This window comes from Canis lupus, chromosome 31 (assembly GCF_011100685.1).
Source record: "Canis lupus familiaris isolate Mischka breed German Shepherd chromosome 31, alternate assembly UU_Cfam_GSD_1.0, whole genome shotgun sequence".
In the NCBI taxonomy this organism is placed as follows: Eukaryota; Metazoa; Chordata; class Mammalia; order Carnivora; family Canidae; genus Canis; species Canis lupus.
The window spans coordinates 33,652,533-33,715,808 of record NC_049252.1 but is presented as its reverse complement, the minus strand read 5'-3'; the positions used below and the strand labels follow the sequence as shown (position 1 = coordinate 33,715,808).

The 63,276-nt window shown below is 49.8% G+C and overlaps 1 long non-coding RNA gene across 3 annotated transcripts; it reads right to left on the bottom strand.

The window, feature by feature from the left end:
• Nucleotides 1-8,156: 8,156 nt before the first annotated feature.
• LOC119867068 lies at nucleotides 8,157-36,836 on the bottom strand. Of its 3 annotated transcripts, none has more exons than XR_005382403.1 (3): nucleotides 34,985-36,836; nucleotides 31,172-31,287; nucleotides 8,157-8,743 (listed from the first exon to the last, which is right to left on the bottom strand). It is a non-coding gene; the product is annotated as an uncharacterized LOC119867068 (long non-coding RNA). The 3 variants fall into 3 exon arrangements; XR_005382402.1 differs by lacking the exon at nucleotides 8,157-8,743 and adding an exon at nucleotides 27,934-28,866; XR_005382404.1 differs by lacking the exon at nucleotides 8,157-8,743 and adding an exon at nucleotides 27,934-28,541.
• Between the last annotated feature and the right edge of the window lie 26,440 nt (nucleotides 36,837-63,276).

The window sequence follows — 63,276 nt, the reverse complement described above, 5'->3', positions numbered from 1 at the left end:
CCCTGGCAACAATATTCTACTTTCTGCTTCTATGAGTTTGACTTTTATTTATTTATTTAAAGATTTTATTTATTTATTCATGAGAGACACAGAGAGAGAGAGAGGCAGAGACACAGGCAGAGGGAGCAGCAGGCTCCCTACTTTGATCCCAGGACCCTAGGATCATGCCCTGAGCCAAAGGCAGATAGATGCTCAACCACTGAGCCACTCAGGTGCCCTGACTTTTTTTAATTTTTAATTTTAATTTAAATTTTTTAGCTCCCACATTGGGTCACAACTTTATTAGGGAGAATTTCTCACCACAGTTGTGCATTTGCCCTGCTTGGCTGTAAGGAAGTCACGCTGTCACCATTACCCCCCAGCAGACAGCTGGACTCAAAAGACGCACGAGCTATTAGTGGTTTCCTGAAGCATATGCTGGAAGGTTGGCTAAGGCCATTGGGAAGTCGGGGTATAGTGTGTCATCCCACGTTCCACTGCAGAAGCCAGCCTCATGATTTCTCCCCAGCCATGTCTCAACACTTCCTGGAGTGTGTCCTTTGTGGCTTTGGGGGAGAACTTACACAACGGACGGGATCCTGGGATAAAGCGTGTGAAGTGCTAGTTCCTGGCAGAGAGTAGACACCAGTCATTAGGACATGAATGTATTTCGGGAGCTCCTCTGATGATAACTGCTCCTACCACATTAGAACCACAAATTGGTTTCTCTTGGAAATGGGGCACCAAGATGGCCCAACATGCTGGTGCTCAGTGGGGTTTGTCACAGTGAGGAAGGAGAACGTGTTCCTCCCGGGGCCTCTGGTTGGAGCAGCTTCCTTAGAAGTAAGATGCCTTCAGCCCCTAGAACGTAGAATATTCCTACAGAGCAGTCCCCAGAGGTGCAGGATCCATGGCAAGCTCTGGTCATTGCAAGGAAGCTCCTGGCTTCCGCAGTGGCTCTTCTACTGTTTGGCAATATAAAAACACTTCGTTATCTCTTTTGACTCCAACTAGACTACAGCCCTAAAAGTGAACAGGAAAACCCTAAATTCAATAGAAGAAAATGTAGGAGGAAATTTTTGGCCCTAGAGATTGGAAAGGATTAGGGAGCAAACTTTAAAAAGCTCATCTCATAAGCAAAAATAGTGCATAAAACGTTGTTGCCCATGAGGACCCCATGAACAAAGTTAGAGGATGACAGATGTAGAGCAAGTATTGGGTTGTAGAAAGTTATGTCCCTAACTAAGACCAATGAAGAAGGTGCTAGAAACACCTACAGACCAACAAGAGAAAGGAGGACTTCTAGAGGAGGAAAGGGTGAAGGATATAGGCGGGTGATTTACAGGAGAGGCGACGACCCCATCCGCAAGCATATGAGGAGCTCCCCGTTCACATCAGGAGAATACAAAGCGAAAGAATAAGATACCGCTTGAAGTCCATTAGGCAAAATTAGGATGCTTTCTAATTTTAAGAGTGGGTGTGTCAGTGGAGAGAGGAACCTCAGGCTTTGCTGGCAGGTGTAGACAGGTACAGTACTCTGGGGAGCAAAACGGTACACTTAATCTAAGTTGGCATAAGCACATTCAGTAATAAACACCCGTAATAGGAGCACCCAGCAATAGTGCTTCTGGGCAAAGATCTCAAATGCATGTTGATCAGCACCCTAGGTGGGGGGGGGTGTAGGGGGAGCTGCACTGTTGTGGGAGGTCCCAGGAAGCTGGACACACCTGGCTGCCCACTGCTGGGGCCCGCAGGCGGGTGATGTGGGGGGAGCACCAGCACAGCTGATGAACCAGATGTGCTGGGCGGTCCTCACTGGCTCACGTACACTCCACTGATGTCTCGCCCTTCCCCTCTTCCAACACAGCTCCCTGGTTTTCTTTACCACTAACCTAACTCACCCCCAATAACTTGCCATTTATCATTGGAGAGCTTTCCTACAGTCGTCTTCGTTGTGTTAGTTACTAAGGATCATTGGAAAGGCCCTCCTGTCCTCCCCGCTCCCTCCCTCCCTTCTTCGTTCACACCTGGGACGCCCCTCATGTGCTGGTGCCGTGCTGTGTGCCTGGAGTGCAAGAGGGAACCAAGCCCCCAGGCTAGCTGACCTTCTGGAACTTCATGTTCATGAACTGATGATAATCTACGTACCTTTTATTTGTCATAAAGGCCAGCAGTTCTCAACCTTTTTGATTTCTTAATGCTCTTAAAAATTATTATTATTATTTTAAAAATATTTTTTTAATTTATTCATGAAAGACCCAGAGAGAGAGAGAGAGAGGCAGAGACATAGGCAGAGGGAGAAGCAGACTCCCTGCAGGGAGCCCGATGTGGGACTCGATCCCAGAACCCCGGGATCATGACCTGAGCCAAAGGCAGACGCTCGACTGCTGAGCCACCCAGGCATCCTGCTCTTAAAAATTATTGAAGACCTCAAAGAGCTTTTGTTTTTGTGGAATATGCTAAGCAGAGCATTTTTATTGTATTAGAAAGTAAAACTGAGAAATTTCAGAAATAATGACTGATTAAAAAAGTAACAAACCCATTGCATGTTGGCATAAATAAGATCCTTTTATTAAAAAACCTGTATTTTCCCAAACAAAATCATCTCATAGGAAGAGCAGCATTATTTTGCCTTTTTTCCCCAGTCCCTTTATGGGCTGGATTGTACGTAAAGCAGGACCCTGGATCCTCATATCTGCTTCTGAATTCAACCCATTGGAATATCACATATCACAAAGCTTCTGGAAAAACCCCACTCTACACCAGAAGAACAAGAGTGATAACAACAAATAACGTCTTAGTGTCATTACAAAAATGGCTTTGACTTTATGGAGTCCCTGAAGGGTCTGAGTCTCCCAGGGGTCCCTGGCTCGCCCACACTCTGAGAACCACGGGCACTGGCTCCTGTGAAAGTGTGGTCAGTGCCTTGACCCTGTAGAGATCCAGGGCTGAAGTCTGGTTGAGATCATCACATAGTGACACACAAATCAGAGGTGGGAGGAAACTGAGGCACTGCACGCCATAAACTTTCTTTTCAGGGTTTCTTTATATCTTTGGAGTGTTTCATCCATGCTCATTTTTTTTTTTTTTTTGACTATAGGAAGTAGGATACAGGTGGCTCATTGATTTTTTTTTTCCCCACTGGTATTTTCTGAGCAGTTCCTAGGGGTTAGTCATTTTGCTGATCTCTTTGTTTTGCTAAAATCTGTCTATCCTTTGTGAAATTTTATTGTATTTTATTTATTTTTAATAAATAAAATATATTATTATATATTATTATATAATAATATATTATATTATTTAATAAAATAAAAAATATTTTATTTATTTATTTGAGAGAGAGAGCACGAATGGGGGGGGGGGCTGGAGCAGAGAGAGGTGCAGACTTCCCGTTGAGCAGGGAGCCCAAGGAAAGACTCTACGTCAGGACCCCCAGATCATGACCTGAGCCAAAGGTAACCTACTGAACCACCCAGGTGCCTCTCCTTTGTGCACTGTTAGCATAACAAAGAGCTTGAGGCCAATGAATCAAATGTTATGAAAATGTGGAGGTGCTCCTGGGCCCTCTGACTGCCTGATAGCTTCGAGCTGTCTGCATCCCCCGGTACCCCTGGACTCTTGTATATTGGGAACATGGGGGTCACACATCCTTGGAATGAAGGCAATTCTCAGAAAAATTTCTGGAAGAATTTAGGTGGAAAGGGAGACATCTCCAGCTCCAAATTTCTGATGGGTGGAAACAAGTGGCTACCTGTTGGAAACCCACTTTTCAGGACTGCAACCCCGCGCTGTGCCTGGTGCCAGTCAATAGGTCTGAGATGTGAGTAATTTTGTAATCGCGTAGTGTTGGCAACAGCATAACTGTCTCCTAAAAGAAGACTGGTTGTGCCTGTATGTGGGGGGACATCCATACAATGGGATGCATCAAGGGGTGTGCTTTCTAGGTACCGAAGGGGATAGCTCTGCGCGGTCACTTAAAAAGCAAAGTGCAGAAGACGGCGGACAGCGTGCTATTCTTTGTGTGAAAGGGGGAATATATATCTGCTTGTATTTGCATAATAGCAGTTGAAGAATATATAAAACCATCTCTTGAGGGTGGGGACCTCTGGGTGGGGTGGGGGTGAGGGTGGGGACCTCTGGGTGGGGTGGGGGTGAGGGTGGGGAACTTCTCGTATGAGTGCCTTCTTAAGCCTTCTGCTACCCAGTACCTGTGAGACGCGTTCAAACATTAAGTCTAAGAATAATAAAATAAATAAAAAAACCCCAGGTCAAAAGCAATGCAAATCTTTTTCACCGAAGCCCTTTGGTTTTTCTGGACAAGGACTGGAGGGAGCCCTGTAAACTGAGGCAGCCCTGGGCTAAGGTGAATGACTTTCTTTTTTTTTAATCTTTCTTTTTTTTTTTTTTTATTGGAGTTCAATTTGCCAACATATAGCATAACACCCAGTGCTCATCCCGCCAAGTGCCCCCCTCAGTGCCCATCACCCAGTCACCCCAAACCCCCGCCCACCTCCTCTTCCACCACCCCTAGTTAGTTTCCTAGAGTTAGGAGTCTCTCATGTTCTGTCTCCCTTTCTGATATTTCCCACTCATTTTTTCTCCTTTCCCCTTTATTCCCTTTCACTATTTTTTATATTCCCCAAATGAATGAGACCATATAATGTTTGTCCTTCTCCGATTGACTTACTTCACTCAGCATAATACCCTCCAGTTCCATCCATGTTGAAGCAAATGGTGGGTATTTGTCATTTCTAATGGCTGAGGAATATTCCACTGTATACATAGACCACATCTTCTTTATCCATTCATCTTTTGATGGACACCGAGGCTCCTTCCACAGTTGGGCTACTGTGAACATTGCTGCTAGAAACATCGGGGTGCAGGTGTCCTGGCGTTTCACTGCATCTGAATCTTTGGGGTAAATCCCCAGCAGTGCAATTGCTGGGTCGTAGGGCAGGTCTACTTTTAACTCTTTGAGGAACCTCCACACAGTTTTCCAGAGTGGCTGCACCAGTTCACATTCCCAACAGTGTAAGAGGGCTCCCCTTTCTCCACATCCTCTCCAACATTTGTGGTTTCCTGCCTTGTTAATTTTCCCCATTCTCACTGGTGTGAGGTGGTATCTCACTGTGGTTTTGATCTGTATTTCCCTGATGGCAAGTGATGTGGAGCATTTTCTCAGTCTGATACTGGCACAAAAACAGACACATAGATCAATGGAACAGAATAGAGAACCCAGAAATGGACCCTCAACTCTATGGTCAACTAATATCCAACAAAGCAGGGAAGACTATCCACTGGAAAAAAGACAGTCTCTTCAATAAATGGTGCTGGGAAATTGGACAGCCACATGCAGAAGAATGAAACTGGACCATTCTCTTACACCAGACACAAAGATAAACTCAAAATGGATGAAAGATCTAAATGTGAGACAAGAATCCATCAAAATCCTAGAGGAGAACACAGGCAACACCCTGTTTGGACTTGGCCACAACAACTTCTTGCAAGATACATCCATGAAGGCAAGGGAAACAAAAACAAAAATGAATTATTGGGACTTAATCAAGATAGAAAGCTTCTGCACAGCAAAAGAAACAGTCAACAAAACTAAAACACAACCTACAGAAAGGGAGAAGATATTTGCAAGTGACATATAAGATAAAGGGCTAGTATCCAAAATCTATAAAGAACTTATTAAACTCAACAGCAAAGAAACAAACAATCCAATCATGAAATGGGCAAAAGAGATGAACAGAAATTTCACCAAGGAAGACACAGACATGACCAACAGCTCATGACCTTTTGGTTTTAACGACGTCAGACTTGACCACTGCCTAACTGGGATGGATGCACAAAGGCTCGGACCCAGATCACCACTGTCTGGCTCTGCACAGCCTCTCACTGACTTGATTTTTATTTAGAAAGAGAATGTAGGGAAAGGCTGGGTTGAGCACGGGGCTACCGCAGTGTGCCTTGGAAGGGGCCAGGAGCGGCCAAGCATTCTTCGATTGGGTGCCTGAGTGTGCAAATCATCAGCAGGACGGTCCTCCCTGAGTCCCTGGGCAGGAAGGCGGTAGGGGAAGGGAAGCTCTCAATTAACAAGATCTGGAGAAGGTGGTGGCGGCCTAAGTGTTTTCAAGGCAGTTGTGGCCTTAGGTATGGAATCTGGAGACGGCTCACATGAGGCAGGAATGAAAAGGGCTGGGTCCTGACCAAAAGTATCATTTTCAAATGTTTTTAAAAGCACATGACTCTTGGGGCACTGAAGTGGCTCAGTGGTTGAGCGTTTGCCTTTGGCTCAGGGTGTGATCCTGGGGTCCTGGGATCGAGTCCCGTGTAGGGTTCCCCACAGGGAGCCTGCTTCTCCCTCTGCCTGTGTCTCTGCCTCTCTCTCATGAATAAATAAACAAAATCTTTAAAAGAAAATAAATAAAAGCACATGACTCTCATAGTATTGTATAGTAAACAAAAGCCAAAGTTGTTGCTTAATTAATGAGGAGAAATAGGATTACAACTTTTCTTCGTGCACTTCCCTTTGCTCGAATATACCGGCTGTGCATCTGTGCCTGCAAACAGCAAAGTAAAACATCATTGTAAGTCCGAGCTGGCTTCCCGTGTCCCATCTGGGTCGGCTCCCGCCTGTGGGCATGTGCTCGGAAGGCCTCTGTGCTTGACTAAATGCTCTTGCCATCGTGAATTTCTTCAAGTTTGAACAAGGGAACTCCTATTTTCATTTTGCACTGGGTGCCCAAATTATGTGGGCGTCCTGCATTTAACTCATTACACTTGGAGCCAGAATTCTATCACAGCTCTTTTTTTTTTTTTTTAAAGTTATTATTAACTCAATTTATCAAGTTGAACTTTAAAGGAGAAGTCTGCTCTTCTTGAATTTTATTTCATTTTCTTCTTTAAAAATTAAAAGAAAAAAGATGTTATTTATTTATTCCTGAGAGACACACAAAGAGAGGCAGAGACACAGGCAGAGGGAGAAGCAGGCTCCCTGTGGGGAGCCCGATGTGGGACTCGATCCCAGTACCCTGGGATCACGCCCTGGGCTGGAGACAGATGCTTAACCCCTGAGTCCCCCAGGTGCCCCTATTTCATTTTAAAAACACTCTGCAGGTTGGTTTTCTATAAAGGCAGTCTGTCTACTGGAATTGTTTTGTGGAATAACCCCTGATAATTGGCTCATAATCTTTCCTGGAATTAGATATTTGTTGGCATAGGAGGGGCTGAGAAACCACAAAACCAGAGCCCCCACCTAAGGTAAATGAAACTCGGTACCAGCGAATTATTTTATTATATACATTGAGTGTTTAAACAGCTTTATCACCATGGGTGGGTGTGTGTTTAGGTTTGCATTGAAGTAGAACCTTCAGTGGGATCTATGGAGCTACCAGGGAAAATTTCTTTTTATTTTTCTTGGAAGGTGTGAAGAGTTTTAATTTCAAAAAGCATATTGGGCAAACATATACTTTCGCCCGAAAATTGTCTGTAGTTTTGAAATGGGCTGCTGTGCTCTGCTGAAGGATTATCTCTCAGTTTACCTGAGGCTACGTTAACAAACCAGCTCTTTTACGTAAGCAGGACTATGCCAAAGGAGGATGGGACATGGCCTCGGGGAGCATCCTCGTGTTTTAGCCTTTGTGCTTCATCAGGACGTGTCAGAAACAACTGGGCAGAGGGTTTGGTTTTAACTCAATCCTTTAAGAAAGTCTGAAACGCCCAACTGAATTTTTTTCTTTTAAAATTTATCTTTTAAAAACATTCTACCAACTCTTTTCCCTTGACCTATCTGTGCATGTTTGGAGATGAATGACCTTTCATCCGTGCCAGAAATCACAGCTGGAGTACTGCTGTCTAAATTTTCAAAATATTCATTTTTAGCGCACGGTCATGCATATTGTGGGATCCACATCCAGTAGACGGCCTTGACATCTTTAGCCTATTCATTTTATTTTTATTTATTTTTTATTTTTTTATTTTTATTTTTATTTTTTTAGCCTATTCATTTTAACATGTACAACAATATCATATGAAGCCTGTATAATCGAGAGTGGATTTTATGCATATTACACCATTTTTTTTTCTCTCTAGGGGTTTTAGTTTTTATTGAAAAATAGAGTGGAAAGTCCAGAGAGTCACCTCCCCGCCCTCCCTCCCTGCAGTGTCCCAGTTATACACGGGCTGTATTACTGTGGCATGTTTGCTGCAAAGGACGAGCCAACATTGTTCACTATCGTTCACTAGAGCCCCTTGCTTACACTCGGGTTCACTCTTCGCGTTGTGCCTTCTATGTTTTGACACACGTGTGCTGATGAGTACAGTCACTACGGTATCACACAGCAGAGTGTCACTGCCCTACAAGTGCCCTGACTATGCAGCCCCCAACCTCCCACAAGCCTGGGCCACCACTGGGCTTTTTACTGTCTCCATAGTGTTGACTTTCCTAGAATGTCACAGAGGTGGATTCGTAGAGTGTGCAACCTCCTCAGGTCGTCTTCTTGCCCTTGGTGGCATGCATTTAAGGTTCCTCAAGGTCTTCTTGCGGCTCGATAGCTTCTTTTTGTGCAATTGCTGAATAACTCTCCATCGTGCACAGGTGCCGGCTTTAATTTATCCATTCGCCTGTTGAAGGACACCTGGGTTGCTTCTGACTTGGTAATTTTGAAGAAAGCAGCTACGGGCATCTGTGCCCAGGTTTGTGTGTGGAAACAGGTTTTCTACTCATCTGGGTGCATACATTTCTTTATCAACTGCAGCTCTATGACAGAGGAAAAGATTGTTTTAAAACATGCTTCCCGGATTGCGTGTGAACAATGCTGTGTGTTAGGAACATAAGGTAAAAGTGAATTTCGTGCCTGTGGAATATACTGGTCTAAGCACTGAGGAGAGGCAGAGGTGATTACACAGACCCCAAGTAGACACTTTGTCTGTCCCCCCACCCCCACTCCAGCCCTGTGAGTCACAAGGGGTCATGGTCAGGGTCACATGCTAGGAGGCTGCATTAACTGGAATCTTTCCATTTAAAGGCACCCCCCTGTGTGACTGGCTGTTAGGGCCGCCTAGTGATTGGGGCTGGTCAGAGTTGTAAACAATGAAATTTCTCAGGAGGCATGCCAAGCATTACTCAGATGCTTTACTTGTATTAGTATCAGGCCTCCTGCCAATGCCTGGGTTATCATCCACAGGCACCATCACTAGGGACCTGGTCCTCCAGCCCAATTTTGGATCTGTATTCGACATTGCTCATCTTCTACCTGGCTGGTGGCCTGTTGTATATTCAGAAAACAGCCTCATGTCCTGGCCACCTTTGATGTTGTCCTTGGCTAAATACTCTAAAGCCCCCATACCTCTCCATCCATGCTTTGGGACATGAAGTGCTCGTGACTTCTCCTCTTGTTACTCCTCTGGTTCTTTAAATACAGACCAGGGATCCCTGGGTGGCGCAGTGGTTTGGCGCCTGCCTTTGGCCCAGGGCGCGATCCTGGAGACCCGGGATCGAATCCCACATCAGGCTCCCGGTGCATGGAGCCTGCTTCTCCCTCTGCCTGTGTCTCTGCCTCTCTCTCTCTCTCTCTCTGTGACTATCATAAATAAATTAAAAAAAAAATTAAATACAGACCATACTCTTTCATTGCTACTCTGATCATCAATGGTTTCCATCCAGTCTCAGGACCATGTACTATTTAGCTATTTCTTTTTTTTTTTTAAGATTTTATTTATTTATTCATGAGAGATACAGAGAGAAAGGCAGAGATACAGGCAGAGGGAGAAGCAGGCTCCATGCAGGGAGCCCGATGTGGGACTCGATCCCAAGTCTCCAGGATCATGCCCTGAGCCAAAGGCAGACACTCAACCACTGAGCCACCCAGGCGCCCCTATTTAGCTATTTCTGTTAAAACTTTAGCATTATGTTGCTTACAAACTTACATTCTCTGGATTGAGATATAGCCATCATGGAATAATATTTTTAAAAGGTTGGCTGGTATATGTTTTATTCCCACTATTTTTTGTGCATGCAAAAGTATCTATTTCTTCCATCAGAGTGCAGATGGAATTGAGAACAAAGAAGTTATTTCTCAGCTTCTGGAGTAAATATTGAACGGTTTTTAAGTGCATGGTGGAAACAATGATTTTGAAAGCTAGGCTTTCTCTGTGCTGACAATAAATTGATAAGTAAGTGAGGGAGAGGGAGACTTTCTTATAGGAGGGTGCTGACTGAGAGGAGGGTGCAAGTGTTGCATTTGCAAAGATCAACATATTGCAATCATTGCAGTAAATACTGCTTAAGGCAAGAATATCATCATGCATGTGTGAGTGTGTGTGTGTGTGTGTGTGTGTGAAAGAGAGAGACAGAGACAGAGACAGAGACAGAGATAGAGTTTGACGAGGAGCAAGATATTTACATACTTGTGTAGAGCATCTCCCTGCCCATTGCATAGATTGCTCATTATTTGCAAGGGAGGAAATAAAGATAGTACTGTGCAGACACCAGGTCACACTTTTACTAGATGACTAGAATCAACATCATAATTGAGGAGGAAGTGACACTGGGTGCTCAAGACAGGACACCCCACGAAGGACAAAACATTTCTTATGACATATCTAGTTGGGGTGCAGAGCCTGACACTAACCAAGAGGAAACATCAAACAAACCCAAGTAGAGGAACATTCAAATGTCATGAAAGACAAGCAAAGTTGAGAGCTATTAAAAGAAATTAAAGGAGCCTAAAGAGACATGATAACTAAGCACAATCTGCGATTCTGGACTGGATCCCGTATGAAAGGGGGGGAAGTACCCCAACTAACAGTTTTGGGAGTAATTGATGGAAGTGGAATATAGACTCTAGGTTAGATAAAAGTATTGTATCAAAGCTAAATTTTCTGAATTTGATAGGTTTCCTGCAGCTCTGTAACTGAGGTGCCTCGGAAATTATTGCTGTAGTGTTGAGGTGTAAAGGGCCATGATGTATATAACCCACTCTCAAGTGTTTGTGTACATGTACATATATGTATGTATGTATTATGGCAAAGAAAAGGCAGAGCAGAGTAGGAGGGAGTGGGACCATTGAGGACATTGAGGTTGGGAAGGGATGGGCAGGTGGCAACAGCCAACAGGGGAGTGGATTCGTTTCCTAGGGCAGTTGTAACAAAAGACCACAGACTGGGTGGTTTTTAACAACAGTGACTGATTCTCTCACACTTCTGAAGCACAGAAGTCCAAAATCAATGTGTTGACAGGCCCATGCTCCCTCTGAAGGCTCTGGGGGAGGATTTTTCCAGCCCTTTCCAGCTTTTGGTGGTTCCAGGTTTTCCTGGGCTTGTGGCTGCATCACTCCACCCCTGCCTCAGTCTTTAGCTGGGTTTCTGCTACTATGTGTTTCTCTGTGCTTCAAATTTCCCTTTCTTCTTCCTACATAGACACCAGTCACTGGATTTAGGGCCCATCCTAAATCCAGGATGATGTCATCTCAAGATTTTTAGGTAATCATATTTGCAAAGACTCTATTTCCAAATAAGGAAATGTATTCATATATACAGGCTCCACGTAGGTATGAGTTTTTGGGGGGACTATTAGGCCCAGTACGGGGTAGGTCAGCATAGACTTCAATGAGAATGTAAGATGGAAGAAAACTTAAAGGAAATGAGGGAGTGAGCCAGAAGGCTTTCAGGGTTAAATATGTTCCAGGAAGAGGGGGCAGCTGGGATAAGATCCCTGAGATGGGGCTGGCCTGATGTAGTCAAGGAGCAAAGTGGCCAGGGTAGAGGGAGTGGGTAGGACAGATAGCTGCAGTGGAAGAGGCATCACGGAGGGTCTTGTAAACCATTGCAAGGAGTCTGCATTTAGGTTTGAGTGAACTGGGGGACATGCAGGTTGCTGAGCAGAAGACTGGCACCATATAGTTAAGGTGATGAGGACAGGAACAGAGAGACTGACAGGAGGCTGGAGTGAGAACCAGGTGTGAGCTGAGGGTGGCCAGGCCCTGAGCCTAGAAGGGGTGAACAGGGGTTGGGTCCTGGACATGATGTGAAGGAAAGGCCAACAGGATTTCCTGACTAATTAGAGGTATGTGAGTGGTGTTGGGAGAGAGTGAGAGGAAGAACTGAGCAACCAGAAGATGGGATAGAAGTTATGTGGGGGCAGTGAGTTTGGGTGTAGACAGCAGGAGCTCAGCTTTGGGCACACTGAGAGTGAGATGCTAGGGTTGTGTTGAGCTGGCTGTTAAACACACAAGTCTGGAATTCGGGAGAGAGATCGGGGTCAAGGACACAGATTGGCATGTGGATGGCTTTGTTCGTTATTGGATTTTCTTAGATGTTATAATTTTTTGACTTACAGATGGAAAAGCAGGCAGAGAGAGGACAGAGAAAGGAGAGGAGGTGAGAGGAGGTAGTAGGCAGCTAACTGGTGTTAGACAGTTTCACGCAGGGGCACCTCTTGCATATTAGTGGTGTGAAGGGAGCAGGAAGGGCTCCAGAGTCAGACAGACCTGAGCCTCTGTTTCCACTGCTGTGAAATGGGGTAATGCTAATCAACATCCAACCATCAGGGACTATGGTGAATGAACAGCGAGGGAACGCCTACCAAGACAGTAACAGTAGCTAACGCTTCATGATCCTTACTATGAACGCTTCATTTGTGACAACTCTTTAACCTCACAGTAGCTATGAGGTGGGTTGATTATCCTTTCCGTTTGGTTGCTGAGCCATCTGAGGCACAGAGAGGTCATACATCTTGCACAGGGTTACACAGATGGTAAGAGGCGGTGTTGGCTTCATTCAGGCCATCTGTTTCCAGCACCTATGCTCTTCACCTACACAGCTTGTCTGCACATTTGCTTGGCACATACTACATATTAAAACGAGGTATGCATGTGCAAAATGAAGGTAGTATAATAGGGAGGGCTGGGAATTATAAATAAAGGGGCTGAAGGGGTTTAGAACAAGTCTCCCCAAAGTGTGCCATTTTGACATGTGGACTATTTTGAGCTGAAGTCAACCAAGGCCCAACAGACTGAAAAGAAACTAACTTCTCTCTTAAACTGCCTAAAGGAATTTAGATCGGGGGCCTGGCCCAGAAGGAGAACTATTACCAAGGCATAACTTTTATCCAAATGACCCATCTGTATGGCAGGACCAACATCTGCTTATCACGCATCTGTTCTTCTTGTCTCCTGCAGATCACCCCCTTTCCTTTGAGGCACCCAGCCCCATCCCATTCTTTACCTCAAGATGGCATATAAGCCTTCATTGCCTGACTTGTCCTTGGGTCTCATTGTCTTTGTGGGGCCCATGCACATACATAATTAAATTTGTTTTTCTCTTGTTAATTTATCTTATATCAATTTACCAGCCAAAGAACCTAGAAAGATAGAGGAGGAAAGTTTCTTTCCCAGCAGGGTCATTTTCTACCACAGGTCCTGGGACCTCCCCCACCCCCAGGCCAAGGAAGTGATGCCCATGGCTTTCCTCATTTCCCTGGGTTGTGTATGAAGCGGGGAGCAAATGAAGGTGAGTGTAAGGTGGAGAAAAGAATGAAGATTCCATTCTGTTCTGCTGTCTTAAAATGTTTCTGCTGATCAGCCTGGGGGTACTTTTCTTCATATCCTATTATCTTTCGATAATAATTTCTTTTATTCCTGTTTTCCTGAATTGCCTGTCTCCCTCTGGGTTTTATCTTTTTCCTGTGTGTGTAGAATAGAATCATCAAAGAGTTATTGAGTAATCCAGTGTTCCATAAACCAGAAGCATTTCCTTCAAGTTGGCATCCTAGAAGGCAGGACCAGGGAGGTCATATCTCCTTGGCTCTGTGGTAACCTTGTAGTCCCAGGGTGTTTGCTCCCCAGGGGGGGTTGGGGGGCTAAGGAGGGTGGGGGCTGGGCAGCCCCATGTCTGCAGAGAGTGCACATATGATGTGTAGGAGGCACCATCCCCAAGCAGCCCCATCCCCAAAAGACAGCTGATGCTATCATGGTGTTCCTTAAGGTTTCCTAACCAGTGAATGGCTCTGAAGACCCATCTCACATTAATGACCATGAACTACTCTGCTGAGTGCTCAGTTTTGGAAATGAAGCTGATCAAAAACTTGTAACAGACAAATGTGACTCCAAGTCACCTTGTAAATGTCACAGGGGGAGCTGAGGGGGATGTACCTCGCTCTGGAACATGCAACACTACATTGGGCTGTTTCCAGACCTGGAGACTGGTGAAGGGTGATGCTAAGACAGATGGAAAAAACATGAATGTATCTCTATTCCTAAAATATGGAAAAGAGATAAAATGGACCCTATTTCCAGAACTCTCCCTGGGCCATTTGTGGAAGTGGGTGGAGCCCTGTGACCACTCCCACTTCTCTTTTAAAAACAAAACTAAGTACCCAGCCAAGCAGCATCAACCACAAACCCCAGGTTACTTATCTTAGTAGAAAAATCCTCAAATCACTGTGAAGCAATGGGAACTTCAGAAAAGTATAAAGAAGAAACGAACAACACCAGTGATTGTGCTGCTGTTCACATCTTGGAAAGGAAAGACACTTTCCTTCCTATTTGTTTTCTCCATGTTCACGTGTTTCCGTGGCGTTGCAGAGCTAAGATAATAACCTGGATATTCTTATGCTTCCTACATATTTTCACTTAATAGTATCTGGTGATCACATTCAACTTTGAAAAATTACTGATTATAATTAAAACCATTTTTTGACTATTTATTTGGGTGAGAGAAAAAGAGAGAGAGAGAGCATGAGTGGGAGGGGCAGGGGGAGAGAGAGAATTTCAGGCAGACTCCGAGCTGAGCGTGGAGCCTGATGCAGGGCTCGATCTCATGACCCTGAGATTAGGACCTGAGCAGAAGTCAAGAGTTGGACACTTAACTGACTGTGCCGCCCAGACATCTGTGTAATTAAAACCATTTTTATGAAGATGATTTTAATTAATCTCTCTTCATCATAGTATGTACTATCATATCGTAAGTGATATTACCAATTTACAAGAGTTGGATCTTAGGCTGTTTCTAATTTTTTGCAAGATCAGTTATGCAGCAATGAACATCCCTGGAAGTACATTTTGATACATATCTCAGATTTGTTGCTTTGGATGGGGGTTCTCCAACTTTCCCCCAGAGTGTAGCTTTCACAGCAACATTGAGATCTTCACTTTGTTCTTTAAATGTTATGGGAATTTTACCTTCTCTTCCATGTTGTTGAAATGCTGCCTTCAGTTACTAATCACCTAAGTGACCTAAATCTAGCCTGACCCCCAAAGCTTTTCAGGGCAACAGATATCCAGAGAGATGTGACCAGGACCCGAAGCCCTTACCCTCACCTGGTCCACGGTCATGCACCTCAGGGGACATTTCAGGACTCCAGAAGTGGAATTTCAGGGTTCATTGGTGGGAACTTTTTAGAGGTTTTGGGTACACGTGGCCATCATACACAACCAAATAAATTCTGTGTGTGTAAAAGTGAAATATAGAAAATAAAACTAGAGACAAGTTATGATATATGGATGAACACTGATCTATTTTCAGGGTAAAGGGATTTTAGCCATAGAAGCAAAGGAGCAATATAATAAAAAAATGAAAAGATCTCACTATATATCCAAAAATGGCATGAACCAAATTAAAAGCTAAACAATGAAGCTAGAAATCTCTCTTTGCTCTACATGTATATCACGTATGTATCTCTGTGTGTTTGTGTGTGCATGTGTGAGACAGCATCCATCTCTTACTAAGATCACTTTTGAAAAGATTTTATTCATTTATTTGAAAGAGAGAGAAAGGAAGCACAAGCAGGGGGAGAGGCAGAGGGAGAGGGAGAAGCAGGCTCCCCATTGAGCAGAGAGCCCAGCGTAGGACTCGATCCCAGGACCCCGCGATCATGACCTGAGCAGAAGGCAGATGCCTAACCGACTGAGCTACCCAGGTGCCCCTAAGATCACTTTCGACACAAATTAAACCAACAGCGCTTCAATGAAAGAAGGAGTTCTGAACAAAGATGGGACAATCACAGAAGAAATGGGAATGATTGATAGACATTTGAAAAGCAGTCAACCTTTGCTAGCCAGTGAAGAAATGTTAATTAATGCGAAATGCTACTTTCACCTGGCATAGTGACAGAGAATTTAAAAATGCGAATGGCCAAGCCTAGCAAGGACATGACCCTCTGTGGGCCCTGTCCCTCCTGGGAGCGCCATCGGTTAGCCTGTGTCTTCCCCAAAGCCCACGACCTACTAGCTGCCTGCCTGCATGTCCACCCTGCCTGGTCTTCTCCCCATGCTCACCTAACAATATTTCCTTCATCTAAACCCCTGTTACCCTGTGCCCAACAGGCTCTCATAGCAGGTAGTACCAGCCATTTTAATTGATAATATTGATACTAAAAATAGAGTTTAGAAATACTTAGCATTATGTTACTAAATCTATTCATCTAGTGTCTACCATGAATCTGCAGTAGGCACCAGGTGCTGCCCTGGGTCCCGGGGAGGCTGCAGTGGGTAGACCAGACCTGTTTCCCCTGCCCTGGAGCTGGCTTGCTGGTGCGGGAGACAGATACTGAACAACTGAATACATGAAAGAATAAAAGTATAAAAGTAAGGTTTCAGTAGGGGTGATGCCAAGAGAAAATAAAGTGGCAGGGGCAAGAGAGTAATGGGGCATAGTGGGGGGTGGGAGGCATTTTGGCTCAAGGTGTGAGACAAAGTAGCATCTGTGATGAGACCTGGTTGGAAGGAGGGAGCAGGTCATGGAAAAGCCTGGGGAAGATCTAAAGCAAAGGGGATGGCGTGTGCCAAGGCCCAGAGGCAGGGCCATATCTGGGCCATTCCAGTTCAGGAGCGAGGCCAGTGTGGCTGAAGAGCAGTGGGGATGAGGAGGCGGTAGGAGATGCGGGCAGGGAGGAGGCCAGGGGTGGGAACACACAGGGAGGGCCTTGTAGGTCATGGGGAGGCTTTGCCCAGTCCTCAGGGAGGGTGGGAGCCTCTGGATCAAAGGACTTTCCAGAGGACTTTCCTTTGATCCAGAGGTGGGAGCCTCTGGATCAAAGGAATGTCATGGTGTGACTCTAATTTTTTTAATTTTAATTTTTAAATTTTTAAAAAATCTCATTTATTTGAGAGCAAGAGAGAGCACATGAGTGGGGGAGAGTGGCAGAGGGAGAGGGAGAAGCAGGCTCCCTGGTGAGCAGGGAGCTCCATCGCAGGACCCCGAGATCATGACCAGAGCTGAAGGCAGACGCTTCACCGACTGAGCCACCCAGGCTCCCCTGACTTACTGGTTTTTAAAATTGAGATAAAGGTCACCTAAGGGTCATCACTGCAATCATTTTGGAGTGTATGATTCAGTGGTTTTCGTATGCTCACATGTTGTGTGGCCATCAGCACTCTCTAGTTCATTAACCATTTTTCCAGAAGAAACCAGATACCCCCTCAGCCGACCCACCCCTTCCTCCCTCCGTCCCCTGGCATCTGGCAACCACTGCTCTCCCGTGTCTGTGGATTTGCCTCTTCTGGGCTCCTCATGGACGTGGAATCATGCAACATGGGGTCCTCCGTGACTGGCTTCTTTCACTCGTATTTCCTCGGATTCCCAAGCTTCATCCATGTCCTAGCAGGCGTCAGTGCTTCCTTCCTTTTTATGGCTGAATAATATTCCACTGTCTGGATGGACCTCATTATGTGTACCCGGTCGTCAGGAGATGGACATTTGGGTAATTTCCAGCAGACTGATGGTGAAGGACTCTCTCTGGGCCCAGGGAGGGCAGGCAGGAGGCACCTGCAATCAACCCAGTAACTCAGGGGGGTGAAGGTGGTGCAGCAGGTGAGCGGCCAGAGGGGGTGGGCGCCGAGCCAGGGTGAGCTGTTTCCGGTCATCCCCTGCCTGCTTGGTCACCTGCATGCTGGCTTTAGAAGCTCGGTAGGGGGCACCTGGGTGGCTCAGTGGTTGAGCATCTGCCTTTGGCTCGGGATGTGACCCTGGGGTCCTGGGATCAAGCTCCCTATTGGGCTCCCCGCAGGGAGCCTGCTTCTCCCTCTGCCTATGTCTCTGCCTCTCTGTGTCTCTCATGAATAAGTAGGTGAAATCTTAAAAAAAAAAAAAAGAGAGAGAGAGAAGCTGGGTAGGTCACTGTGAATGAGCATCCTTCCCCTGGCCCGCGGGATGGCCTGCCCCCTTACTCCACCTGGCGCCCACCTACTTTCCGAGTTCCTTCTGTTGATGCAGGATTGACTCACCAGCAGTGGCATCTGGAGAGCGCTGCGCGTCCTGCACCAACGCCGAGATGGGTATTAATAGCGATTTTCCTCGGTGGTGGAGAGGACCCAGCAGGTCGGGGACAATGGACCCCAGCTGAGAAACGGTTTGGAAGTGGCCTCACGCTGCAGTGGAATAAAGTCCACAGGCTCACCTTGCCCGCCGCCCCAGGACCGCTCTCCGTGTCCCCCTGGGGATGGATGTGCTCAGCACAACTTCTCAGATGAAGCGCCATCCACTGAGTGATTTTATTTTTTATTTTTTTTAAAGATTTATTTATTTATTTTTAAAAAGATTTTATTTAATTATTCATGATAGACATAGAGAAAGAAAGAGAGAGAGAGAGGCAGAGACACGGGCAGAGGGAGAAGCAGGCTCCACGCAGGGAGCCCGACTCGGGACTCGATCCTGGGACTCCAGGATCGTGCCCTGGGCCAAAGGCAGGCGCCAAATTGCTGAGCCACCCAGGGATCCTCCACTGAGTGATTTTAAAGCAGCCGAGGAGAAAAGCCTCTTGAACAGAGAAGTGGATTCAGTACTTCAGGTCACACGTTTACCGTGATTTATTAAATTAGGGAAGCAGAAGGTGTGATGTGTTTTGTAGGTGAAATGGGCTGAAGTCCGTGGCCCAGGGGTCGGCAACTGCTGCCCTCACTAGTCATTTCTTTTAGTTTTGCTTTTCATTTCCTTTTTTCCCACGTTTTGAAATGTTTTTTTCTCATTTTATTTATTTATTTATTTAAAGATTTTATTCATTTATGTATTTGAGAGAGAGAGCGAGAGAGAGCGAGAGAGACAGCATGAGCAGGGGAGCAGCAGAGGGAGAGGGAGAAGCAGCAGGGAGCCTGATGCGGGGCTCGATCCCAGGACCTTGAGATCAAGACCGGAGCCCAAGGCAGACACTTCACCGACGGAGCCACCCAGGCGCCTCATCTTATTGTAAATGAAACATAAACTTATATAAAACTCAAAAATTACAAACTTGCCCAGAGAAAGAGGGTAAAAGCGGGTCAGAGTGCAGACGCCGAGGGGCTGGGGCCGTCCTCGCCTGTGCGCTGGCGTTCTGGTTGGACGGTCCTGCTTCTAGCAGCGTCTCTGGAACCTGAGATGCTGAATCCACGTGCACGTCCCGAGTGTGTGAATCCACGTGCATGTCCCTCTGACTTTCAGCTCCGGGCTCACTGTCGTGAGCACCTGCGGCCCAGGAGGCCGCGACAGGCTCGTAGCTGGGAACTATGGACGAGTGCGCTGGCGAGTCTGGACCACTCGGACGGACCTCTCGGGTCGCCTCTACCCAGGGGCGGGGAAGCAAGGGAGCAAAAGATGGATCAACATGGGGAGGCCCCAGGTGGGTCTCAGGCTGTGGCTCTGCGGGTGCCAAGTGCGAGTCCTTCATGGCCACCCCATTAGCACTGCGGGCACAAGCTGATGCCTGACCCTGTCCTGATTCTAATTAGTTTGTTAAGTGACTCAGAGTCGCACTGGCCATCAGATGTTGGGGTGGCCTTGCCGAGTAGGTTGCGAATGTGGATCAGAACGCCCAGGCTCTCCACCCCCGTAACCAAAAGCTCTGATGCACCCACTGGACCATTCTCAGAAAACTCGTGCATTTTGGTTGAAGCTGTGAACCTCAGGCAAGGTTTAGAGGTGGCCTCCAGGGAGGAGGTGGCCTTTCTTCCTGCCCTCCTCCATCTCCCTGGGTGGAAGCTTCTGCCGGGGTTTTCCCTGTCTGGTGAGCTCTCTGCCAGAGGAGCCTGCAGCTCACCCCTCTTCTGGCTCCTGGGAGCGGAAGGCTGCTCGGCCCCCAGGGAGAGCATCTGCAGGTTTCTGAGATGGAGACCGAATTTCTCAGAACAAAGCCCCGGCTCTGTCACTGTCGCAGAAGGAGTGATGACATACATTTTACTGGATCCAGCTGTGCTACGTGTGCCCTTCAGTCTTGAGTTTGAGGATATAAACGCTTACAAGTGGAGCCCAACGAGCTTGTGATGGGACCTGCCACTTGGCCTCCGCGGGGTTCGTGTGCATGAATAAATAGCACCTTGTCAAGGGCAGGAGACGATGGAGGTCGTGTTCGGTGGTGGTTTAGGATGAGGGGTGAGAGCATGGCCTGTAATCACACTCCCTGGGGTCCAATCCTGACCACTTACTATCAGTGTGACTTCATGTCCTTATCTGTAAAATGGGTCCAACCACAGCTCCCCGTGCAGTTGCTAAAAAGGATTACACGAGGTCTTAGGCACGGACCTCTCCGAGCTGCGCCTGACCTTCCAAGCGCCTGGCAGGTGTTCGCTACCATTATCATTCCCACCTCTAGGATTTTTTTGGCAAATTGTTATTTTTGGAAGCTCTGTTTTCCCGTCTGCAGTGCAATAGTAATGCCTCCCGTCCTCCGCGGCTGTGGGGGGTTAGATGTATGAGCTGGACTTGGTGCCGTAAGCACTCAATCACGGTAGCAGGGGCTCTTGTCTTCCAAGGGGGCTGGCGTCCTGTCTTCGACCCCTTCCTTGGAAAGTTCTGGTAGAAGCTGGCCAAAGATTTAGCAAAGAAAAGAACAGGACTCTCAGTTAAATTTGAATTTCAGATCAATAGCCAATAGTTTCTTAGGATAAGTGTGTCTCAAGTATTGCAAGAAACGTGCTTCTGCTAGAAAAAGAGCCGGTGTTGATCTGCAGTTCAAATTTAATGGGACAGTCTGCATTTTCCACCACAACTTTGCAAACTTGCGTGGGGCTCAGAAGGTAATCGTGGTCCGAGGCAGTGGGGGGCAGAGCAGGGGTGCCCAGTGAACTGCAGCTTGTTTCCTCTTCTGCTCTGCAGCCCTGCTGATGGCTTCCCACACATCGTGCCCCGAGCTCCCCTTGGCAGTCCCGCCTCGGCTGCTGGGCGTGCTTGGCCTGTGCTTGGCCTGTGCTTGCCCACGCTGCAGGGACCCGGCCCACCTTGGCTTCCCCGGCCCCTGCCACAGCAGGTAAGGGCCTGTTGTTTTTACTCTAATCCCACGTTCCCATCATACAGCTACTGGTCCCGAGCACTGCCGGGCCACCCACACACCCAAGGCCCTGACTGGGGCAGGTCTGTGGCACCCGTGTGGTTATTAAGCCACCTGTCCTTCTCTCCCTGTCAGGGCGAGAAACCAAAATCGGTCGCGGGTTTAGTTTAGGAGAAGCACTGAGAAGAGCCTTCTCTCTTCTCAACCCAAAAATCAACCCCGTTGGAGATCATGCCCTGGGGATCTTCCCTCCTTTGAACAGTGTTTTCATGTCTTTGCACAAAACCCGTGTGGAAGAGCATCTCCAATTACTCACAGTTCTGGTTCTGGGAAGTCACAGTGCCGGCTGGGGGCAATTCTGGAAGCAGGGTCGTTTTTTTTTCTTTTTTTATAAATTTATTTTTTATTGGTGTTTAATTTGCCAACGTATAGAATAACACCCAGTGCTCATCCCATCAAGTGCCCCCCTCAGTGCCCGTCACCCAGTCACCCCCACCCCCCGCCCTCCTCCCCTTCCACCACCCCTAGTTCGTTTCCCAGAGTTAGGAGTCTCTCATGTTCTGTCTCCCTCTATGATATTTCCCATTCGCTTTCTCTCCTTTCCGCTTTATTCCCTTTCACTATTTTTATATTCCCCCAATGAATGAGACCATATAATGTTTGTCCTTCTCCGATTGACTTATTTCACTCAACAAGCAGGGGCGGTTTTGATCAGTTTACCTGCGGTCTCCATCCCCTTGCTTTCCCCAGTCTGTTCCTCTTGAGGTCTTCCAATATCAGGACACGGAAACTCCATTATTCCAGGTCCTTGGACCCAAACTCTTGAGTTTGAGACTCTTCTCTTCTCTGACATCCGGTCCATCTGCAAATCCCTTAACAACTGCCCAGAACCTAGCGAGGCGCTTCTCATTCCTCCCACCACTTGTGCCCTCGGAGCAGCACTGTGTCTCTCTCTCTGTCCTGACCTGTCCCCTACACAGCAGTCAGAGCGATCTTTTAAAAAATGTCACTTGCTGGGCACCCGGGTGGCTCAGCTGTTGAGTGTCTACCTTCGGTTCAGGGCGTGATCCTGGGGTTCTGGGACCGAGTCCTGCATAGGCCTCCCTGCATGGAGCCTGCTTCTCCCTCTGCCTGTGTCTCTGCCTCTCTCTCTCTATGTGTCTCGCATGAATAAATACATTACAAATCTTTAAAAAAAGTCACTCCTTTGCTCAAACCCTGTAGCATCTTCCCTTTTCACGCAGAGTAGAATCTGTAGGTCTGGATCTTTGTTTTCAGGGCTCTAGCCTACTCTGTCTCACACACCGGTCCCCTTGCTGTGGCTGTCCTACCCCCGCCTGCCCTCATCTCTGCCTTCTCACTTGCTGGCCCTTGTGGGTGAGACGTTCTTTCTCCAGGGCACACGGACAAAGCCTGGCGCCCTCTCTTCTCAATGTCTTTGCCAAAACACCCCCTCATCCAACGGGGCTCCTCCTTGCCTCATTTTTTCCCTCCTGGCATTTGTGGCTTCCGGACCTGCAGTGTGCAGGCTGTCTGTCGACCGTCTCCCTTGGGGACTCTTGGGTTGCCCACGGCGCCACCCCAATCCCAGGGGGATGCTTTCCCGTCGTCCTGGGTGCTCAGCAGGTACATGGTGCACAGTGAACGAAGCTCGTGCTGGGGGAGAGGGTGGGAGGCCGGCCGGGCCGTGGGCTCCAGAAGGGAGTGAGGTCTCGGTTTGGCTCTAAGACTGTGGCAGGGAAATCACGTGATCCCCAAACGTCCAGAAGTTTCTGCCCACCCCCCACCCCGTCTACTTGTTGACTGTGCTTTGATTCTGTGCTCTTTAGAGCCTTCCTCTTCTTCCTTCTTTTTTATTGCCCCAAATATCTGTAAGTCACAGAGCACTCGCAGGCATCGGAAAGGACAGTGACAGAAACGGAGCCTTGTTCTCCAACAACAGAAACAATGGAAGGTTTGGTCCAGTGGCCCTGGCCATCAAGGGGGTCCCCTTCCATCCCAATCACCCCGGCCCTTGTGCACCCGCCGGCAGATTGAGGGGGACACATGTTCCATCCTCTCCTGCAGCTAGAAAACAGGTTTGCAGAGCCGAATGCCTTCCCTAAGCTCATAGCCCTGGAGTGTTAGAGATGATGCACACCGATCATTCCTTCCTTGCTTTTAAGTCAAAAAATAGATCATCAAGAGAAGTTTAAGATGAAAATGCTGAGGGAAATTTGCCCAGAACCCCTCACCACCGACTCAGCTGCTTTCATTTCCTTCCCCACCAGGCGTTGTTTTCACACGACTGTGGTCAACATCACCAGAAATGTTTCATCGTCAGATTGCCACATAGTCCCTCAAAAATAAATTTTTAAAGATTTTATTTATTTATTTATTTATTTATTTATTTATTTGAGAGAGACAGAGAGAGACAGAGAGAATGAGTTGGGGGGGGGAGCGCAGAGGGAGAAGCAGGCTCCCCCCTGAGCAGGGAGCCTGACATGGGACTCGATCTCATGACCCTGGGATCATGACCTGAGCCGAAGACAGATGCTTCACAGACTGAGGCACGCAGGCGCCCCTCTCAATAGTCATTTTTAATGGCTGCGTAGTAGTCCAACAAATACAGATTCCAAATAACATGCCTTCAGGTCGTTTCTTTATATTTTTAAGCTACAACGTTGCGGTGAAAGATTTTGAGTCACATTGCTTCCTTTCTTTTGAGACCAGGTTTAAGAACTCAGTTATGGATTGATGTGTCCTCCCAAATAGAGGTCGGAGTCCTAAGCCCTCGGTACCTCTGGATGGGACCTTACCTGGAAGTAGGGTCTTTGCGGGTGTAATCCAGCTAGGATGAGGTCATTAGGGTGGGTGCTGATCCCACAAGACTGGTGTTCATAGGAGAGGAGGAGACCACAGCTCGGGGTCAGAGGGACATGAGAGGAGGCCGTGTGGGGACGGACGCTGCAAACCAGGACTGTCGGGGCCTGCCAACCACCACCGGAACCTGGGAGAGACACGGAAGGGTCTTCCCCTGCAGGCTTTGGACGGTGCACGGCCGAGCGACACCTTGATACCCGACTTCTGGCCTCCAGGCTGTGAGTCTGTCCACTCCTGTTACTTTAGCCTCGCAGCAGCCACAGGGAGTGAACACAGACTTGAATCTGGAACCGTCTCCAGTGTCCCACTAACAGGTCCTGCAGAGCCCGGTGACCGTCGGCGCCCACGGGCTGGTACAGGTCCCGCCACCTTGGTGTGGAGCCTCCTGCGGGCTGGGCTGCCATTCCTCCAGCGGCGTCCCCGGTGGGGGTGGGATCTGTTGACTTGGCCCCGTCAAGGTCAGCAGGACGCCCAGCCAGGGGGCCCGCCGGGGCCAGCTTCACTTTAGGTGGGCCTTTGACCGTGTGTCATCACCCTGCAGGTTGGAGCTCCGCCCGCAGGTTGAGACGCAGGTGCGGGCTCCGGGAGGACTCCCTCCTCCCTCCTCCCTCCTCCCTCCTCCCCCCACCTTCCCCCGCCCGGAGCTTGCCCACCTTCCTCACTGCTGGCTGTCACTGTCGTCTTTGTCCCTGACATCACAGCTCCAGGGGCACCGCGCGTGTCCAGTTAAAGGCTGATCCTGGAGGTAGGGGTGGGTTCCTGCCTCCCGAGTGGGCCTGCCTCTGCCCGGGCGGCAGTGACATCGTTATTTCACTGTCAGCTGATGCTGCTGGGCCCGGATTAATGTCGGTGAGAACGAACAGTCCTTCTTCACCCACCAGTTTGCGGCTCTGCTGCCTCGCAATGCTCTCTGGTGGCCCAAAAAGATGACCCTCCCGCCTCACCCCCCAACTTGGTCACTTTTTCTCCCTGCACTAGATTTTGAGCTGAGCTGAAGGCACCAGCTAAGCTTTGACAGAGATGAAACCCCCTCACAGCCCGGGTTATCCTAGAGGCAGGCATGAGGACGCAGGGTGATAAGGTTCCATGGGGACCAGGTTCCTGCCTCTCCCCGGACATCCTTGGTCCAGGACTATGGTCTCTTCTCAGCCACCTGGAAAATGGCATTTAGGGGCTTATGTCTCCCGTGCATGACTGCCAGACGGGGGAGGAAGGGTGGGCACCCTGTGTGTGTGGGGGGGTCTCGGCTCTGGGGTTGGAGAGGGGAGAGGCTGCTGATGGCAGGAAGAGCATGAGGGAACCTGTTCCTGAGCGGTGGCAGGCACCTTGTTGTCGACGCTGATTTCACAGTTGGGGCAAAAGTCCCAGGTGTCTTGTCAGCAACTTTGTAAATGAAGAAACTGAGGCAGAGTCGTATATTACATTACACAAGGGTGAGAGCCAGAAGGGGGTGGGGATCCAAGTCTCCCGAAATTCCCAGTCCATGCTTTGTTCCTGTCCCATATTTGGGACAACAAAACACCTGTCTAGAGGCGCCTGGGTGGCTCAGCTGGTTAAGTGTCTGCCTTCGGCTCGGGTCATGATCCCAGGGCCCTGGGTTCGAGCTCCATGTCAGGATCCTTGCTCACTGGGGAGCCTGCCTCTCCCTCTCCCCCTTGTTCATGCTCTCTCTCTTTTTTTCTCTCAAATAAATAAATAAATAAATAAATAAAATCTTTAAAAAAACCCCACCTCTCTATGGGATAATGACAATAGATATTACTACCAACACTGTCCCCAGTCGCTGAGCGTGCCAGCCCAGTGACCCAACAGTGGGGTGGCCCGACAGTGCTTTCCCTGAGGGTCGATTTGGTGGACGGTGACTGTCCGTGGGGCCACCCCCCGGCTTTCTGAGCTTTCCCAGAGCTTCCCTGCAGTCACAGCCTCCATAGGCCTGTTGTATGTGGGGTAGGAGGTTTGGGGGCACCTGGGAAAGGCATTTGTCATCAGGTCCTCTGTTGGGAGAGAGGCAGAACATGATATGTGGGCCAGGGTGGGCTTGGAGGAAGTGAGGGGCTTGAGTAGCCATCCAGGACTTCTGGAGAAGGGGTTGGGGCCACACCCTGGGCTACCAGTCCGGGGAAAGGAGGGCTGAACACCATCCTCCGATCCTCACCCTAAAACGGACAGGTTCCAACCAACTGGGCTGTGACCCTCGTGGGGCAAAGATTGTGTTTGCTCCCATTTGCTCCTTTGTCCAGGGCTGAACGGGGACAAGACTTTTGTGCAAGTTTCCTTGCAAAGGCAGGACAGCCCTGCAGAAAGGGGCGGGGGCGCAGAGCCTGGGATTCCTGTATCTCCAAGAACACGTCAGATTGGCCTGGACAGTGCTGCAGTCACAAGCCGGAGACAAGTTGAGGCCCACAGCGCACGGTGTCCCCTGTTCTCCGTGTGCAGCTGGAATCCTGATGGAGGCAGAGATGGCCAGCTTGTGCTCGGCGGCATCCAGCAATACCAGGACCCTCCCCCTCCACCCAGTGCTCCCCATCCCGGAGCCCCTAGCAGCAGCCACCTGGCCGGAGGGCCAGATCTGAAGGATTACGGGGTGGTGGCTCTTTCCTTTTGGGGTGTGGCAGGTGGATTTTTTTGGTGGACACGACCCCTTCCACCTGGCCCATCCTAGAGGGGCGTCAGAGTTGACCCATGATGCCTGGTTGCTGTTTTGTTTAGGACAAGAGTGTTAGCGGGTCAGGGTGGTGTTTACAGGGTGGTGTGAACCTGTTACCCTTTAGTTGAAGGGCAAGAAGAGAGAGCAGCTGCCCTGCCGCAGGAAGCGACACCTCCGGGCTGGCAGGGGAGGATTTCTCCAGGCAGTTGCTATGTCTTTGATGTTGGCTGCCCCCTCCCCTCTCCCTGACCACCGGACAGCCGGGTGGCTTAGAGGGAGGAGAGGGCATGCATCCGGTTCCAGGAAAGCAGCGGCTGGCAAAAGCCACCCTGCGGAATCTGAACGGGGACCTGGGGAGCACCTGCTCTGACACCTGGGATCCTCGTCTCCAGACTTCAGTGGACATTCCCACCCTTTCTCCGTGCATTCTAGCCAGGAGGCAACTTAAGTGGGAGTCCCACCTGGGACAGGTGTATTCATTCACCACAAACAAGAGTGGAGGTGACTGGGGATTGCATCTCTGTGAGCAGAGAGTGGAAAAGGAAATGTCCTAGATGCATCCGAAAAATTAAGGAATCTGATTTAAAACGGGGAATGGAGAAGTCTTTAAAAATATCTTAATTTTTTAAAAAACGAAAAGCATCTTCTTTTTTTAAAAGATTTTATTTATTCGTGAGAGACACACAGAGAGAGGCAGAGACACAGGCAGAGGGAGAAGCAGGCTCCCTGCAGGGAGCCCGACGTGGGCCTTGATCCCAGGACCCCGGGGTCACGCCCTGGGCCCAAAGCAGATGCTCAGCCACTGAGCCACCCAGGTGCCCTCAAAAAACAAAACAAAACAAAACAAAACAAAAAACAAAAAAAAACAAAAAAACAAAAAAAAACACTTTAAAACAGCATTTAACTTTTTTTTTTTCCTTATCATAAGAGTTTAAATGTTTATTGTGAGAAATCTAGAAGTGACAGAAAAGGGTCAGGGACGAGCTAAAAGTCATCTTGAATCCCACCAGAAACTGACAGTCAAACCTTGCAAACTGTGCGGCATAGTCTTGATAAACAGACGCTCAGACACCCAGACAGACACCCTCACACACGACTGAGACCGCCCTACAAATGCAGCATATATCCTTTGTTTTCATTTAAAATTCCACCATCAGAAAAAAAAAAAAAAAAAAAAAAAAAAAAAAAAAAAAATAAAATTCCACCATCAGCATCCTTCCCGGTGTCTTTGAAAATGGGAAAAATTTTAACAGCTGCCTGTTTTCCATTCTTTGGAAAAGCTAAGCCACTTCTTTGACTCCTTATAGATCATGTCTGGAATGTAACTTAAATGAATTTGTGCAGAATAAGTTACGTGCCGTTCTGCGCCTCTGTCTTCCCCACCTCTAGAGTGGGCTAACACTGTCTCGGGTCAGGTGACTGGCGTGGCTTTTAATTAATATTTAGGGAAGGCCCTGCAATTCACGGGTGAAGGATTGCTACTTAAGTCAAAGGTTTTGTGCAACTGTCCGTAATTATTATAATTTGCTCATTACGGGCAATTAGCACGTTGTAGGACAACAGAAAGGGATTTATTTGGAGGACGATCTGCAACTGTGTCTTGCGTGAGCTGACGATGGAGGTTGAGAGGCCCGTGATTTTCTTCCTGACTGGAGAGACAGGATCAGTCAGGAGATGTCTTCACTGAGGGGCCGAGGCAGTTGCTGATGTGCAGGGTGTCCCGAGGGCGCCCACGCGGGCGGGAGGGTGCGGTGGCCTTTTATCTGTGCAAAGTGCCAGCTCCTCATTTCTGTTCACTTTCCTGATTTTAATCTTCTGCAATACAGGGATAATTCACCAGGATTTTCATCTCAAGCCTTTCAGAGGCCAAAGGATGGCTCATGTAGAGTTTCTACGAATCTCCTAAATGGCCCAGGAGCTATGGGACCTGTCTTTGGGCTCTTCAGAAGTTCTCAGAAGTCTTTATCCCCACCAAGTGGGAGGGAGAGTTAGAAGAGAGCATTTGGTGGCAGGTGAATTGAGCATATATGTTCGCCTCAATTTGTAGCGATGTTTAAAATTCATCTCCAGCAGGATTATGACCATATGTTCTGACCCTCAAATCAGGACACACCGTCTGACCATGGTCTACTTCCCTGATCTGTGAGTACAGTCAAAAGACAAGAAGACAGAATGTTTGCAATGGGCACTAGCCTGGGAAATCCAGGCCATCCGGTCCCCTTGCACGATGGGGTGGTATCTACAGTCCTTGGTGGAAATTCTCAGGGCCTTAGCTTACTTTCCAGAACGCCCAGGCTCTTGCACATTGCCCGATGGCAGTTTCAGAACCAGCAAAGATGCTTAGGAGAGGGAATGATGATTTGACATGCTTCATTCCTGTTTTCCCTTTTTCCCTTTGGGTCTGGCTTCAAAGGCTTGACCTTTGGGGTGTGTGTGTGTGTGTGTGTGTGTGTGTATGTGTGTGAAGGAGAGAGAGAGAGGGAGGGAGAGACAGAGACAGAGAAATGGAAAGAGACCAAGAGAGAGGCATGGGGTGGTGCACCAAGGCTGTTTAGACTGTTCTTGAGCTAACCTCTAGTTCTGAATTGTGTGGGGGACAAACTTAAACCTGAGGGGATTGTTGGAGGGTGGGAATCAGACTGTTGACTGTCCAGATTTGGGCTGGACCCTATGGCGACAGAAGATAAGGATATACCCCACATAGACTGTTTCTATGGGCATCCAGTAACGGTCCATTCCAAAGTTAGGAGGACACCTTATATTCAGTGTCAAAATTCAAAAAAGAAAGGGATGGTTTCATGCCCTAATGAAAACAAAGAAGGAGGTTGGAGGAGGGCACAGTACATCCTTCTCCAATTGAGATAAAATAATAGACCTATTGTCCCCAGAGTGCAAGTCTGACTGGTTCTGAGCAAACTGAAGTGCCTCTGTGGATTTTTAGCTGAATGATTTTAGCATGGCTCTCACTCAGATCATGAAATACTGAATTCTTTTTCTTTCCCCATGTTTAAGCTTTGTGAATACAAGCCAGCATGTCTTCATTTTATAAAAATAACTCAGATTGAGATGTTGAGTGAGCCACAGTTCCTTTTTCTCTTGAAACAGTGGGTTAAGAGAAAATGTAAGTCTCATCATAGGAGTTTTCTCTTCTTATTTGCTAGGTCCAAACTGGGTGCACCCAGGACATTATAAGATGACCCACTGGACGAGTTCAGGAAGAAAATTCGAGAATGTCAATCACCTTATAGATTTTTTTAAATAATAAATTTATTTTTTATTGGTGTTCAATTTGCCAACATACAGAATAACACCCAGTGCTCATCCCGTCAAATGTCCCCCTCAGTGCCCGCCACCCAGTCACCCCCATCCCCCACCCTCCTCCCCTTCCACCACCCCTAGTTCGTTTCCCAGAGTTAGGAGTCTTTATGTTTTGTCTCCCTTTCTGATATTTCCCACACATTTCTTCTCCCTTCCCTTATATTCCCTTTCACTATTATTTGTATTCCCCAAATAAATGAGACCATATAATGTTTGTCCTTCTCTGATTGACTTATTTCACTCAGCATAATAGATTTTTTGAGTAGGTTTTATCACATACACAGTAAAATGTACATGAGCATTAAGGTTAGAGGTAAGCACAGTGATTCTGTTACTGATAAGTCAGACCAGGGGTCTGCAAACTTCAGCCCACAAATCAAAACAGGCTCACAGGGGTTTATGTATGGCCTACGAGCTAACAGTGGTGGTTTTTTTTTTTTTTTTTTTTTTTTTTTACATTTTTAAATGATTGGGAAAAAAAACCAAAAGAATATATTTTGTGACACATGAAAATTATAAGAAATTTAAATGTTAGAATCCATAAGTAAAGTTTTATTGGAACATGTTTATGCCCATCCACTTACATATTATCTATGGCTGCTTTTGCACACCTCAGTGGCAGAGCTGAATAGCCACAGAAAGACCAAATGGTCCATAAAGCCGAAAATATTTACTCTCTGGTCCTTACAGAAAGAAGTTGGCCAGCCCCCGCCCTCAGAACACTAGCGTCAGTTCCTGGGATAATATTTTTATATCGACTCACCTTGGTGGAAATAGAGTATTTTTAAGCTGAAAAAACATAACTTCCTTAAATAACTTCCAACATTTGTCTTGGATGACCTCTGAAGGGTTTTTTTTTTTTCCTGAGTCAGCTGGGAGGTGGTAAAGGAAGGGCTGGGAAAAGCTGAGAAAGCTTTTCAAGAAAGTCTTGAAGTCAGATTTTGAGAAGTCAAGAAGCTATACAAGGAGTTGACTTGATAGGACAGGAATGTGTTCAAGGGCAAGCCATCCTTGTCCCCTTCACCTTATCATTATCGTTGTTTGTGTGTTGATACTGGAGTTACCCAGTAGTTAGGGAGTCATCACCATCATCATATTAGTAATCATGCTGCCTATACTATACTTACTGAGCAAGCTCCCTTCCCGTTGGAGCTCATTGTCCTTCATGTGTGTTTATTTCTTCCCATAACATTCCTGGGGGGTGTTTCCATTGGATAAGATTTCTTGTGATCAGTTCACTTCCCTTTGGGCACATGAAAGAAAAACAGACAAACCCTTATCAATATGGGAGAACCTTTCAGCAAAGTCCACGTGGTTGTTCACAGATATTTTTTCTTCTGCAGTTTTTTTTAAACTAAGGAACAGAGTTGAATGACTGGGTCTAGTTGCTGCACTTCAACTTATCCCAAAATGGAACTTTGCTTGTCTGACTCTTTTTTGATCAGCCACTCTGCTATCTTTTGTAAGACAGGTTCCAGGATCCCCGGTTATCTCAAAGGTTTGCTGAGAGCACCACAGGCTTCTACTATGGGGTAAAAAGTTCATCTTAACAGGAGTGTGTGTGTGTGTGTGTGTGTGTCCGAAAAGGAGCTCTAGAGAACCCAGGAGAGAAAATGCATACATGTTTAGAAAACTGGTTACTCTACAAAAATGGGATCTAGGAATCCTGGGAGAGACCCGAGGCCCTGGGGAAGGAAGCAGCCACTGGGGAGGAAAACTTTTTCCTGTAGTCTTCAAGATTCTTCTGGTTGATCTAAGAATTAATTTGATATGAGACAGATTAACAAGAGAAAATCAGATTTAATTACAAACATATTGGGAGTCCACATAAACCTGAGAGATTATGAAGACAATCAGGCAAAATGGGGTACATATGTCATTTTGGACTAAAGGGAAGGGCGTAGGGAAGGCTGGAGCTTCAAAGGGGAAGGAAGGCAATTCACGGAAAGAATGGAAAGGGTAAATGTTTGGTAAACTAATGTTTTCTGGGCCACCCAGAAACAACGAGACCTAGAGAGGACTCTGATCAAACAGACCTTGCTTGGTTTCTCTCTGTCTACCGTACCTAGTTCATTTATACGGAAGTTATCTATTGCGATAGTTCCCTTCCTAGAACTGGTTCTCTATCTAAATTCTTTTAGGAGGTTGGGGAGGAGGCAAAAAACAAAACAAAAACAAACCAACTTTGTGAGTCTCCTGTTTTTTTAAAAATAACAAGTCTAAAATAATCCACACATCAAAGAGACACATTTTAGGGTGGCAAATTTTTTCTGATACTCAGCTTACTCCAAGTTCTGGAAGGAAACAAAAGCCGCAGCTGGATTCTGAGTCTGTCTCATTTACCGACAGGCACTCCCTTCAGATAGTAAGTTGAAAGCCTCCAACTGCTGAGAAAGGAAATGGCCCTGATTGGGCCACTGTACCTTAGAGAGGGTGGAAAACTTTGTTCCAGGGGGAAGAATGTACTCGGTGACATTCACTGAATTCTGACAGCGCAGAAACTGTGTAGCTCTGAGTAAATTTTGCTTAGAAATATTACAGAGGGACCGAAGCACGAGGATGTACAAAAGCAAACTTTCCAGAAAAGCAAAACCACAACAGTGGGCAGAGTGCTCACTTCTCCTTTCTTTGTGTGTTGGTAACCACTCGTGAGATTTCTGTTGAAGCTGGTGATGCCCTTCTCCCCGTATCCAAGAAACACACATCTCTGGGTGTTAGTAACGAAGTGGGAGGTTTCGGTTTTCTTAGAAAACATTTGTGGTGGGGGCGCCTGGGTGGCTCAGTCGGTTAAGAGTCTGCCTTTGGTTCAGGTCATGATCTCCGGGTCCTGGGATCGAGCCCAGCATTGGGCTTCCTCCTCCGTGGGGAGTCTGCTTCTCCCTCTTCTCTGTGTTCATGCTCTCTCTCACTCTCTCTCTCAAATAAATTAACAAAATATTAAAAAAAATTTTTTTTTTAATTTTTTAAAAAAGAAAACATTTGTGGTGACCTGGTGGGGGGACGTGAGGCCCAGACACCTCTGCCCTTTGGAGTGGGGTCCCTCAGGATGCTTAGGTGGTGGTGTACGGCAGATGCGTGGAATGGAGAGCCCCAGCTCCCAGCTGTGGAGACAGGGCATGACACTGTAATCACTTGACAAGGTCTAAAAAAAAAGGGCTAATACTTCTCCTTTCAATAAATATTTAATAGTGTGAGATGATAACATTAGAGGAATACAATTTGAAACTCTAAATCCACCACCCAAATGTGACTATTTCAGTTTTTTGAATTTTAACTTACACATGTTTTAGAACGCTCTCAGGAATGGCACGCACAGACTTTTTGGGGTCAACCTCAGATTACGTGAAATGCATGGCTCTTTCTGTAACCAGGGACACAAAAGCCATGCTCTTTCTTACCCCCAGAATTTGCCTGCTGTGTACTTCTAGGGACAAGCTCAGGACAGAAGATCCTACTGGACTCCCGTGTCTGTACACAGTGCCAATGCAGATGACAATGGAGCCAGGGTCACAGTCCCAAAGCAGATCCGGGTTCTTTTATTTGATGTGTTAACCGAGGTCACGAAGCTGCCCACCCCTCTCCTCACTCTTTATCCTGCTTTCTGTTACCACTGTCAGTGATGAAGAGCTTCTTCTGAAGGATCATCTAAATTATCTCCTGATGGCTTTGCCCTCTGAACCACCTTCCATCCCCGTGTCCTCATCTCCTCCAGACACACTCTCAGGCCAAACAGAATGAGTCAGAAGTGGAGGTGCCACTAGGAAGATGGGGATGCCTGCATGAGTGTGGAATTGTGTGCACAAGCAGGAGTGTGAGTGTGTATGTGAGCACGAGTGTGAGTATGAGGGTGTGTGTGTGAGCCTGTGCATATATGAGCATGTGTGTGAGCATGTGTGTCTGAATCTGTGTATAGGAGTGTGTATATGTGTGCAAGTGGGAGTATGTGTATGAGCCTGTGTATATATAAGTGTATGTGTATGAGTGTGAGCACATGTGAGTATGTGTATGAGCTTGTGTGTATAAAGTTGTGTGTGCATGTGTGGTGTGGTTGTGGCAGGCATGCCCTGTAAACCCATTCATGAAGGCAACTCCCAGCACGGGCTCGGGGCTTCTCTGGGTAGGAGCCCTGCTGTGGACGTTCATTCACGTGGGTGAACAAAGTTTGCTGGCAGATTTTTCTACACTGTGTCATGTTGCCTCACGAGGCACATCTTTTTTTAAAACTTTTATTTATTTATTCATGAGAGAGATAGAGATAGAGATGGAGATGGAGAGAGAGAGAGAGAGAGAGAAGCAGACTCCATGCAGGGAGCCTGACGTGGGACTCGATCCTGGGTCTCCAGGATCACATCCTGGGCTGAAGGCGGCGCTAAACCGCTGGGCCCCCCGGGCTGCCCCATCTAACTCTTGGTTTTGGATCAGGTCATGATCTCAGGGCCGTGGGATGGAGCCCAGCATGGGGCTCTGTACTCACTGGGGAGCCTGCTTCTCCCTCTCCCTCTGGTCCTCCCCCCACTCACGTGTGTGCGCTCTCTGTCTCTCAAATAAATAAATAAAATATTTTTAAAAAGGGGGAAAGTCTTGCATTCTGGCAGAGAGAGAATCCTTGACTGGGGGAAGTGGAGGGACCGCAGGTCAGCCTGAGCTGATGTGCTGGTGGCGGCGGGGGCAGATGTGCCCTGCAGTGATGGGGCTGTTTGTGCAACTGCAGAGGGACGTGCAGAGACCAAGACACATTCATTCATTCATACTTTTGTTTAGGAAACTAGTGGAGAAGATTAAAAAAAATAACTATCAAAAACATTTTGGATGACTAATTCGCCTTTGCTGTGTTCCACCCCCGCCCCCAGAGCTGTATTGCAGGGTGAGTGAGTGGGCGCTCCACCCGGCCGGCCCACCCCAGCTCCTTCTCGGGTGTCTTCACCACTGCAGCCTCCTACCCGCTCAAGCTTCAGATGTTGGGGTTCCTCAGGGCTCAGTGCAGAAAGTGCCTCTCTCTGCAGCCCCTTCTCCTTCAGAAAGTTCATGATCTCTGGGCTCCATCCGGGCCACAGCTGCTGCTTCCTGTGTTAGCCCTGCACCCGCGTGTGTGGCTTCCAGCTCACGTGGGCAGCTTGCAGGGCCTCCAGGCCGCACACACCGTCTTCCCCTCCACGACTCCCTGCGGTGGCTCATTTTATGTGTCGCCCCGACAGGGCCACGGGGTGCTTGGGTATTTGCTAAAACACTCTCGGGATGTGTCTGTGAACGTGTCTCTGGATGAGGCGAGCACTTGAATAGATTTCGTCATGTGCGAGGGCCGTGTCTAATCCGTTGAGGGTCCGAATAGAACCAAGTGTGGAGGGAGGGAGGAAAGGGTGTCTCTGTCTGATTCCGAGTTGGGCCGTCAATGGTTCTCCTGCCTTCAGACTCAGGCTCAGGCTCAGGCTCAGACTCAGGCTGGACTGGAGCTCAGCTTGCTCGCTGCTGGCCCAGGGACTTCTCAGCCGGCGTGACTGCAAGAGCCAGTTCCTTATAACAAATATCTGTGCCTCTCCTCTCGGGTTGGTTGCTCTGCAGAAAATCTGAGCCCGAGGGGCCAGGGAATTCCTGGAACAGAAGGACTGCACACGAGGTGGCCTTGGCCAGTCTGGGAAACCGAGAGCTGGGGTCCAGGACTGGGGGCGGAATTGGCAATGTGGAGGGAGGTGCTGGTGCTGGGGGGCTGCGGGGAAAAGCCTGGAGGGCCTGGGGCAGCGCTCTCGGGAGGCAGGCTCCATCCCGGGAGTGAAGGGGATAAGGACTCAGAACAAAGTGGACTCTGGCTGTGGGGTGGGGGTAGGGGGTGGGGGGCCGAGCAGGAAGCAGGTGGTGCTGCAGGCGCTAACACAATGTGGGCCCTGCTCTTAGGCGGGAGGCCCTGGCGTCAAGGCCACGGACCGGGACAAAGGTCAGCACCTGGTAGGGTGTCAGGCTTTGTCAACCGCTGTGCAGGAAGAGGATGTGCGTCAGGAGTAAGGGGACAGGAGCCAGCACATGACGGCCTCCCATCCTAGCGTGGGCCTCGGGACCCCTGACCCTGGGCTGCTGGGTCTGAACACTCACGAAGAGTGTTCTTATTCTGGGGTGTGTGGGTGAACCCCTCGGCTCCCTTCTCTCATCTTGGAAGCTGGCAATCGAGGCCGTGCTATTTAATGGGCATCACCGAAGTGCTTCCACGGCGACTGGAGGGACTCCAATCCTCCCAGCATGTGATCACTTAAGTCCAGAGGGATTCAGCTTCCCTTCCGAATCGCTGCCTCTCACCCCAAACCCACAACGGGAGCAGATCTGTTTTCCTCGGTGGGAGCGAGGGCTTCAGAGGGGACAGAGCAGGGGACGCACTGTGCCACCAGGTGTGGGACATCCCTCCAGCCCTGCCTGCTGCCCTGAGTCAGGTTTCTGGCTCCAGGGCCTGCATTTTCAATGGATTCATCTTGGCCGGGTGGCGATTGAGCAAGGCCTGGAGGTGCCGCAGAACGTGGGCGAGGCCAGGGGACGGTTACCTGTGCACAGAGAGGTCAAACTTGCCCAAGCAAGTCTTTTTCAGGTCTTCAGATACCAACCACCAAATGCAACAGGAGGTGGGGACAGGAGCGGGAGCAGGGAAGAGAGGCCAAGGTCAGGTCTGCTTCTTCTCCCAGCACATTTGCTCAGGCTCTTCCCCTGCCAGGAATGCTGTCCTCCCTCTAGAAGTCCACATTTTGCTCCCAGCCTGTCCCCACCCTTCCCATACCCTAGCCTTCAGGGCATCTACTGCCTGGACCATAGGGCTCCCAGAGTCTTGGAACATGAGGCTCCTTTGTGATGTCAACAGGTCTTAAAGATCCATAGGACTTTGGCGTTTGCTGATTGGGAAAAGATTGTCAGAAAGGTGTTATAAATTCCTAACCCCTCTAAAGAGTTTGAGTTTTGTCAATCCTAATGGCATCCGTATAGTATTTTTTTTAAAGATTTTATTTATTTATTCATGAGAGACACACAGAGAGAGAGGCAGAGGGAAGTAGCAGGCTCCCTGGGAGCCTGATGTGGGACTCGATCCCAGGTCCCTGGGATCATGCCCTGAGCCGAAGGCAGATACTCAACCACTGAGCCACCCGGGTGCTCCCGCATCCACACAGTACTGAAGAATAGTTAATCATACTCAATTTTGAGACAACACCCGACTGACGTCTGGATCCATAGCGCCCTTGTCATAATTCTGTGGCTCACCCAGGACGGGGACTTCAGAAGCTGCCCAGTGAGCACACCATGTTCCTAAATCTGACATTGGGTGAGTATAGGTTTTGTCTTCCCAGGGAGTCTGTAAGGCGTCCTGGGGCTCAAGGATGCTGCCTGGTGGCAGGTGTCCTGTGTAGGGAGCATGTGAAATGCAGGCTTACTGTCAAGACGACACGGTGAGGGGCATAAATAAGGCCCCCCGAAGCTATATTTTGTTGAGGAAACATAGGCAGGGCCACGAAAATGGCTAGAGCTCAAAATCTAGTCCTGGAACACAGGGACAGGGGTGGAAGCAGTTGTGATAGAACATTCCAGAATGAAAAAAAATGGAGCTTCTAGAGGTAGATGAGCAGAGACTGGAGAGCGGTGGGGGGAGAAGATATCTGAAAACAAAAGTCACAGTGGCAGGGAAGGAAAAAAAAAGAGAGAAAAGAAAGGAGAGGAGCTTTTTATTGGGACAGCTCAGCATCCAGGCTTGACAGAAACCAGAAACAGGTTAAAACGACTTGAAGCTAAAATCCTCTTTGATGTGATGTGTTGAGAAGAGTAATGACTTCCTTAGAAAAGGCTGAATTATTACAACCGGACTTATTCTGCTGAAAATATCCTTCTCCAAAGAAGAGAATTACTTGGTTCATTATTAATTGAAATACTCTTCTGTTCACATTAAGTCGGGTCTCGCGTTCTTGTATTTTGGGAACTGTGAATGCTCTGGAGATTCAGGGACCCCGGGCCTCAGAGCTGCCCCTCACTGCCCTCTGGGCCGACTGCTTTTCAAAGCACAAAGTCCATGACAGTGCAGGGGGGACACCCGTTGGGAAGTTTCGGACCTTGGGTTTGTCCCCTGGCTCTGCTTGGGGACCCCCCGCCTGGCCTTCGGGGTTGGACTCGTTTGCTTCTGAAGTCCTTTGCCATTTGGGGGTCTATTCTGTTCTAGAACGCATCTCTGAACAAAGATTCTTTCCTGTAGAGGTGACAACTTGTAGGTGCCTACAGCTTGTAGGCAATGTGGGCTGGAGCCCCGTTTCTGTCCCAATCAGCTGTGTGACTTTGGGCAAACAGCTTAACTTCTCTGGGCCTCATTTTTCTCATCTGAGAAATGAAGTTAATATATATATATATATTTTTTTTTAGAATCTCAAAGATTGTTGGGTTTAGTGCTCAGTGAACACGCCAGCCTGTGAAGAATTAGGCCAGCAAGTTCACAGGTGATCCTGTTGCTGCTGCTGGTGGGAGATGCAACTCCAGGACCACTGGGTTATAGACTCTCACACTGGGTTTTCCCCTCCAAATAGGAGTAACGCTTAGACCTCACGTAAAAGGGGGAAAGAATCACTGGATTCTCTTTTGTCTGTGAGACACCGAGTTAGTCTTAGTCTGTGAAACTACCTTTGAAAGTTGAATTTGTGAAAGTGGGATAATTTTGTGCATTTATGGCATCATTGAAGTGAATATTGAAACATTTTTCATGGTGAGATGCAGCCCCTAGGATCTAATCTGGGAAACAGGATCCTAACACAGAAACATTTTGGATTTCCTCGTATTCTTAAGGGTAACGAGGAGGTAAGCATGGGAAGGGTTGGGAGGGTCTGGGTTTGAATTTCGAGTCCTGCCATCGCTGAGTGGCCACGGGCTGTGCATACCCCCTGGGCCCTCGGTCCTTGGGTGTGAGCCCCGTGCAGGGTGTGCGTCCCCTGTTGGCAGCACAGAGGCTTCCATGGGCCAGGCTGGCAGGGTCCTGTGCTGGGAAGCTGGACTTCCCAGGTGGGAGGGCAGGGTTCTGGGGTGAATTCTAGGCTGTTGGCTAGCTCCCAAATTTAGTTTAGGTTATGACTGCTTTTTTTTTTTTTTCATTTAAGTAGATTCCAAGCCCAGCGTGGGCTCAAAGTCACCACCCTGAGATTAAGAGTTGTAGTTTCCACCAACTGAGCTAACAACTGAATTCAGGGGCCTCTGAATTCAGGTAAAAAAAAAAAAAAAAAAAAAAAAAAAGAAATATTTACAGGCTCCCAGGTGGCTCAGCTGGTTGAGCGCCTAACCTGTTTCTGGTTTCTGTCAAGCCTGGATGCTGAGCTGTCCCAATAAAAACCTCCTCTCCTTTCAGCTCAGGTCATGGTCTTGGGGTCTTGGGTTCGAGCCCTGCATCAGGCTCTGTGTTCAACTGAGAGTCTGCTTGGGATTCTCTCTCTCCTTCTCCCTCTGCCCCCTTCCTCTTGTCAAAGAAATAAATCTTTTTTTTTTTTAAGAAAATATTTCAAACACAAAGTAAATTGTGAGTCCCTCTCATGGATGGCTCAGTATATTTTGTTTTCATCAGGTGTCAGGTGTCATCCACCTGAAGGGTAAAATGGTTCCTTAATAATGAGGGCTGGTAGGAGACAGGAGACAAAGCACAGGGCCATGATGTCTCTCCATGGGGCAAGGAGTTGGGACAGAATCAACCTCTTTGACTAAACCAAGTGGAGAACCAGGAGCAGCCCGCACACTTTAAACAAGCCTTCAGACCTACATCTTGGCCCTCTTCGAGTGGCTGTCGCCTGCTGCCTTCTGAGGGACTTGCCCTGCAGCGGGGGCTGGTAGCTGCTGCACACTCTTTCCTTTCTGACCCAATATATGCATTTCAACCATCATGTGATCCATTCTTTTTTTTTTTTTTTTCATGCCTACTTGGAGGCCAACAAGGGGCTTGAACTCGCAATCTCACGATTAAGACCTGAGCTGAGATCAAGAGCGGGCCACCTAACCAACTGAGCCACCCAGGAGCTGCATGTGATCTGTTCTGATAGGGGGTGAGAGGAGCTGTCATGCGGTGTGTGTGTATTGTCGGCCGCTGCAGGCTAGCCCTGGCGTGGGCGCTTCCCACCCTCTGTTCTCTCTGTATGACCAGGGCCAAAACTCTGGCAAGACCAACTGACCTGCCCAGGGTTACAAAACCAGGAAGCCCAGCCAGGACTTCTGACCCCAACTGCAGGTCTTTTCAATGTGGAGAATCTTCTAACGTGGGGTGTGTGTGTGTGTGTGTGTATGTGTGTGTGTGTGTGCAATCTCCTTGGAAACCCAGAGCTGGAAAACCAGGTGGTTAATATTCTGTACGAGGCAGGATCACTGAGGAATGAGGGCCACACATGCGTGTTACAGAAATGCATCTTTTCCAGCTTGCGTGAGCCCGGGGAAACGATGCAGCGATGCCTCGGCATGGACTGCATCAAACTTGAGCTTCTCACATCCCACCCTCCTCCACCCACCAATCCATACCATTTGGAAGTTATTTACAGTCCTGTGTCATATCACGGAAAAAATTCATAAGTCACCCACCCAGAGTCTACACTAAGTGTTCTTTAGCTGTGGAAAAAGATGGGGCGTTAGATCAATGGAAGGTTCTCAGCCCTTTGCCTTGGTATCTTGGAAAGAATGAAGCATTTGCACCCAAAGAAAGGACTGAGGTGGGGCAGGACGTGGGGTGCTGGGACCCAAACCCCCTTCTCTAGCCTTCCTGATGACAGATACACTTGTCTCTGCCAGGTGCTGGAATGCTGTTTTTTTTTTTTTTTAAAGATTTTATTTATTTATTCATGAGAGACACACAGAGAGAGGCAGAGACACAGGCAGAGGGAGAAGCAGGCTCCCCACGGGGAGCCCAATGCGGATCCCAGGACCCCAGGATCGTGACCTGAGCCAAAGGCAGATGCTCAACCACTGAGCCACCCAGGTGTCCCTGGAATGCTGTTTTGAATCTTGCCCGAGTGGTCTTCTCCAGCAGTTTGCTTTGAGGGGAGGCATGCAGAGACAGTGGGTACAGGGCACTGATAAGCTGGGGTTGTGGGTTCAACAGTGTCCCCCACTCCATTCATTTCCACCCACAGCCTCAGATTGCCACCTTACTTTGGGTCATCTTCAACAGGGGCTTTGCAGATAGAATTAGTGACATCAGGATGAGGCCATCCTGATGAGGGTGGGCCCTAAGCTGAGTGAGAATAGGAGAGGGCACAGAGACCCACAGGGGAGAAGGCGTGTGAGCATGAGGAAGACACTGCAGTGATGCGGCCACAGCCAAGAACGCCAGGGACGGCTGGCCACCACCAGACGCTGCCAGCACTGGCACAGGCAGGCAGGAAGGGTCCTCCACTGGAGCCCTGGGAGGAAGCAGGGGCAGTGCCACCCCGTTTCTGGACTCCCAGGCCCCCAGTGGGTGCTTTGTTATAGCAGCCCTGGAAAGGAATACAATGAGGAAGGCTTTTTACTGGGGACATATGTCCGAAAGCATAGAAGAAACCACGTTCCATGGGAGAAGATATCTGCAAATGTCTTATCACATAAAAGGCTGGTATCCAAAAATCTACAAAGAACTTCTCAAACTCAACACCTGAGGGACAAAAAAGCCAGTCAAGAAACGGGCAGAAGACGTGAACAGACATTTCTCCAAAGAAGATCTACACATGGCCAACAGACACACGAAGAAAGGCTCAGCATCGCTCAGCGTCGGGGAAATACAAATAAAAACCACAATGAGATACCATCTCACACCAGTCAGAACGGCTAAAATGAACAACTCAGGAAACCACAGATGTTGGTGAGGATTCGGAGAAAGGGGAAGCCTCTTACGCTGTTGGTGGGAACGCAAGCTGGTGCGGCCACTTTGGAAAACAGTGGAGGTTCCTCAAAAAGTTAAAAGTAGATCTACCTTGTGACCTGGCGATTGCACTACTGGGGATTTACCCCGAAGACACAAATGCAATGATCCGAAGGGGCTCCTACACCCCAGTGTTCACAGCAGCAATGTCCGCGAGAGCCAAACTGTGGAAGGAGCCCCAATGTCCTTCGACAGATGACTGGATAGAGACGATGTGGCCTGTATACGCAGCGAATGTGGCTCAGCCAGCAGAAAGGATGAACACCTACCATTTGCATTGACATGGATGAACCAGAGGGTATTCTGCTGAGTGAAATAAGTCATAATAAGAGAGAGACAAACCTTCATAGATTTCACTTAAATGTCGAATTAGAGAAACAAAACAGATGGACGTAGAGGAAGGGAAGGAAAAATAAAATAAGATGAAAACAGAGAGGGAGACAAACCATAAGAGACTCTGAAATCTGGGAAACAAACTGAGGGCTCTGGAGGGGAGGGAGTGGGGGATTGGGGTGACTGGGTGACGGGCACCCAACGTCATGAGCACTGGGTGTCCTCTGCACCGGATCAGTCATCGAGCTCTACCTCTGAAACTCATAATAGGCTATGTGTTAATTAAATTTAAATTAAAAAAATTTAAAAAGGAACCACATTCTAATAAAGTTCAGAAGCGGCGGAGCCCCCGAGCTCCCCTATCTCCCTCATTGCTGGTTTCCGCCCTGGCGGGGCCCCCACGCGCAGGCGGGGTCTCAAGAGGAGGCTCCGCGCTGGACATAAATCTTGTGTCTCTTTCCCCCTGTGTGCTCAGGAGATAAGGGAGGGGAGAAGTGGGAGCGTGACTTCAGCACAAAGTGACAGACTGGCGCCGAGAAGCGCCCCCCCCAGTGTCGGGGGACAGTGCCTTCCCGACCTACCTCTGTCGAGGCCTGCGAGGTCACCGCTCTGTCTCTCAGCAGACGGGCTCTGAGCCACTGTCTGCTCAGCTGAGAGGTGGGCTCGGGACACGTGAACATGCGCCCTGGCCAGCTCTACCGGGGACACGCGTGTCCCCGTAGGCAAGAACATTGTCGCGTCGGTCAAGCGCCGTCACGCGCTGGCCATCAGTGTCTGGCCGTGACGCTGTGGTCTCCTTGGTGACCAAATGTTGCCATTTGGCAGGTTCCCACGGCCAAGTGCCCAGCGGTGGTGCTTCTCGGGGTGGCAGGCGGGGAGGTGGCACCGGCTGGGCTCTCATCTCTCTAGGGGGTAGCTCCCAGCCTGGGCGAGTTTGTGCCCCAGGTGGGAGGGGGACGTGCACACATGCACCCCTGCCTCACGCTGTCACACCCCGCGCTGCGCTGACGCCAATAGGGAGACACATGCGTGTGGTTGATCGCAACTGCACGAACCACGCTGGCCTTTCGCCCTCGCTTCCAAGAAGGCCTCGAGGGCTTCTGCAGCTTTTAGACGGCGACTCTGTGCTCCATCAGATATTATGTCCTGACAAGGAGCTTCTGCGTGGTGCAGCGGCCAGAGAACATTTTCACAGTATCTGCCCCTCGGAACATCCGAGAAACCGAAGACTAATGTCCAGAAATTGGTGATACCTTCCTTCGGGGATTCCTTTTCTTGGATGTTGGACGCTCACTGATCCTATAACCCGCCCCCGGAGGAGGGGAGCTCGTGTGTTGAGTGGGGCTGCAGAGAAAGTAGGTCACCCGAGGTCACAGAGCTGCTCGGGGAGGGAAAGGACATAAGCAAAAGAGCCACCGCTTACTGAGCGTGGGCCCGGGGGCTCCTCGCTAGGCCCTGCGATAGAGCTACTGTCCCATTTTACAGACGGGGGAGTTGAGGCAGAGAGAGGAGGTGTCGGCCAGAGCCAAGGTGGTGTCGCAGCCCCGGCTCCGAACCTGATACCCTCCTGCCTCCGAACCCGGCTGCCTGGGTGTCCGGCACCTCCTCCGCTGAGGGACCCAGGCTACAAGTATGCTGCCCCGACCCAGGGTCAATGGCTGACCTCCAGACACTCAGTGTTTCTTCTCTACAATGGGCCTCTGTTGATACCTTGGATGGCTCATCTGCTGCTGGGAAGACTAATTGGGGATTGTGTAGGGCGCCCATCAGATTTTAGTCCCAGGAACCTATTCTTCGTCCCTGTAGACTGGAAATGCCACCTGTGTCCTTGCTGCCTGGCCCGTGGTAACTCAGCAGCCAGCGTCCGTTCAGAGGAAGGTCGCCTCGAACGACATTTCTGTAATTCTGTAAGGAAGCTACCCACGCAGCTTACCGCCTCGCCTTCATCGGCAGAAGAGCTTCCCTCTATGTTTGTTGTAGGGTTTCTCAGATTTCGGTCAGCCGTGGGTCAGCGTGCACCTGCCCTGGTGGTTTGGGCTGGGCCACCGGGTGCTGTGACCATCACCAGGCTCTTCAGCTCAGCAGGGAACCCCGGGGTCCTGGCCATCGGGTCGGGATCAGGGCTTCCCCAGAGGAGTCTCCATCCTGGGGACACCCTCCCGCTGCTCCCCAGCACCTGCCTGGGCCTTCCCCATCGCTCCGGCCACAGACTCTGCCTTCTGCTGTTCTGCAGCTACTCAGGCCCACCCGGGAGCATCCGTGGGCGAAGGCCCTCGAACATGACTCAGCAGCAGCCCCGGCTCCCTGGCAGCCAGCGGGTTTCAGGTGGTTATCAGATGAAGTAATTACAGGCCAGCGAGCAATCCCTCGTGGTCTGATGTGGGCCACGTCTCTTCCCTGAAAGCCTCTTCTGGGGTGAGAGATTTTGGGGAACCCTGAGGGCACCCATCCTCTTTGCTTTCTGCATCCCGGCCCCATTTTTCCACCTGGGAATGAATATTGGCCCTCATCAATGGATATGCTGTGTCATTGCAAAAATTACCAATCGAGAGGAGGAATCACACAGACGTATATGAAAAGCACGCACTGAGCGATGGCACTTTCTGGGTTCCGTAAGAGGTCGGGGCGAATCAGACATCATTTGGCCCCTAGACCTCATACGCAGCATAATATTGTATCGGTTCTGTTGCTACGGTAACCGTTGACCGGGACTTCCGTGGCTTAAAACAAGACAAAGGTCGTCTCTACCATTCTGGAAGTCCGAAACCCAAACAGGTCTCATGGGTCTAAGATCGGGTGTCAGCCGCGTGCTCTCCTTTCTGGAGCACCTGGTTTCTTGCGTTTTCCAGCATCTGGTGGTCCCTTGGCTGGTGGTCCCCTCCCGCATCTCTGACCCTCTTTCCCTGTCCTCATGTCTCTGTGGCCACAGCAGGGAAAGGGTCTCTGCTTGTAAGGACCTGTGGGGTTGGGTGGGCCCACCCGGGTAATCCAGAGGCCCCTCCTGCCTCACAACCTGCTCACACCTGCCTGCAAAGGCCCTTTGCCATGTGATGTAGCACATGTCCAGTTCCCAGGGCTTGGGACGGGCGCATAATTTGGGGGGCATTTTCCTGCCTCCCACAGATACATACTCATGTGAGTAGTAATTACAATATGATATAAATTTATGTTTGTATACTTGTAAAATAACTCTCATGTTATATAGTTTCGCGATGCTGAGTTGCTCAGGGTGCTTTCCTGGGGGAAGGTAGGTGTTCTGGGTCTGGGTGGAGTGGCAGGGGGTGTGGTGGTGGGGAGTTTGGGAAGGCCTACGTTCCAGTAACGATAAAGGGTGACGTGTATCTCTATATTACCCTCGCGCGCCTCTGGCTGGCCCTCATGTGTCTAATTACCGTGGCTCACGAGAAATCCTAGTTGGGGAGCGGTTCCTGCTTCACGGGCACCAGAGGAGGGTAGGGTATTTTGTATGTTCAGGGGCTGGAAAGTCTTCGCGGAGGAGGTGTCCTTGGAGGACAGGAGGGATTCGGGTGGGTGGGGAGGGGACGTCAGGCTGGCCAGGGACCAGAGGGAGGACGTCATGTTCCGAAGTGGAGCCCGACCCCATCGCAGGGGCTGTAGATGAGGGCTTGACAAAGGGCAAGTAAATGGTAAATTAGGGAGGTCGGGGCCTCTGCAGGGACGCGGGCCCGGGCAGCTCTTAGAGATTCTGAGCCGAACAGTGAAATGCATGAGGGGAACGGGGTTCAGCCACCAGAGGCAGGTGGGCTGACAGGTGGAGGCAGGGAGGACCGGCCCTACAGCGGGTGCGGGGGGCACAGGGCTCCTCCTCAGGCAGCAGAGGAGTGAGTTTGCTGGGTGCAGCTAGGTCCCCTCTGGAAACGATCTGGGTCTCTGGGCACCGGTGTTGAGTAGATGACCTGGGAGGACTCCTTGGAGGAGTCAAGGGTCGCTGAATGAACCTGATGAAATCACTTTTTAGGGTTTCCTGTTCAAATGTTGTAGCCGAGTGGGAAGGGGGCCACATCATCATGAGGGGCCGAGGCCACGTCCCAGAGACCACGGCTGCCCCCCTCTCACGGGGGCTGGAGGCTTGGGGACCTCTGCTGGGGGACAACCCCATGATGTTGGGACTGGCTTGGGGTTGTTCTGTGTGCATTCCTCAGCACGGCGACCCCGGGCTTGTGCAGGTAACTGGACTGCTGACGTCGGGGTTCCCTGATGCCTTCTGGAAGGTGCTCCCTGGAGAGCCATGCCCGACGCCCTGTGAATTCAGCCAGGCGCCAGGGTAGGGAGGATGGGCAGCCTTCTGCTCGCCGTCCTGGTCTGTGGGGTCCAGTCACTGATGCCGTGACCCCTCCTCTGGGCTGCTGAGTGTCCCCCAAGAGGGGCGTCCCTGCCCCATCCCGGAGGTCAGCAGAGCTCCGATGTCACTGGAAATGCAGATTCTCTGGCGCCACGAGGCCTCCTGAGTCAGAGACTCACGGAGCCGTCGAGGGGAGTCTGATGCCACTCAGGTTGGAGAGCCACCATCCTGTCGCCTTCTTCTCCCATTCTTCTGCACATTCAGGGGCTGTTTGGAAATGATCATTTCCTCTGTTTTTTGGCCACTTCCTCCCTTTGTTCGGAAAGCTGCATGTTTTCCTTCGTCGACTTCTCCAGTTCTGCTGGTTTCTGGGATGCATAACCCCCCGCGACTGGGCCCTTCGATGGGGTCAAGGACATGCTGGTGATGCCCATATTTTGTCTCCTCTCCGAAAAGCCATCGGGTTTTTTCACATCCATGGACCAGATTGTGCTGTTTACTCGCCACTTGTACAGAAGCTTGTCTTTGTCTGCCCGGGCTGCAGGCTGGGTCTTCCTGGGGCAGGGGCCAGGCTGACCGTCTTTTGACAAAGGTGTCAGGGTCTCGCAGCCCTGTCACTCAGAGGCAGAGCCGGCCTCTGACCCCTGCAGTGACTAACGTTGCCATCTGACTCTCTCATTTCGGGGAGGTGGAGGGGAATAGGATAAGGCCCCAGAGCAGAGCAGCTCCCACCCTCCGCAGCTCCCTGGGTAAGTTCCGAGGGTCCCCTTACAAGAGCCTTGCAGGGAGGCAGCCTTCACCCATGGGTATCTTTAGGGGCAGGATTCCATGGGTTGGGGTTATGCTATTTGAGAGCCATGAGCTGGTAGGTGCTATAGGGTTTGGAACCAGCAGAAGAGCCTCAGGGGTGGATCCCCACCTCCCCGTCCCCCTCAGTCCGCCCTGGCCTGAGCCATTCCTTTTTCAGTGGATTGTCACAGCCCTGACCTTGGTTGACAAAGATGCTTCATGCTCTGCTCTTACAACCTCCCAGCCCCATGCGAGCCCTGTCTTGAGCTCCCTGAGCTCTGGCCCGCAGCCATCCTCAGCTTCTTCCAGCTACTGGAACCGCCCTCACTCACCTCTGGGCTGTCATATGTTCTGTTCCTTCTGACAAAACACTCTTCCCTGCCCTGCCTGCAGTGTCCTAATCTCCCAGCAGGTTTCAGCTTCCGTGGGGTACCCCCAAGCGTGGTCATCCTTGACCACCGTAAACGCATCGGGGGCTTGGCCCTGTGCTCCGACATGCCTCATGGTTTCCTAGGATGGTGCAGGCAGGACCCCAGGGGTCAGCCTCTGGCCTCAGTGCCCCCTCACCTGGTGTGTCAGCTCTGCGAGGACCAGGCCTATGTGCTGCCCCTCTCTCCCCAGGGCCTGCTCACAGTAGTCGGCTGATAACTACTGGATAATTGCTGGCACCGAGGTGGGCACAGGGACGTTGGGCCTAGCAAAAAACACAGGGTTAGGGTCTCCTGGGGCTGGCGGGGGGAGGCAGGGAACTACCATAGGGCGTCCAAAGTGGTTTATACATGAGACTCTAGGGTTCTTCGAAAGGCTGGAAGAGGAGCACAGGACCCCCAGCCCAGAAGAGGGGGCAGCAATCAGGAAAAGCTGCCTGGAGGAGGTGACCCCTCAGATGAGCATTCTCCTCAGTACCTACCACTGCCTACTAGGCTCCTGCAACCGTGGAGTTGTAGCCTTGAGCTGATGTCGGGCAGTGAGGGGTTAGGGCAGGGCACACAGGACCCCAAGTGGGGGTGTGGTGCCCACGATGTCCAGGCTGGAGGGAGCCCTGTGGTCTCTGGGTCTCGAAACAGCTAGGGCTGCCATACCAAATACTACAAGCTAGGTGGCTTAAACAACAGATTTCTTTTCTTTTCTTCTTTTTTTAAGATTTTATTTACTTAGTCATGAGAGACACAGAGAGGCAGAGACACAGGCAGAGGGAGAAGCAGGCTCCCTGGGGGGACCCCAGGACCCTGGGGTCACAACCTGAGCCAAAGGCAGACCCTCAACCACTGAGCCACCCCGGCACCCCCTCCCTGAGAGGATTTCAAGGCCAGCTGTACCTCTTTGCTGTCAACAGGTAGGAGGTGTGTTCCCACAAGAAGCACCCTGACTTTGTGGGAAGGGGTGTTTCCAGTGTTTTCAAAAGCCTGCACTTGTGGAGACTCATCCTCTCTAACTCAGAGCAGGGAGCGCCCTGCAGATGATGGCAGACCAAAGATGTTGGTCACCTTGGTCAGCTTGAGGGACTCTGAGTCCCCCAGAGGGGGTCCCGTTGGATGTCCCCACGTTCATGGAGGGTCATTGACTCCTCCCCTTGGTGTCTTTGCTTCCCACGCCACGATCATGAAGAACCTATCAACCCACAGTCTCACTTTCTTTGTCTAAAGGAAAGAGCGCTGGATGAGCTCCTCGACCCCTGGGCGATGGCTTCACCTGAATGTCACCAGGAAGCCCATAGAGACCGTCACTAAAGCAGAGGGCCCTGTGCTGCATTTTATAAGCAGATCCCCGTGCTCTGTGTGCGTCCCGGAGAGGCCTCAGAACAGGTGCACGTTCGCTGGGCCCCATTAATCTTCAAAGCGTTTCGCCGACTTTGGTCAAGTCCAGTGGCCCTCTGGGTCCGGTAATAATAAGCGTTTTTGGTCTCATAGTCTCTCCCCTTCTACTTCTAGATTTTTGTAGATGGAAGGAAGGACAAGCAGAGGAATGAAACGCCCTGCATGGCCCCCGCAAGGGAGCTGGTTTGGGTTTGGATGGCGGCAGTCCAGGCTTCTGGTTCCGCGTTCTGACCAGTCAACGCCTCCCCTGAGAGGGTGCACGCTCCGCAGTGGGGAGACTCAAAGCCACGCTTGACTTGCAAGGGCTTTGACGGACTCTGAACAAGTTGCTTTTCATTAAACATGTGCACACACATGTCCATACACATGCTCACATACACATGCATGTGCGTGCCCCCCCACATATGCACACACATGCCCCCATATGCCAACACCCCCCCCACATGCACATGTCCCCACAAGCACACACATGTCCACACACACATGCCCGCACACATAAGCACATGCCCCCCACTCACACACATGCCCACATATGCACACATGCCCCCCACATGCCCCTCCACATGTCCACTCACATGCCCACATACACACACTCACACACATGCATGCATACACACAAATGCCCACACACATGCCCCCCCACGCACACACACATGCACACATGGACACACACATGCCCACATACACATGCACCCACAAATGCCCACATACTCATGCCCACACACATGCACACATACACATGCACACATACACACACACAGATACCCATATACATAAGCACACACATGCCCATATATACATGCACACATGCCCACACACATGCACACGCACACACGCAGACTCTCACGTTGGCACACGCTCTCTACTGGCAGAGGAGTTTCTGTGTGCGGAGTCAGGGAGGGGAGTGGAATTCTCTGAGGGGCACGATTTAAGGTGATGGAGCGTTTCCTGGCTGCTGGGCTACCAGGCTATGTTCACCCAGACGAAAATGAATGAAGGAGAAGCCCGGGTGGCCCCCTTCCCCAGAAAGCCCGTCTGGTGTCCACAGAGCCAGGCTGGGTGGAGCAAGCTCTGTGCCTCCAATTTCGAGTGCAATTCCCACCAGCATTTTAGGAGGTTGGCTGCCGACAGCACGCCTCTCTGCCGGGGCCCCGGGAGGTATGTGGGCGCTTTCTGCAAACCTTGTGGGCAGCAGCTCTGTCCTGCACGGAGCTACTGCCCAGCGCCTGGATTACAGCACATCTTTTACTTGCAGAGCTCTTGCCACAGGGATCTCTCCCAGATGGATCAGAAAAGGCAAAGCAGAATAACGAGCAGAAAAAGCCCTTGCAGATGCAGCTTGCACAGTGACCCCCAGGAAATGCAAAGAGGGCGGTGATCCGGTGATTACCCTTCTGCATTTCTGCTCCATAGAGACACTCGGCAGGAAGGACCAGCCTCCCAAGACTGGGCTGGATGAACAGCCCACCTACACCCTGCCTGCCGACTCCCTCCCTTGGAGCCTCGGTATGGGGAGTTTTTGGAACCAGGACGTGAAAGGGGCATGTGATCCTGATGTCAACAAACAAACCCCTTGCGGACTCTAATCTCATTTTCTTGGAGTTTTTGTTTTGGGGACCATACCAGCCTGACACCAGCCTGGTGTTCAGACCATAGTGACGGCCACGCCAGCACGCAGCTCTGCTGAAAGGGCTAATCTACTCAGTTGTTGATGAGCCTTGCCTGCCCAGGCTCACGGAAGAGATGCTGGTATGGATTTTCCAGTTGAAGAAAACCCCTTTCACTCATACTTATCATCCTTTCATTCACTTTTTTTTTTTTTTTTTAAATCTCATTTGTCCTGAGAGGGGAGTCAAGGCTAGAGAAGGTGTCAGGGCTCACAGCAAGGGACTCAGATAAGGTGCCCCCTTTCTGCTGCGGGGTGGAGACTCTGATGCTGTTTCCAGCTCAGGATAGCTCCAGGTGACCAACCAGAAGGACACTGTTTTCCCATCTCCAAGGACATCCATCCATTCAACTGATGGCAAGACAAAGTCCCTTACCTGGTGGACAGTGGGCATTGCCACCTGCCCGTCTTATATTTTACTGACCTCTAAGTGCCCGCCTGACCCCTACTTGCTGCCTCTTCCACTGGGGCACAGCTCAGACTCCTTGCCTGCACCTGTTGCCCGATTCATGGTCTTGGGCGGCTACAATCTTCTTTATGCTTTGACGCATTCCGACAAAAAGTCAGAACTGGGCCTACCTTCCTGTGACCAGGGCGGGCAAGGGGAGAGTCATGAGCTGCTAGTGATGATCGAGATAAACAAAACAGCTGCTGCCAGCCCAGCGGGGAGTGGGGTGGCACCTTCTCAGGATGGGACAGTGCTTGGTTTCCTGAGCCGAGAGGGACATCTCTGCAGCAGCGCACGGGTGTGGCCTACGGAAGGGACAGATGGACAGGAAAGTCAGGAATAGACGCAAAACTGCCCTGGAAATTAGCAATCAGATTTTAGGTCTGCGGTCTCAGAAAATGATATGCTTCGCCACAGTTAAAAAAGCCTTATTTTAAGGGGACGTTTCTAGTCTCATTTTTAAGTTGGAGCAAAAAGTGAGGCGGAAGCTGTGCGTGTGGAGCATTAGAACACTCCGAAGCCTGGCAAGATCACAACTGGATCTCAAAGTCTTCCTGAGCACCACTCAGGTTGGCTGATGTCCAGCTCCCAAATGTGTCCACGGAGGTGGAGAGGGGAGGGAGAGGAAGGCAGGGGTGGGAAGGTGAGCTGGTTCTCCACGGGCCAAGGGGAAAGGCACACGGTGCCAGCTATTGACTAGAGACTAGAGATGGTCCTGGGCCAGTGTGAAGCCGGCCTCAGCTGCATTCACTGTACAGGGCAGAGAGGAGGAAGGGCCCAGACCAAGGACATCGTTCCCATCAGGTTTGGATAAGGAGGAGGAGGAGGGTTACCTTGGTGAGTCTGTGGAGAGAGTTGTCAGAGCCATTCAGAATAGAAGACGGGGTTGAGGATGATCCCACAGCCCATATCAACGATTTTTCCACCACAGGGGGTGGGGTTGCCACACAAAATACAGGGCACCCAATTACATTTCCATTTCATGGTTTTTAATGTACAAATATGTTCAAAATATTATATTATTTATAAATATATACATACTTATATGGAAAAATCATTCATTGTTTATGCAAAATAGAAATTTTTTTTTAGATTTTATTTATTTATTCATGAGAGACCCAGAGAGAGAGAGAGAGGCAAAGACAAAGGCAGAGGGAGAAGCTGGCTCTTTGTGGGGAGCCTGATGTCAGACCCGATCCCAGGACCCCAGGGTCACAACCTGAGCCAAAGGCAGATGCTCACCCACGGAGCCACTCGGGTGCCCCTGAAATTTAAATTTATATGTGGCAACACTTCTGGGGGAAGGCTCCTTCAAATAAACTCAACCTAGACATCATTCTCCTCCTGCCAAAGGCCTGGTGTCTGTATGTGGGAGTGTGTGAAAACACAAGGTGCAGCCTATTGACAGCCACAGGGAGACGGCCACGTTGGCGGAGACAGAGTTGGGAGTGATGTGTCTACAAGCCAAGAAACGCCAGGGACTGCTGGCAACCCCAGAGGCTGACACAGAGACGCGGAATGGACCCCCCCTCACAGCCCTGAGAAGGAACCAACCCTGCCTGCGCCTTGGTTTTGCACTTCAGGTCTCTAGAACCGAGAGACAGTAAACTTCTGGTGGTTAAGACACCCCGTCTGTGGTGCTTTGCTTCAGCAGCCCTGTGAAACTGTAGAGCGACCTCCCCTTGATTGCAAACAAGAAGACGGAGCATGCGCTACAGTTAATTCCAAGTCCTGAATTCAAGGAAGAGGCTATGCCAACACTCAGGGCAGTGAAATAGCAGCGTGCATAGAGAAGGTCTCCCAGAATTAGTGAATCCAGACACAAAAATAAGGCTGCTCCGGCCAGACCCAGGGGGGAACTGTTTCTCGTGCCCACTACAGGCTTGGCAACACCCGGAGTACATTGTCACATATTCCTAACTTAGGCGTGTGTGTTTGTGGGTCGAAGGACACGTCTTACATTATCTATTTACTATGCTCTGTATGATGCCTTCCCTGCTGGGGTCGCACTCAAGGAATCTTTGATTGTCATCGTGAAGTCTCACATTAAAATAATTGCCTGAGATATCGTCAGCAAGGTGACTAGCTCAGAGGACAAAGCTGGCAATGTCCGTCTCATTTCTAGATATGAGGACTCCTCTTGGGAAATGTGGCTTTCATATACACGCCTCCTGCTCGGGGTGGGGGGTTGGTGATACGTGTTGCATTTCGCCCTCCAACCCCATCAGCTGGGTATGCTCCGGAAACACAAAGTAATCCTCCTGTGATCTAATATGGAGATGAATGGAAAACTCCAGTTTCGTTACCTTTTGCTTGGGATAATGCGCTGCCTCTGCCTCGGATAATCCGAGGGCTCTTTCATTCGGCTCATCCACAAGCAGTAGAGGTGGTGAGTTTAGATCAAAGGTCTTAGGTTTGACACCTGCCCATCCCTTGCCTACTGGCAGCGATTCCTAGATGTTCCCAGGCTTCGGTGTACCAGGCAGGCAGGTGTGTCTACATTTGGTGTCTCAGGGACTCTGGGTGACATGAATGGTGCGCTCTGCTGCTTTGACCCAGGTTGCAGGTGAGGGTTGGGTGTCTGTCGTCAGCCCGGGGTTGGACTCCCTCTACTTTCTCCACTCCCTTCTTCATCAGCTGGCATCCCCGAAGGCCCTCCCTTGAGTCAGCTTCCTCGTCTTGCAGTTCCAACCATGTGGTTTGGATTCTTGCCCCTTTGATTCTGCTCCTACTTTTACCTTGGTTTTAATGCCTTTTCTTTTAAAAAATATTTTATTTACTTATTCATTCGAGACACAGAGAGAGGAGCAGAGACACAGGCAGAGGGAGAAGCTGGCTCCCTGCGGGGAGCACCATGTGTGGCTCGATCTTGGGACCCCGGGATCATGATCTGAGCCGAAGGCAGACCCTCAACCATTGAGCCGCCTCTTGTTTCCATATCTGCCCCTTTCCCACCAAAAATGCATGTCGCCTCTTTTAAGAGCTCACCTCTTCCAGGAAGGCTTCCTGGAATCATGCCTTAGCCTTCCATCCTCACCTCTTTCCGTAATCCATCGGAGTATACGTAAGTGGGTGCGTGCTGACATACTGTCTTACTGCGTGTGTGGGATTTCACCCAGACCTTCTGTAGCTTCTTTCCGGAATCCTCGATTTCACTCCACGCTTGTGGCCTATTGCTCCCTCCTCCCTTCCACATACGAACAGGCATGCAGCACTTTTTTTTTGCTCAGTTACACGTGACACGGAATCCACCCATGCTCTTTAAATAACCTGTGTGACATTCATGTGAGTTTTGGAGCAAATCAATGGAAGAAAAATGACAGGGACCCCCCCTCCCCGCCCCGCCAGTGGCACTGCTTATCACACGGGGCTTTACCCCATTTCCCCTGTAGTTAGATGGCTCGTGATGCTGGCCTCTGATTGCCTGCCCCGCCCCCCCAGGGAACCCCGGGCTGTCTGTGAACGCACACGCCTCCCACCGCAGGACAGATGTCGGGTGCGGCTGGCTTCCCACACAAACATCTGCTCCGCTGTTCCCGGCCGGTCACGAGAGCCAGCCACGGATTCCTGGGTGAGGTGCTGGGGGCTGCCAAGTGTCTGAGCACCAGGCCTGAGCCTCCCGGTTGGACTGAACCATCTTCCATGATTGCAGAGTGGCGGCTGCTGCTGCTGCTGGATTTATGAACAAGCACCCAGCACCTGTGCCCTCGTCCTGGTGGCCTTGGGCTAACATGTGGCGCGAAACTGAATGTCTCTTGACAGTGACCTGAACATGATGAATAATCTTCATTTTGGGCGGCCACAGCTTTGTTTCTCCGCTCCTCGACCAGATGGGCCAACGATGGTGAGAATCAGGACTTGCGAACCACGAGACAGTCCACACATAGAGGGTGCACCCCGCTCGATCCACGGATGTCTTTAAGGGTTTACTAGGAAGCCTCGGGTCCTGACCAGTTGCCTCCTGGTCCCACAACTTGCTGTGTTGAGGCCGAGCCCGGTTGGGGACTGTGGGTGCAGTCTGCGGTGGCGGTTGGGTTTTTTTTAAGCACATAATAATTTGCAGATGTTGGCAGTAACCAGCAAAGCCAGAGCAAAGCTTCAAATGCCAAACCACAAAAATATATTATTTTTACCATCTGGTTCCTGGAAATAAGACAGCGTCATAGTAAAACAATTTACAGAGACAAATATGCCTGTTCCCTGTAGGCAGCGGACCAGTGCTAATTTGGTGGAGATTATTGGCTATTTATCGGTTGCATTGTTCTACAAAGATGGGGACAAATCTGTTCGCTTCTGGTTAGCACCTAAGGACGGTCACCTGTTTTCTTCATGTGACAGTACATCTTTAAAAAATTCGAGCTTCTCAAAGCTTGTCTCGAAAGCCACACAACTGTACCTTTGTAGGTTCCTAATGTCAAAATCAGGGAGTTCTTAACCCGCGTTGTGTCCCAGATCCCTTTGACAGCCTCGTGAGGCCTACGGATCCCTCCTTTGAATAGGGACTTAAAATGCAATAAATAAATCACACAGGATTACAAAGAAAAAACATTATTCTGAAACACAGGTCATAAAATACGACAAAAACCCAGAAGAGTGACATGATTACCCATGTACTTCTGTCCTAATGCATTAAAAATAAGATTGAGTTCCCCATCCCCCTGGGTGGCTCAGTCGGTAAAATATCTGACTCCTAGTTTCGGCTCAGGTCCTGATCTCAGGGTCTTGAGATGGAGCCTCGTATTGGGCTCTATGCTCGGCACGGAGTCTACTTGAGAGAGAGCATGTGCGTAAGTAGGCCCAGCAGCACACAGAGGAAGAGGGAAAGGCAGACACTGCGCTGAGCTGGGAGCCTGACTCAGGGCTTGATCTCAGGACTCTGGGATCATGACCTGAGCCGAAGGCAGGTGCTTAACCAACTGAGCCACCCAGGTGCCCCTATTTATTTGAGAGAGAGAGAGAGAGAGAGAGAGAGAGAGCAAGTGAGGGGGGCGGGGGTGAGAGGAGGAGAGAAAACCTCAGGCAGACTTTCTGCTGAGTGTGGATCCTGATTCAGGACTTGATCTCACAACCCTGAGATCATGATTTGATCCAAAACCAAAAGTAGGATATTTTACCAACTGAGCCACCCTCATGCCCCATCATGTGTCTATTTAAATATAAAATAATTAAAATGGAATAAAACTTAAAAATCCCATTCCTGGAGTGGTGGTGAGTGGCCACCCTGTTGGACAACACAGACATGGAAACTTTGCAATAGTGCAGAAAGTTTTTTGGGCAGTACTGCTCTAGATTGATGCTCATGTTTATTTTATAATAATACCTGTATTAATGGTGTAATACCTGGAATCCTCAGTTCTGGCCTTTTTTTCCCCCCAACAAATAAGGTGGATGGAGAAAGAAGCCAATGAGAGGCAGACCAGTGGAAGAGAGATTTCAAAAGTCAACTGCATTCCAGGAGATGTCAGAGGGTGGTTGCACTCTGGGTCCTCTGAGGCCACCATAGAACCACACAACCACAAGACACAGACCTCCTCACTCAGAAACACACGAGTAGATTCTCTTCCTCCACCGCACTAAGACGAGGCAAGAGGTAGACTGGGTTTTCTCACAAAGGTCCAGAGATTACAATGGTGTCCTTGACCTAGATATAAAATAAACTTAAACTCCTTATTTTTTGGTGCAGTCCACTCGATTGAGCTTCATTGTGTTCACAGATGGGTGGGGACCCACTGGCTATGGGATCACCCAATTCATTTTCTTGCAGTTGGGGGGATTTCTTGAACATTGGTCTATTTTTTATGATGGCCCTAGTGAAAACTAAATAAGAAATGAAAGCAGACAGTCATGCCCCAATCATGACAGCTCAAACAGCGCTTGTTAGTGGGGAGGAGGCAGCCCTGTTGCTGGGGCAACGGGGTGAGGGGACACCGTGACGGGCGCCGCTGGCCTGGGTTCCCAGTGACTGGCACACACGGAGGGAGATCCTGCAGTTGGCTCTGCCTCAGGGAGCTCAGTGCTTTAGATGGGGTGGGGCTTTCGTGGCCTTTGTCCTTCATAAGTGGAGGCAGGTTCCAGCTGTACGCAAGGCTGTGGGGATCACTCCTGTGCCACCTTGGTCCAGATAAGAATCAAAAACCATTGGGGAAACTGTCAAGCATGTGGTCAAGGTGTGGAATGGGCCCAAGGGCGAGCACGAGAGTCACAGGATGGAAGGGCTGTGGGTGCCCAGCCTGAAGCTCCCGCCCCGGGAGAGGAGGAGTGCGTGTGCTCGAGTCACAAGGCCGAGGCGTGCTGGGGCTGACTGTGTGTGCTTCCCTGATGCTGTTTGTGCCAAGGTTCCTTCTGAGCCCTGGATGGCTTTCTCGCTGAGAAGCCGCTGCTTTTGAATTTACAGTGCAATACAAGCCAACCTGTGAAGGTGAGTGGCCATCTCTTAGGGGAGGGCCCGCTGGGTTCCCACCCCTCCTGTGAAAGGCTGGAACTTGGGGCATTTGGGGGACATCTTTCCTGCCACTTTCCTGACTCATTTATGAAGGGCAGCTTGAATACCTCTTGATCAGGTTGCATCATCTTCCCGAAAATGTGCAGGTGTGTCTGGACATCTGCACGCTGCGCTTCTCTGTTCCTCTAACCTGGGCATGGCATGGGAGACATGTCGGAGGCCTGGGTCTCTCCAATTCCTCCCCACGAACATCCCCTCCCAACCCAAGGACCCTGGGAAGGAAGGCTCCAGGGAAGGAGAGTTAGTAATGAACCAAGCTGGAGTGTGTCAAAATGCCAACAAGTGCTCCATGGGGCACAGACTGGTGATGCAGGAGCCCTGAACCTACACAAAGGCGCCCCCAGATCAGTTGGTTCTCTGGGGTCATCTGGCCAAATGTGCAACCAGAGCCTACCTGATTGGGGAAGAAGGAAGTGCTTTCTGCAGCCTCATGAGAGCCAAATGCACCAAGTGCTATGTCCTCCGGGCATGGGACACTCTTTGTCATCCAGATACTGAACAACAGGCAGAGGTGCCCCTTAGTACTCTTGGACAAAGCCCGCGTATCCTTTCCCATCCATGGCGTGCTCTGGGCATGGCTCCCTGTGCTGGGTCCAGAGCTGGCCCTGACCTGCTCATCTAATCCAGCAGGAAGAGCCACAAGGTCTCCTTGTATCCATGCATTTGCAAGAAATTCTGCTTAGCTCATCAGGAACCAGGGGGACTGACTTTGGTCCCTGATTCTAGATTCTTCTTTAATTATCTTCCTATCCTTCCTGCATGGGTTCAGGAGTTTAAGAATCTGCAAATGTTTGCCCAGCTTGCCGGGAAGGTGGAACAGCAGTCGGAAGTTGGAGGAATGAGTTCTCTGGTAGCTTCAGAAGACTTCTTCTTCTTCTTCTTCTTCTTCTTCTTCTTCTTCTTCTTCTTCTTCTTCTTCTTCTTCTTCTTCTTCTTCTTCTTTTTAAAAAGATTTTATTTATTTATTCATGAGGGACACACAGAGAAAGGCAGAAACATAGGCAGAGGGAGAAACAGGCTCCCTGCAGGGAGCCCGATGTGGGACTCAATCTTGGGACCCTGGGATCATGACCTGATCCGAAGGCAGACGCTCAACCACTGTGCCACCCAGGCGTCCCAAGAAGACTTCTTTCAGGAGGTATAGCATTTCTTTTTATGATGGCTAATTGCCAAGGTTAAGGCCACACAACCACAATTAGCTGGAGGAATGTGATACATGGGGACACGCAAGACAGAAGAAACAGCTGATTGGAGAGGTTGGTGTGGGATTATCTGAGCCCCACGGGTGGGTGGGTGGTGCCGCGGGCTGGTCCTGAGGAAGGTCAACTCCGGGCTGTGAGATGTAGTTTTGGAAAGGTAATTACATCATAGCTCTGCTCAGATTTATTTATGGAGCTTGTAAACCTGCTTACTCACTGTGACAGAGGCTATAGGGTCAGCTCTGCTCACTGGTGACATAAAATGAGAGGTGTTCTCAGAGTTCTGTCTTTTTGCAAAAAAAGTTGTCATCACTTCTATGCAGGGTCCCTTTTCCTGTTTTACTTATTTTGGGGGTGGTGGATTTGCTGGTGGCTGGGAGCTTTCCATCATGAAAAGAGGTCAGAGGAATGGCAGGGTGGCCCTGGGAAAGGTGACTATGCCCCCAGGTACCAGAGGAAGCCCCCACGGGGTGAATGGCCATACTGCTTCAGGGAGTCAAGGTAGGTTCTCAAACATTAGTGTCTGCTAGATTCATCTGGGGAGCCCGGAAAAATGCAGATTCCTGGCCTATGGCCAGAGAGTTTGGTCAGTGGGACTAGGAAATTGCTTTCTCACGAGTCCCCGAGGAGCCCTGTCGTGGGTGCAGAGGGCAGTTTCCTCTGTGTAGAATGATCCGAGAGAGGACACATGGCTTGCCTGTATGTTGACCTAAAGTGTCAATATTTTGATTTATGTAAAAACAGGATCCACTCTGATAAATGTTCTACCTGGAGGTGGAACATTACAGGCAGAAAGAAACCCTGAAGGCTAATTATGAAGCCAGACTATGAAGTTTGCTATTAGTAACTGCTTCAGGGCTTCTGGGTGGTCAGTGGTTGAGAATCTGCCTTCAGCTCCTAGGGTCCTGGGATCGAGTCCCACATCAGGCTTCCCACAGGGAGCCTGCTTCTCCCTCTGTCTGTGTCTCTGCCTCTCTCTGTGTCTCTCATGAATAAATAAAATCTTAAAAGATAAAAATAACTGCTTCAAATTGCTTGTAAATTTTGCCTCTACATAGACCTAGAGCTGTTCCCTTCATCTTATCCTTCCAACTACTAGTTACTGAGCACTTTGGAGAGCCCGGCGTGGGTGACCAGGAGTGAGTGAGACCGGCCCCGCTCTGGCCTTCATGGAGCTGCATTCCATGGAACAAGATCATGTCCCCAATCCCGAGTGCTTTGCTTTCTTTCTTGTTAGTCCTGCCCCTCTCTCAACGGAGGCATCCATCATCTTGCAGAGAAAGGGCCATTCCACATTTAATATGACCCCTGAATTTCGTGGCCTTGGGAACAAAGCTTCTAACTGCAAGATTGTGTTCAATGCCTAAGCAACTCGGGAGCTCAGCGCCAGTACTGGTTTAGTGGACAGTATACAGGGCTGCATGACCCGGCTTCCTGGGGGAGGAAAACTCGCCAACACGCCCTTCCGCCCCCCAATGCCTTCTCCTGAGCATGAAACCAAATTGAAATGTGTCTCAAAAGGAGTTAGGGAGGCAGTGTACCAACCCCCTTTTTGGCCAATCCAAATGTTATCCCAGCGTCAGCCATTGGAAAGATCATGGCTGGGATGTCACCTTGACCTCATGGTGGCTTCTCACCTGGCCCAGTGCTGTCCAGCACCCCTAAGCACCTTCTAGCATGTAGGTGCCCTCCAGTCTAATTTTGATAACTCTTGGTATAAATACTCCCGAATAGTCACAAAGTCGAGGCTGCTTGTAGTTTAATTGTAAAGTCAAAACCATGGCCCACGGGCAACCCCGGGCTCCGAGTATAAACAGTACATATAGACCAGAAGAAGAAAGGAGAGGGCCCGATACGTCCTCGTCCCTCTCAGCCCATTGTGCAAAGGGGGTTCTTAGAGATGGCTCAGGCGTGGGTTGCCCTGCTGGTTTGGGGCATGAAAGGTCCTGCAAGGATTAGGAGCAGGGATTTGCTGGCTCTCCAGCAGCCCCATCTCTCATGCTCTTCCCACCCTCTTCCCTCTCCCCGAGTGTGGCCACACCACCAACCAGGCTGGTAATTCATGGTGGCTCAGACTCCGGGCCACTGGGACCTCTCACTGAGCTCTTGCCTGCACCACTCCCTTTGCCCAGAGAGCCCTCGCAGCCGTCCCTAATGCCCAAATCTCACCGCTCATCACAGTCTGGCTGAGATGTCTCCACCCCCAACCACTTTCCCAGCCACACTTTGGAACTCCCACTGCGCTGTTCCAACGCCTACCTCATGTTCAGGTTTGGGATTCTCCTATTTCACTGATGGGAAAGGCTTTCACTGCACTCCCTCATCTCCCCCGGAGGCTCTGGGTCTGAACCCGACCGGGGAAAACATTCAACAGAACTACCCTGTGCTCCTATAACTGCCTTAGATCCAGGACAGCAAGACACCGTCTCAGACTGCGGGGTCGGGTGCAAAGTGCAAGGCAAAGTATGGTCTGCTTCCTCGGCTCAAACTGGGTGCCAGTGTGGTGACTCAGGGAGAGAAGTAAAGTCCTGCACTTCACAGTGTGCATTTCCCAGATTACCAAACTGCACAATGATAACAAAACAGTATATCTAAAAGCTGTTGTTTTTTGGATGCTCCCAATGCACAAGGTGGTGGATAGACATAGCAGATCATCTGATGCTCAAAAATGCCCTGCAACGCTCATCCCATCACCATTGTCGTCGTCATCATCACCTTACAGTTGGGAGAACCACGGTTTGGGAAGATGGGGTGACTTGCCTGGGGCCTCCCAGCTCGTTATGGTCAGGGCCAGCATCTCAGCCCAGGGCCTTCTGTTGCTCAAACCCAGGCTTCACCCACATACCTTAAAACTGCTTCCTGAAAGTGCTTTGTAAAAATAATGATTAGACAATTTGCTTTTTTACTTTGACAAATTTTTTTTTTCATTGTCTCATTCGAAATAAAATAGAGATTTTCACATCGTTGTAAGGCCAGTGGAATCCTTGAAATCCCTGGCTCCCACCTGGCTGCCCGCTGGAGTTGCCTGGAGATCTGGTTAAAACCAGACTCTGGCTGCTAGATCTGGGGGCCTCAGATTCCCGGTGGCTCCGTTGAGCTGCCCAGACGGGGGCCCTGGGTCAGGGTATGATTTGGTCTCAAAAACCAACATAACCAGGCGCCTCTTCCTTTTCATAGCTGTGCGCCCTGTGGTCTGTGGGCAACTAGGATCCTCCTCATCCTCCTGGTCGGCGTGCTGTCCCAGAACCTGCTCTCACAGACTGGATTCTGGGAAATTGCCTGGAGGCCTGACTCCGGGAAGGTGCTGCTTTGGTCTACCAACATTTTCTCTTTCTTAAACAAATATTTTTGGTTTCATATGTAACCAGTCTGTAAACACCCTCCGTTCCATGGGTGGGGGAAATGCCTGTGGGGAAGGGGCTCTAGAGCAGAAGTAAAGGACCCTGGATCGTCTTGGAAAAGCCAACTCTGGAGGCCTCATCTTGTCTTCCTCCACCTGTCCTGCCTAACTCACAGGGTCGCTTAGCACCAGAGAGCCATAAAAGTCCTTTGAAAACTATGAATCCTAATGCAATGGACTTCAGATCAGGGGCGATGTGGCTGAGTGGGACTGGTATGGCTCGAGGCCACAGGTGGGGTGATCGGACCCCGGCTGTGACTGGTGCAGTTCGCGATTGGCCCTCCAACCCTCAAAGCTGACAAAAGATGTGATTAGCCTCACCATTTGCTCCAGCCTTGGGATCTTGGGCAAATCACTGATTCGCCCCATCACCATCATCGTCTTCATTTCCCGCTCTGTAAAATGGGGATCATAACACACATGTTTAGATACACATTGTGATCATCAAAAGAGATTCCAATGGAGAGCTCTTTATAAACCAGAAAAACATTGTATAAACAGTGGAGTTTCTTATTGTTGAATCCCGGTGGTGTGAAATTGGGAGGGACTATTTCATGTAAGCTCTGGAATCTGCTTCTTGGCCGAGGGCTATCCCTTCCCTCCCAGATTCCTTGTGCCCCTGGCCTTTTGCTTCCCTTCTGCAGGCCTCATACCTTTCCTGAAAACCAGAGAGAACGGAGCCTGGATTTCTGAGCTGCCTCCCAAGGCTGACCCTTTATGATTTCATGACTCTTAAGAATGTTTGGTCTGCTGGTCTTGGTTGGTTCTTAAGAACAAAGAAAGCCAGACAAGGTAAACATGAAACACGATGCCCGCAGTGAATTACATGGACTTTGAGGAAAGCAGTAAGCAGGATGGTTATGTCTGCTGCGAGCCCGCCAGCCCTGCTGGGGCCTGGTAACGGGA